The 72089-nt window shown below is 38.7% G+C and overlaps 2 protein-coding genes across 2 annotated transcripts in view; both read right to left on the bottom strand.

The window, feature by feature from the left end:
- Positions 1–13523, bottom strand: part of LOC118843960 (L-threonine 3-dehydrogenase, mitochondrial-like) — a 14953-nt gene extending 1430 nt beyond the window's left edge. Inside the window, exons 1-8 of the mRNA XM_036751761.1 lie at positions 13336–13523; positions 10580–10780; positions 7905–7947; positions 5847–5917; positions 3545–3694; positions 3262–3434; positions 2263–2353; positions 455–724 (exon numbers count right to left, since the gene is read on the bottom strand). Of these exons, the coding sequence (XP_036607656.1) occupies positions 455–724; positions 2263–2353; positions 3262–3434; positions 3545–3694; positions 5847–5917; positions 7905–7947; positions 10580–10760 (979 nt within the window). The 5' untranslated portion in view covers positions 10761–10780; positions 13336–13523. The remainder of the gene's footprint in view (positions 1–454; positions 725–2262; positions 2354–3261; positions 3435–3544; positions 3695–5846; positions 5918–7904; positions 7948–10579; positions 10781–13335) is intronic.
- A 10561-nt stretch (positions 13524–24084) lies between these two features.
- On the bottom strand, positions 24085–68553 carry MTMR9 (myotubularin related protein 9). The gene is made up of 10 exons (XM_036749609.1): positions 68060–68553; positions 61659–61767; positions 54134–54259; positions 52955–53128; positions 51361–51578; positions 48991–49152; positions 38985–39126; positions 36403–36623; positions 29814–29965; positions 24085–28954 (listed from the first exon to the last, which is right to left on the bottom strand). Exons 1-10 carry the CDS (start codon positions 68239–68241, stop codon positions 28791–28793), a joined length of 1650 nt encoding a protein of 549 aa, XP_036605504.1. The 5' UTR covers positions 68242–68553; the 3' UTR covers positions 24085–28790.
- Between the last annotated feature and the right edge of the window lie 3536 nt (positions 68554–72089).

Below are 72089 nucleotides of genomic sequence, written 5' to 3'. Positions count from 1 at the left end.
TCCTCCTAACTCTGCTTAGAATGGCAACGCAAAACATGAAACATATTTTTATTTGTTTTACGTACAATTTAATTTAAAAAATAACCAGCCCTTAAAAAAGCAGTAAAATATAAACCGATTGTTTGAAATAGCACTACAGGGAATATATAATTCTAGCCTCAATTTTTTTTTCATCATTTGGCCTACCTTATGTTATAAAAAAACTTTAGGGGGATATACCACAGCTCTTGTCTCTGACAGGTTCTACTACAAAGCTGATTATCTTCTTCCATCAGCACCTCTGGGGGCTAGCAACAATGATCTTGAGAGGAAGAACACCGATTTCTACGGCTCTCCACTAACTTAACCTTATCTGTACCACCTAAAGCCATCTACATGTGATACATGGGCAGACAAGTGCTAAAAGTAGAAGCTTGGTTTTGATTATTTTAGGTAGTTATAGCAGCGTACTCACCTATGGCCTGGCGAACTGTGTCTATATCGTATGTGATCTCGAATTCAGGTACATGCTTGACAATTTCCTGTGCCAGTTCTTCAGGGGTAAAACTCATGGCACTGATGTTGTAAGTTCTCTTGGGGAGAGAATCTGCAGAAGCTTCCATGATTTCCAGTGTAGCTCTAAGGCAATCATCAATGTACATCATGGGAAGCCGAGTGTCTGGTTTCAGGTAACACTGAAACCTGCCACTTCTTATAGCATCATGGAAAATCCGAACTGCATAATCTAAGAAAGAGTCATATTAGTTGATTTTTGTTTTAGGAGATAATGGGGACTTTACATTCCAAAAAAGTTCATACTATTATTTAAGTATGAAAATTAAAACCTACTTTAAATCATTCACATAACAACTTTATGGAGTATACCACCAGCATTCCTGAAATGGAGTCTGATCATACCCATTATTTAATAGTTAAATTGCGTACATAAAAACAAAACTCTTTTCATAAATGCAAAGTCAACTGTAATGCGGTATGTCTATATTAATAAGCATAATAATGGGATACATTCAAAGAATAATAGAGATCTAACAATGTCTTTCACACCATCACTAGGGTTCCATATGTTTGTAACAAGTGTGGCTAACTTGAGATATTATGGGCAGAATTTGCAATGCACTACAGTTCCTAACAGGCTTATGCTAGATGGGTTCCAGAGCCTCATGTCAAGTACTTTTCCTAGGGGATGACAGATTTAGGGAAAAAAAAAAAGGAAGATGCACTCTGATGAAAATTATTTGGTACTGCTTGAAAAATAATGTAGATCGGTAGACTAGACTAAAAAAAAGAGGACCTAGAATCCAACAAGCCCATACTGAGAGTTCAATAAACCCAAGAACAAGCAAGAACTGCTATTTTTTTTAAAAGGCGGAAAATAGGGGCAGCTAGGTGGCTAGTAGAGCACTGACCCTGAGGTCAGGAGGACCTGAGTTCAAATACGACCTTAGACACTTGACACACTTACTAGCTGCGTGACCTTGGGCAAGTCATTTAACCCCAATTGCCCTGCCTTCCCCACCCCCTCAAAAAAAAGGGGCAGAAAATAGGTTTAGACTAACATTTTATATTATAAACCACAATAAATCCCAAAAGAAATAATGGTCATAACCAGTTCATACCCATCCAGTTGCACCACAGATGATAATGAGAAGTATATTAATATAATAACAAGATTTGTTAATATAATACATTACTGGGGAAACTTGTCAACATTTTTGTATCAGCTAGTAAGTAGCTCAACAAACTTTATGACTATAATGGTATATGACTGCACTATACAGAATACAACAGAAAGAATTCTGAGAAATGAGACTTGAATGAACTTACACAAAGCAAAAAATCCAAGGAATATACAGAATGACAGCTGTAATGTAAGTAAAGTCAACATTAAATGACAATAAAACTCAGGCCAGATACAAAGGCTAATGTTGGCTCACAATTCCTTCCTACTAAGGTACAGTAAACTACAAAAGAGCAAAGTTATATGCACTGTCAAAAATCCTATCATAATCATATTAGACTGTTTTGCTTAACTGTTTTTTAATTGAAAGGAACTCAAAGTGAAGCAGGATATTGTTTACTGGGAAGTACTATTACATGAAAACAAAATATTATCAATATAAAATAAAATGCATACTACCTTATAGAGATGACAGTCTTACTTTCCCAAGAAAGCTCTGATCCCAAGGTGACTTTAATTCTTTAAGTGAAAGCTTTTTTTTTTTAATCTGTTTTGGACACTAAGAAACAGAGGCAAACACCTACCAGTTGTTCCTCCGCCAGGCTGGGAGTCAGCGGAAATGATTCCAGGATACCTCAGGCACCGGAAGTCTAAGCCATACCGATAATGATAATACTAAAAAAGAAGCATAAGAATTTTAGAAACTAAAATCTTTCAGAGAAATATGACAAAGAAATAGCTTACTTTCCCCAAGATGGTATAAGATTCTATACTATCATCTTAAAAATGTTCTAAGTATAACAGTTCAGTTTCATATACAATCTTCCTTTTCTGTTGTTCTTTATACATTGAAATATTGGGTGGAATTCCCAATAAAGAAAAAAATGTATGTGAGAGCAGTTAGAATTCTCTAAAGACTTAAGTTTTTTCTAATGACAAACACTGAGGTTAAAGTAGTCGACCCTTACATTTTCTTGCATCGCAAAGAATTATAATTTCTATGGGAAATAAAATAGCACAAGATAGTCTTTCTGTGAGCACCCCAAAAAAGGAAGAAAAAAGTTTTATGGTAGGAATCTGCAACCTTTTATGAGGAAGGACTAGCACTATTTTCCTGAAGTCTCACAATTTATTACCGTGAGCTGAAGGAATGCTGAAGAGGAAAGACTGCAAACATGAGATGTGTCAAGAGTTATTTCAGAATCTGAGTTTCTAGAGAGACCCAATCGAGGTCATTTTAGCTATCTAGGGCTCAGTTTCTTCATATATAAAATGAGGATACTGGGGACTAAATGACCTCTCAGATCATCTACCTCTAAAATTCTGATACTATATATGATATCAGATGTACTCTAAAGAAAACTATTTGATACTTCTTGAAAAATAATAAAACAGATTTGTGGAACAGAATAGAGAAGGAGACTTAGAATCCAAGAGGTCTAACATTTAAGTCTACACAAAAATTTAGCTAATGTTAATATTTTCTTGTTATCTTCCCTAAATATGAATCATTAGCTATGCAAAACACTTCAATACTTCAAGTGTTCTACCCCTAGAATGTTTTTGTGTCAGGCAATGCTTACTTCTCCTATGAGCTCTGCATGAACCTTGGACACTCCATAGATGGTTCTAGGTCTCTGAACACAGAGATCAGGGGTTGGGTTCCGAGGGGAACAAGGTCCAAAAGCACCAATAGTGCTAGGCACAAAGAGTCGCAGACTGTGTTCTGTTGCAATGTCCAGAATGTTATGCAAACCTGAAAAACAAAACAAAACAATATTTATCAGGATCTAAAGAAATCTCATCCAATCAAACGAACTAGAAAAAATGGTCAAATCATATTGGACAAAACCCAAGCTAGCTTACCAGTAATATTTACATTTCTTGCCAATGGTACATTCGCTTCTCCAACGGCACTTAGCAGGGCACTATAGTGAATGAGCCATGTGATTCGATTGTTAACCACTATTTCCCGAAGGTTCTTATAATCCAAGATATCAGAATAAATAAATGGCCCTACAACGGAGGGAGAAATTAGAATATCACGGACTGAATCACAAATATAAAAAAGACCCAAGCATACACCTTGCCTTTTTCTGCCTTTCATTTTTATTGGGAACCCTCTCACACCCTACAAGTTTCCACGGCTAGTTACTTGTCAGTTATGTATTAACTCGTAACGGTAACCAGAGGTAGTTGATTAAAACAGTTATCAAGCAGCTCACTGTTAACAATGTGGGATGTTTGTAGCAGTGATTTTCTTTCTCAGGTTGGGGGAGGGAGAGGAAGGGAGAGAAGGTAGATTTTTGTTGATTGAAAAAAAGTTTTAATTCAGTTGAGCTTCCTCAGTTGTCTTTCTCTGCTTCTTCCAAACTTCTCAGCAGCAGCATTCATTTTCTTTTCTTTTTTTCCCCCCCACAGGAAGAGGTATCCTTACTCCCTAAATGCTAGCTGTGATTTGATCCCATTCCCTCCAACCTTTTATAGGACCTTGCTCCAACAATCATTGCTTCTTCCTCATTCATATTCAGTCTCTACTCCACTGGCTCCTTCCCATCTGCCTGCTAACATGCTTAGGTCTCCCCAAACCTAAGAAAACCCCAACAAACCTCTTTCACGTTAACTTCTATCCCATTCAGCTACACTCCCATCTTTTACTTCCCTTTCGCTGATAAACTTCTTGAAAAACTGGTCTGCATCAGTTTCCTTCACCATTCATTCACTTAAACCCTTGAAATGTGGCTTTTCTCCTCACCATTTAACTGAAGTTCCAAATGACTTTAAAACAAATAAATGGGCTTTCTTTTAGTGTTTTCCTTGACCTCTTTGTAGAATCTAAAATGGCTGGCTCCCTCCTCCCCCTTTTCTGGATAGTCTTTCTTCTCTGATTTCCTTTTTGCTGGATCTACTTTCTGTTTCCTTCACTTAATGACTGAATAGTCAGTCCCTAAGGTCTCCCCAACCACTAAAGACAGTACTTTTCAAAGTGTTGGTTTTCATCTCTCTTTTCTTATTTATATTCTTTCCCTAGACAATCTCATTCACTCCCAAGTGATTTCAACCACTACTGTTATGCATATGAATCCCAAACTTCTCATCACTAGCCTAGACTGCTCTTTCCAGCTCCAAAATCACACTTTGACTGTCTACATAGTGCCTCATTCAGAGGTCCCAAACTCGCCTCAAAAAGCTGAGCTTTTCTACCCCTGAAATACGGTCTGTGTGCATCCCCTCCTCTCTATGCCACTATTCTACTAAAGGGTGCCATTACTGCCTGGACTTCTGCAACAGACTCCTAATGCATCCTCCCACTTCCACATCATCCCTTCATTTTTATTTCCCTACTATTTCACACAGCACTTTATCTGCAATACTCAATATGTAGTAGTTAATAAAGTGTTTAAATAAATAATTGAATTTAATTAAAAAGAAAAAAATTGGAAATATATTTCAAGTATCTCAGTCCAAAGGCCTACTTCAAATGCTGAAACTCTTAGGAAAAAAAATACATGGTAGGAGAAGACTGTATACTTGAATATAGAAATACATATCTGGAGTGAACAGTCTCTTATAATATACAGGTACTTGGTTCATGAAGTGTTAAATCTTTATTTTCACAGAATAAGTTTTATGTTGCCGTTTAGGAACCATCCGGTCTAGAAACAAGGAGATTAATTCCCCTGAACTTTATATTTGTTCTGCCATTACTTCATAATAGAAACAACTACCTTTTTTGCCTTTATTTTTACTAACTCAGATCCTTCAAAGATAATTTTAATATAATCAATTGGAGGAATCAAAGAGCATAAAATCCACCAGACTTTAATCCTAAAAACTTTACCATGACCAAACATCAGCCAAATTAAAAAAAAAAAACTGTCCTGTTCTTGAAGAAGCAACAGTACTAGTAATAGGATTTCATAGAACATGACAAAAAATTGCGTCAAATTCCCCAGACCCCTTCATTCTTAAAACTAAGTTTAAGGTTACCCAAAGTTATTATAGTATTACTATATATTACGTACAGTACCATATGGTATATACTATATATAATACTATATATTACAAAGTTCTATATGGTGTTTAACCACACTGAAAACATGAGACAGTTTTCAAACAGCTCCTTTTTTCCTCCACCCCTCCAAAACAGTCTTGCCAAGTCTCTTACCACTGTAGAAAACATGATCAGAAGGTTTCCTAATGTCAGACAAGATCACATTGTCCTTTCCAAACCGCTTCCTGGAAGGAAAACCAATTAGTCAGCACTGTGAGCATTGCAATTCATCTGCCGCTCACTAGCAAACTCTAACTCCCTATTATTCTGTCTTCTGCACAACTTAATCACTGGCTACCTAGAAAGAACAAACGAATCCTCTTTCGTTCTCTCCATCTTCATCCTCTTGACCCTGTCCATTCATGTCCCACTCTAATCCTATACACTCTTCCACTGTGCCTCTGGACTTCCCTGAACAAATTTCCCATTATTTTAGACCTCTTCCTCTCAGACTCTACTGTACTCACTGAGACCTGGCTTCCCACAGACAACTCTACCGGCCACAGTCCTGGCCATGCCCTCCAGCATTGCCTATCCCCTCATCCACATGCCCTGACCTGGAGAAGGAGTTGAAATACTCTTCTTTCCCCCAATGCTATTTCCACCCTTCCCTTTTGTCATGATCATTCAACAACCTCCCTTTTGATGTTCCTTCTGTACAAATGATGATCACAGGGGCTGTTACATACCAGCACAGTGGTCATTCTCTCTCCTTTTTCAAGAAGTTCAGCACTTGACTCATTGTCTCTCTCTTCTCCACAACTCTTTATATTGGAGGATTTCAATTTTCATGAAAATGCTCTTTTAAATTCCCCAACCTCCCAATTCCTCAATTTACTAAGCTACCTGGGGCAGCTAGGTAGGACAGTGGATAGAATACTAGGTCTGGAGTCAGAAAGATCTCAGTTAAAGACCTGGCCTCAGATACTTCCTAGCTGCGTGACCCTGGGCAAGTCATTTAACCCTGCTTTTCTCAGTTTCCTCATCTGTAAAATAAGCTGGAGAAGGAATTGCCAAAGCACTCCAGTATCTTTGCCAAAAAAAACCCCAGATGGGGTTACAAAGAGTCAGACATGATTGAAATGACTGAACAAAAACTATAACCTGGCCCACCATCTATCTTTCCAGCTTCACTGGACAGTACTCCTCTCTCTGTGCTCCCTTTGCCAACATTCCAACTACACTCACTATCCATTTGGCCTATCCATCACAGAATTCTCGCCTTCCTTCAAGACACAAGTCAAACATCACCCCTATTACACCAAGTCTTTCCTGATCCCGATTACTAAAACACCCTCTCTCACTATCTACCTTTTAGCCACCTTGTAATGGTTGTTATTTATTCTATATATTGTACATATTATATTCCCAACAGAACGCAAGATTCTTGAGAATGGGGATTTTTTTTATTCACTTAAGGAATGCTTGTTGTTTGATTACCTAATATGCTTTCCTTTAAGACTTGCAAAAGCACTTTACATATATCTCATTTAATCCAGATAAAAATTCTGAGGAAGATTCAATTATTATCCATTTTATCCCTGTTTTTGGATTTCATCCAAAATGTTCCATTCCCACTGTGATGAATAAAATCCCCAAGAGACAGCATTTCTAGATAATTAGTAACCAAGCTGTTAATTAGGCGAACCTGTAATCAGTAAATTGATGATCAATTTCTTTCAGTAACCAGACACGGGGTGCTGAATCACCTTATCAGGTGTGTGCCTTCTGACAGAGAACTCCCTAGGGGAGGAAGGGATCCAAGGATAGGGAATTCCTCCCCTAGGCAGAGGCTCACCCAGACTGGATTCTGCTCATAGGCTAAACAGAAATTAAGTTTCTCCTTGGGTGAGGTCCCTGGGGCTAGGGGTAATCTTATCACTCAGTCTTTCAGAAACTGGGTGATCATAGAGGTGCTGGGTATTCATTGAAACAGGAAGAAAAGGGTGGATCCCAAACAATCTATTTCCTCATCTTTTTCATTGTTCCTCCTCTTCTTCCTTTACTCCATTTCTACATTTTCTTCAATCAAGTGTCTACACTTTCCTTGTCTTTATTCCAGTTTAGATAGAAGCAATCCAAAGTAACAATATCCAGCAGTTTATCTAGGACAATAGACAAGAGAAAAAAAAATGTTTACCTAGCCTGAATTAATTTCTTAGATTTCTTTACCTCAAAAGTTTAGCAAGTCCGACTCCAAGTTGTCCAAGACCTCCTGAAATGAAGGAGGAAGAGTTGAAAATTAAATTCAAATTCAATCAAGTTTTAATTGCCTTTGTGTGAAATATCTACATTGAGAATGTTTTGCTCATGTTAATATATTAAAAGTAATAACCACAGACTATGTCAAACCAGGATAAATGTGAACCACATAGGTAAGCTTAGGGAACTAGTCTAAATTCTGAAACAATCTCCCTTCATGGAGTGGGAAAGCAGGGAGATATGGAGAAAACTCAACAATCTCCTAGAATCTCATGCACACACAAAGTGACTTCATTGTTTTAAACCGCTATGAATTTCCAGAACATTATCCAATGTACATTCAAATGTAAGTTTAAGAAAACTCCCTACCACCATGGGAAAGACGCTGGGATAGTGAAATGCAGGGAGTAAAGAGAACTAGGTTGGAGTCCTGTGTCCAATAGTTATTATTAGATCACAGGCCAGGAGGTCAGTTCTCTCCTCTATAAAATAAAAACGCTACTACTTTTACTATCTCGATACTAGGCTTGTTGGGAGGAAAGCACTTTCGTAGGGTGGAAGAAATGGAAAGAGAGAAAGAATAAAACTGAATGTTTGAAGGAAGAATTAACAGGTGATTAAATGGACTGAGAGTTTAAAAGATCAAGTCCAAGATACCCTCCGCCACAGTCAAATGGAAGAACAGAACAATAGGAATATCAATGCCAGATAAAAGGAAGTTGGCCAGAGGGAAAGTATTTTGGCAGGGGAAGATGGTAAGTTTGATTTTTGAGACACTGACTTTGAATCGACAATGGGACATCCAAGTTGAGATTTCTTATGAACGTTTGGAAATATGACATTGCAACATAGGCTGTATCTTAGAAACACATTTATATTTTTCTGTTTTAAAAGAGCATTTAGCTGAGTTAGAAGATATAGGTTCTAATGCCAGCTCAGTCACTGTTAACTGCCGCATAAACCTAGGCAAGTCACTTCATCTTACTTGGCCCCATATGCCTCAGTTGCAAAATGAGGGAGTTATGTTAGATGACTAAGGTTCTTCCCAGTTATAAATTGGTAGCCAAAGTTACCAACTTTATCTATAAAGTAGATACAGTATATGGAAATGCAAAAGAACAAGGACCAAATCTTCAGGTGATGCATTCAGTTAAGGAGCAGGGGAGAAAAAGTAAAAGAAATAGGAAAAGTCAGAAAGTAGAAAATCAATCAACAAGCACTTATGAAATGCTTAGTGTCATAAATATAGAGCAGCTAGGTGGTGCAGTGCACACAGTGCCGGGTTGGGGGGGTCAGGACGACTCATCTTTCTGAGTTCAAATCCAGCTTCAGACACTCACTAGCTGTGTGACCCTGAGCAAGTCACCTAACCCTGTTTGCCTCAGTTTCCTCATCTGTAAAATGAGCTGGAGAAGGAAATGGCAAACCATTCCAGTATCTTTGCCAAGAAAACCCCAAATGTGGTCACGAAGAGTCAGACATGACTGAAATGACTCAACAACAACCATAAATGCCAAAGAAGGAAAAAATTTCGAGGAGGAGCTCAGGAAGAATATCACGTCCATCTTCATGGAGGCAAGATGGATCTTATATAAAGACTGTGGGAGGTGGTGAAGTAGTCTGGGGTGATGGGAGGAGGGGTCCAGGGATGATCTCGAGGAGGAAATCTGAGAGGATCTAGATGGGACTGGGATGACTAGACTCTAGGAACCAAGACAATGGGATTAAGGGTAGGGGAAGTAGCTGAAGGCTACCTGGAGACAACAGACTCCTTAGGGCTAGGCTAGGTTAAGGGTAAAGAGATTTGGGTTTAGCTATAATGGGAAGACTTATGGCCTCAGGCAAACGCCAGATCAAGTGGGAAGATTCAAGGAGGGTTCAAGGGGGTTCTCAGGGCCTATACTCCAACCCTCTGAGAGAAATGCAATTCCCCTTGGCTTCTGGATCCTGTCTATCTCCACCAATCTCATCATTCAACAAACTGCTCTCTCCAAAGCTACAAATGTCATTTCTAATGGCTGTTTCTGAGTCTTCATCCTTCTTGACCTCTATGCATGCAGCCTTTGATTCTGTTCACCCTCTTCTCTTGGATACTCTCTCTTCCCCGGGAGACACTGCTGCTCTCTCAAGGCTCTCTCCTACCTATCTGACCATTCCTTCTCAGTCTTTTATTGGATCATTAATTATCCCTATCACTCCCCCAAGAGTCTGCCCAGGGGCCCTTTTATCTTTACTCTACTTTTCTCACCAGCTTACTTATCACCTCTGTGAAAAGGATTACCACACCTATTTATCCAGCCCCAGGGTCCCTTCCATAACAGCAACATCGATTGCCAATTAGAAATTTCAAGCTGAATGTCCTGCAGGCATTTCATACTCAAAATATCCAAAACAAAAGGAGTTTGTCATTTTCTTTCACCAGCCCATTTTAAAGATGAAGAACTGAGGCAAACAGTGTTAAGTGACTTTCCCAGGGTTACACAGGAAGATGAGTCTTCCTGACTTCAGGCTGAGTCTCTATCCACTGCACCACCTAGCAGTCCACATGGAAAATGTGAGGGAAGTTTAAACAAACAAACAAACAAATAAATAGTAATGCATAAATGTCTGAAAATAAGAGTGAAACAAAAGGTCTGAAAACCAACCTGTAATTAGTACTCGTGGATGCTCAGTGTCAGAAACTGATGCAGAATGAAAGTTGGCATCAGATGGAACTTGGCGAGCTGAAATACTGAAAAACTTAACAGGAACAATCGGAATCGGACACCTGCAAGCAGATCTTGGTAGTACCTGGCTGAAAACTCGATTCAGCACCTGAAATGGCATTTTTTTTCTTTGAAGTATCCCTGTGATGAGAAGCAGAGTTGATCAGTATCACAGACAGTTTCAATGAATACTTATTTAGCTATTGGCCCAGGCTAATCTGCTCAATCACTGCCCAGAATTTTAAAACTAAGCTATTTAGTGTGTTTAAGAGATTGTAGATTTATGAAATGCCAAATGCTGACCAAAAAAAAAAAGATCGAAGTGCAATAGGGTCACTATAGAAGGAGTGAGGAGCAGACATTAGTTACACATAGGGGATTAAGTAGATCTTTTGGCTTGAAACGTATTTTTCCAAACAGTTCATCCAAACACTTATCTAACTTAACAAATGTTGGATGGTCACAAAAAATCTGTTCACCTACAAGGAATGCTACAGGACCATGCTTTCTCCAACATATTACCTCTAAAATTAACCAAACAGAAGAAGCTTGCTTAAAGCATAAATACGATTTAATGGAAAGATAAGCAGATGGTCTTATGAAAAGATTCATATGTTTATGGAGCATGTGAATATTTTTACTGCTACATCCTAGAAATGGTGCTCTGCACACTACATAGACATTTTCTCATCACTTCCAATAGCTATACTTGAGTACAAAAGTTCAAAATTCCTATTCACTGTATTTGTATGTATAAAACAACTAAACCACTTCATGACTGATCCAATAAGATAAGCTATTTTACTTATCAGTGCTAGCAAAAAATGATCAGCATAGGCATGCTACTGACTAGCTTCAATATCTACCATACTAAGATTTTGGCAGTAGCAAATTACATACAGGAAAGCTTGTTTCATAGATTTCTACATCATTCTTTCCTACTCATAAATGTAATTAACAATAAATATTTTCAACCAAAAACTTATACAGCAATCATAATCCCCATCCTCTATTAGCTTTTTACCAAATAAAGACTGAACTATATAGGGCATTCGGTCTGAATCAATATACAACAATGTGCTAAAAGGGAATTCATACTCCATGGCTTTCATCATAATAGTGATATGACAAAAACAAATGAGGTAAAATCAGATTAGAAAAATCACACTTTCCTGGTGGTAACTTGCTGTATAGAGACAGGGAAACACGCTACTAACTCTGATGTACAAACCAACTTTTTCTCAAAGCTAATTCTAGTTACATACAGCCCATTCTTCCTGTAGCCTTTCCTAAAAAGGGTACATGTAAAAAGTCACATAATTTAATCTGCTTTCTGCTTGCTCTCATCCTTTCAAATCAATAATACTTTATGATTGCTCCATGCGCATTTCAAAAACTTGATATAAAAAAAAACTTCACCATGTCCCAGACTGTTTAAAAAGTTTTTTCTTAATACAGTATATGTCATTCTGTTAGCATTTACCAAGGTCTTACAGATACCAAGCTTCCAAAAGAACATTCAAACGCCAATCAAGATTGATACATACCCCCACCACCACCCCAAATACTGAATTTTCTCTCCTGCAAAATACTACAACAGAAGGAAAGGACAGAGAGTTTGAAATAAGGAACACCTGAGCCTTTCCATTCACATTGCTAAAGATTCCCACGGATGAGTTCCAAATCTCACCTGGAAAATTAGAGAGTAATTCTTCTGATACCAATTGTATCCAGACATAATAGAAATGGTGCTCAAATTCGTAAGTCCTATAAACATCTTTTCTGCCATTAATGCTGTTTTTTATTGTTGCTCAGTCATTTCATTTCAGTCTTGTGGATTCTTCATGACCCCATTGGGAGTTTTCTTGGCAAAGATACTGGAGAGGTTTGCTCTTTCCTTCTCTTGCCAATTTTTAGAGATGAGGAAACTGAGGCAAAAAGGGTTAATTGCCCGGGTCTTCTTGACCGTAGGCCTAGTGTTCTATCCACTGTGCAACCTACGCAGGCTGCCCCAATGCTAATTTACTAGGTGCTTAATAAATTACTTGAATTAATAAACTATGAATAATCTGTTTAAAGAACACCTAGTTTTAATTCTAGCTTGCAAATTTTGAAGCTGGTTTAAATCCAATTAATTTTCATAATTTTCCTGTGTGATAAATGTATTTATTCAAAGCTTGCTGAATACCCAGGAGCTGTCCAGTATGCAAAGGGACCCTAGAAATATTACCTGTCAATCATCAGATGTGACTCCCCACAAAAAAAAAGTTAATTAACAAAGGTGAGACACAGAGGGTCACCTACCTATAACGTCTAGGCCCTTGAGAGTTTTATTTAAAGGTTGGGGGTGGGGTGGGCTTTTTTTCCTTCAAGTGTAAGAACACTCGGGGAACCTAGAGGGGACGTTCTTGGGGAGCCGGAGGGTGCCCAGGTGAGGAGGGTAGAGCCAGAGACACCTCCGCATCGCCAGCTGTCCGTTTCGGAAGCAGCGCGTTCGTGATCCCCTCCACTCTCCCACACCCCAACACCCTGGACCTGCGGACGTAACAGCCCAGAACAGCCCAAAGTGTCCCTCGGGGATGCGCTCTAGAAAATGAAGGCGTTGAAACTTCCCTGGACCACCTTGCCCAAAGGCGCTCAGATTCTCTACCTTTCTCAGACCATCGGCTCAGGTCTCATGAAAACTCAAAACCTACCTTCTCAAAGTCAGTCCCTTTCGACGCCGCAGCCGCTTCCCCCGCCAGATGCTCTAGAATTCGGATTCGCTCGGTCCTCCGAGTTCTCTACGTCGCCTCCTCCCCAGCCAGGAGATCTAGCCAGAGGATTCGGACGTGAGGACCGCTAGCTCCGCGACTGCACAAGAGAAGACAGCGCAGCACAGGACGTGAAGCCAAGGCTGAGAAAAAGAATGGGTCTCCAGCCTGGCTCCTCCTACAGCGCTTTCCTTCGCCTATCCCCTCTCCGAGGTCATTCTCCCTACCACCAATAGTATCTCTCTCCATACCTACCACGGGCGTGACCAGGGTATTTACACCTGCTTGTTGGATCTTAGCATTGTCCTAGCAAAGCCCTTGCTCAGTGTGAGCGGCTGAGGAAAAACTGGTTTTCCAAAGTCGCCTGCTCTGCCCCACCTCATTTCTTAGGACTGAGAGGAACCTTCCGATGTTCTCTAGCCCAGCCTCCCACCTACACAGAAAAGCCTTGAAAGAGGTTCATCCATTCTCTGCTTGGACACTTCCAGTGACAGAGCTCACTGCTTCAAGAGGCAGTCCATTTCCACGGTTGAATTGTCTCGAATTTATCCTGTATTTCTCTTGTTTGTACATAGTTGTTTTCATGTCTCCCCCACTAGACTGTGAGCTCTTTGAAGACAGGAACTGTCTTTTGCCTTTCTTTGCATCTCCAGCCCTTGGCACAGCACCGTGCCTGGCACTTAGTAGGTACTTAATAAATGCTTTCTCACCTGACTAATTCTAATTATTAGAAAGTTCTTTATTTTTCCCGATCTGTTCGTTTGTGAATTCCACTGATTAAATTTGCCTTGGGGGACCAAGCAGAAGAAAAAGTCAAATCCCTCCTCTACATAACAGGTCTTCAGACGGATCACGATCCTGACTTTACTATGTCTTTCCTACTTTAAGCAATTACTGTGTCCTTGGCAGTGTGCTATGTGTTGGAAATACAAAGAAAAGCAAAAACAGTCTCTTCCCTCAGGGAGCTCATGTTCTAATAGGGAAGACTACAAGTAAATAACTATGCACATATAAGATATAGATATATAGCTAGATGTAGATATGGAGTATAGGAAGGAATCTTAGAAGAAAGGTACTAGAATTGAGGAGGACCATAAAAAGACTTAAAGGAAACCAGGAAGCAGAAATAAGAAGGAAGAACATTCCAGGCACGGAGAGCAGCCAGTGAAAATGCCCAGGAGCCACGAGTTTTTTGCTTTGTGCAAGAAATAGCAGAAGCCAGTGTCCCTGGATGGCAAAGTACCTAGAGGAGAGAGTGAGGTGTAAGAAGACTGGAAACGTAGGAAGGGACCAGGTTATGAAGGGCTTTAAAAGCCAAAAAAAATTATATTTGGTTTTGGAGGTAATAGGGAACTTGACTGAAGTTTATTGAAGGGATGTGACATGATCAGACTTGGGCTTTTAGGAGACCATTTTGGTAGCCAAGTGGATTGTGGACTGGAGTGGTGAGATACTTGAGGCAGGGATAACAAACAGAAGTCTAGTACAGTAATCCAGATATTAGTTGCTGAGGACATGAACCAAGATGATGGCTGGTCCAGTATGAGACAGTAGCTAGTGGGATACATGAGTCAAGTGAGGGTTTTTTAATGGTGGGGACATGCGGACATGTTTACAAGCAGTAGAAAAGCAGCCAGTAGACAGAGAGAGAATGGACCTAAGTGAGAGAGACTCGGGCTGAGAGGGGCCAATCTGCTGGAGTAGATGGGATGGAGCCATTGTGCATGTGGAGAGGTTTGCCTCATCAAGGAGAAGGGACAAGTATTCATGTAAGACAGGTGAAGGAATAGATCAGGAGAAAGCATCTGAGTGACAGAGATGGTGGAGGGATGAGAAGAAAAGGAATCTTTGGACAACTGGCTTCAATTTTTTCCGTCAAATACAAGGCAAGTTTCTCAGCTGAGAGGAGGGAGAAGGGAAGCCATCAAAAGTTTGAAGGTGGACTTTGATGTTCTTTCCAGCTTTAGAACTATGATCCTAGGATCACCAGTTCCTTTAATTCATACCTTTATGGCATGATTTCTGGTTGTCCTCATCCTTCAGACATGCCTTGGTTCATCATTGTCCCTTTTATAATGTGAATATGACACTCTAAATGTGGTCTGAACAATGAAAATGTCATCTCTCCCTTCCCTGTCCCAAATTGATCCCTAGACCAAAAAGGCAATTTCTATCTTAATTGTCTATCACATTCATATTTTAATTGATACGAATTCACATTCAAATAATCAGTTACTATAGCATTTTATTCTGTCTTTTGGATCTGCACCTTCTTTACATTTCTACAATCACTACCCAATTCAGGGCCCTTTGTCACCAGTGTTTAGATTACTTGGATTTAGATTACGTTAATATTGAGTGGTTTACCCACCTCCATTTTCCCTATCCCCAATCCCACCTGTATACTTCTGCTAGAATAATCTGTTTTCATTTGTCAAATCTACATTGTCTCCTTTTAGAAGCCATTATACCTAATCATTCAATCAATTGGTAAACATTTATTAAGTACCTACTATGTTCCAGGGTCTGGAACTACAAACACAAAGAATGAAACCATCCCTTCTCCCAAGGAGCACATATTAAAACTGGAAGACAACAAATATGCCCATGTATTTGAATGTTCCTGTGTATGTACATATGTGCATACGTGCATACATGTGTGTATACAGAATAAATACAGAGAAAATAAAAATAATTACGAGATAGTTAAATTCAAGGTAGTTTGGATGAGAAGGCATTGGTTGAGAGTCTCAGGAAAGGTTTCTTATAAAAGGTAGCTCTTGAGTTGCATCTTGAAGGAAAAACTCTCTTAGGAGGAATTGAGGAAGGAGTGCATTGTAGGCATGGAGTATGAGCTAAAAAGGCACAGTGACTAGCATTCAAGTGACATGTATGAGGAATACAGTGAAGTCCAGTTTGGCTGGATTTCTGGGTGTCATTTGATCGTAAGCTCCTTGAGGTTAGGGACTGTGTGTGTGTGCATATGTGTGTGTGTGTGTGTGTGTGTGTGTATTTGTATCCTCAGTGCTACTGTTGTTCAGTCCTTTTCAGTCATGTCCAACTCCTTATAACCCCATTTGGGGTTTTGTTGGCAAAGATACTGGTGTGATTTGCCATTTCCTTCTCCAGATTATTTTGCAGATGAGTGTCAAGCTATTACAAGACACCCTGTTTTCCAGAGCTAAGGCCCAGAAAGCAAGCTGTGCCCTGAGCTTGGCATAACAGCAATCATTTGCACTTAACCTCTGGATGATTTCAACTTATGGATCACTGTGTTGCTTTGACCATCACCAGGTATCCTCTGAGCTTGAACAAGCACCAGAGAAGCTCAAAGTACCCATGTTCCCCTTGCTATGAATCAAACTTGTCTCATTGTTGCTGTTACCCCTCGTTGTACAGCTCACTGTGCCGCCATTGGTATAACTATTGAGATCTTCCCACACTAAAGAGGATCCCTTGACTAGGGGTAGGGCCTCAGCACATGTATCTAATCTGCCTCTTTGCTTGCAACCCATTTTCCTCACTTTGAAATTAGGCTTCTGCTTGATTCTGACTCTCCTGTCTCTAGCCTGCTCTGTTTGGCTCCAGCCATCCACAGGTTAGAAGCTGGTTCTGTCCAGTTGACATGAAGAAACTGAGGCAAACAGGTTTAAGCAACTTGCCCTGAGTTCCTTTCTGATGGCAGAAAGTGAAGAGAAATTAAGCTCACTGGCTTTTAATTTGCAGACTCTATTTCCTTCTCTCTTGAAAATCGGGACATCTGCCCTCTCCTCTTTTCCTCATTCATTCAAATATTACTGACAGTGGCTGAGCAATTATGTATTATGTCTGTCAGTTCTTTCTGTAAGTGAGGAGACAGTTCTTCTGAGCCAGTGTTCATCCTTGGTGACTAGCACAGTAGGTCCTTAATAAGTAGCCTGGTTGGCTATGGATATTATGGATGTAGAATGCTAGACTTGGAGTCAGGAAGACCGAGAGTTCAAATCCTGAGTCACATACTTCCTGACTTATATGACCCTGGGCAAGTCACTTAACCCCTGCAAAACTAAAGGCCAGTGAGCTTGCCTCTAATTCCTGAAAAATTTCCAGAAAAGATCATTAGAGAGATTGTTGGAGAAAATTTAGAATGAGAAACAGTGATTAAACAGAGCCAGCACGATTTTACCAAGAAAATAGCTCATGCCAGACTGAATACTATAAATAGAATTTGCCTGGATTTTAGCACACCTTTTCATCAAGTATTTTACTGTATACTATGCCTTTGAAGAAGGTGGAAAGACATGAACTAAATTGTAACACAATTAGAGGAATTTAGAACTGGTTGGAAATGTGACAAAGTCCCAGAGAGACAGAGTTTCCAGGTAATTAGTAATTTATTTATTAATTGGACCAGCCAATAACCAATAAACTGATGGTCACTGGTTTCTCTAGGTAACCAAAGAAACCAAGGGAGACTCAAAAACACCTTAAGTCAGATGTATACCTTCTAACAGGTAACTCCCCTGACAAGCGAAACTCAACCCTGATTGGTGAGCATTTCATGAGGAGGTGGGCTAAGTCTTCAGCTCCTACTGCTGAGAACATGGCTTGATCATGAGGTTCAGTAGTCTCAAGGCATCAGGGCAGGGGAAGCCATTTCCATCCAGACCTCTGCTGCCTAGTTTTCTTCTTCATGAGCTGGGTTGCCCTAAACTCTAATGGAGGGGATCAAGACCAGGAGATATGGCCTGGGGATAATATTTAGTTAAGACTATTTTATGAAGAACTCACACCAGGTCTAAAGAAGCAATATAAGGACACAATCAAGGTCTCTCAAGAACTTTGGAATTGATTGTGTGACGTGGGAGACACTAGCACAGGACCCCCTCAACAGGTGTGCCCACATCAGAGAAGGTACTGTGCTCTATGAACAAAGCAGAATTGAAACAGTTCAAAGGAAACGCAGGATGCACAGATTTAGAGAATCCACTCCAAATTTTCACACCAACTATTTAGTATTGGTCTGATCAGCCACAACCAGACATATTGAAACTTGACTCTAGTATAGTTGATGAGGTTAAAGAAAATGATGAGGGTAGGGAACCATATGTTTCTAGGGGTGCTTGAGACCCCAAAATACTGACACACCAGGTCCTGCCGAATGAATTTGACTCAAGCCTTCTCAGCCAAGGAAAGACAAAGTTTATTACAGATTCACTATAATGGGTAGTCTGTTAAGGAGCTTGAGCATTTGTGACGCTAAATGCCAGGGGGCCGGATTAAACTGAGCTGAGCTAGATTGAATGTGAGAGACTTCATGGAGGCAAGATAGATCTTATATACAGAAAGATTGTGGGAGGGATTGAGGGATGATCAAGTGATCTGGGGTGACTAGAGGAGGGGTTTAGGAAGGGTCTTGAGGAAGAGTCTAAGGAGGATCTTGATGGGACTGGGATGCTTAGAGATCAAGACTCCAGGAGTGAGATTAAGGGTGAGAAACAGTGCAAGGCCACCTGGAGATAACAGACAATTGTGAGCTAGGCTAGTTTAAGGGTAACAGAGATGTAGGCCTAGGGAAGGCTTATGGCCTCAGGTGAAGGCCAGATCAAGTGGGAAGATTCAAGGAGAGTTCAAGAGGGTTCCCAGAGACTTACCCCATCAGGTTCAAGGGAATTCCCAGAGACTGTACCCCCATCACAATGAGGTCATTTTGGTCCTCTTTGAGAAGGAAGGACAACAACCAACTAACTGAGTGGAAAGGTCCCTGCCCAGGTAGATGCCTTGGGGCTGGGAGAAGATTACCTTCCTTACCTTCCTGTTATACCCTTCCAGGAATTGCCTGACCTTTTTAGGAGCTGGGTCTCAACAGAAATAGGAGGAAAAGGATGGATCACAAATTAATAAAGTTATTAATATAACAGTATAATATTAATTTCTCTCAGAAGACTAGACTCAGAGTAGTTGCTAATGGTTCAATGTGATGTGACGGGAGGTATCTAGTGAAGTATTCCAGAAATTTGTGCTAAGCCCTGTGCTGTTTATATTTTTATCGACATGCATAAAAGCTTGCTTAATATGCATTAGGGATAGCAAACACATACCTACATAAACCTGCAATTTATAGTCTTAGAGAATTGCTTTCGGGCCACTGACAAGTCAGGAGATAACTTCTCTGTCAAGCTGCCTTTCTCTGCTCCATTACCAGACACTTTTGTTAATATAGGTGGTTCAGTGTATAGAAAGCCAGACCTAGAGAGAGTCAGGAAGATCTGAATTCAAACCTGATCTCAGACACTTACTGTGTGACCCTGGGCAAGCCTGTTTCCTCATCTGTAAAATGGGCTGGAGAAAGAAGTGTCAAACCACTCCAATATCTTTGCCAAGAAAATCCCAAAAGGGGTCACAGAGAGTCAGAAGCGACTGAAAATGACTAAACAAGACAGCAAATTGTTAATGTTATATGACCTTTAGTTTCTAAAAAGGTTGATTCTTTGAGACACCAACATTGTATTGTAAAGCAACCACTTTCCCCTTCTGTTTCATTCTTTGCTCAGCAAAACAATGATAATTAATATAATTGCCCAGACACAGGAGCACACCAGTAACAGGAACTAATTTTTCACTAGCTATCAGGCTGACTTGATTCTCCAAACAATTACACCTCCCATTATAAATTAACCAGTTGGTATTCTCTTCTTACAAAGCACTCTCAGTGAGTTTAGTTACCGTGTCTGAGAGTTTATGGATCTGTAAGGCTGAAAACTGACCTTAAATAGTTACCTAGAGTCTAAGTAGCAAGTTAAGCATCATTCCTGTTATTTGGTCCTTTCAGTCATGTCTGACTCTTCATGAGCCCATCTGGGGTTTTCCTAGCAAGGATACTGGAGTGATTTGCCATCTCCTTCTCCAGATCATTTTACAGATGAGAGAACTGAAACAGCAAAGGAGATCAAGAAGGAATAGTCCAACAAGGTTCTTGGGGAGAATCAAGACAGCATTTTATAACTTGATCAAGTGAGCTGGAACGAATCCCCCTCACCAGCCCACGCCCTCACACTTTTTAGCTTTTCTCTGGAGACAAAGAAAAGCCTGGATCAGGTCATGGTAAGTATTTAAGCTGTGTGTGGGATGGATTTTACGAATCCAAAAATTAACAACAGAGGCATCTCAAGGTGAAAGTAGAAAGGAAAATTTATTACAATCCTGCAGGAAAGGGCAACCCGGACATCGAGAGGACTGGGGGTCCTCTCAGTGTCAGAGCGCACTGGACACAGAAAATTGGGGTGTTTATATAGGTCCCTAACCGCAATTCCCCCTCCCAACCTCCTTCCTCTCAGCTTGCAGACGTAAGCTTTGAGGGTACAATCTGGACGCGATAAATCTATCCCAGGGACAATGGCAAGGAACAAACAGTATGGTTATTTTTGACAAGCAGGTGACGAACATGAACTTCCCACCATTCTTATTTCATTCTACCATCAACCTCAAGGTAGTAAATCTGTCTTAATAACAATGACAATGACGATTGAACAAACAGTTCAGTTATCGGTAACAGGCAGGAATTGGTTGTTGGTTACCTCATCTTCACATCTGTGGCAAACTAGCCTTTCCCATCACCCTTACATCTGTGACGGATATCCCCAGCACCCTTACACCTTGTCTCCCATCATTCATACCTGACTGGTCTTGCACGTCTACATTGCACCTGGTTTTCCGGCTTTTCATTCATTTTTCTGCTGAGCTGAGGGTCCCTTATCCTGGGGTCAGTACACAGGGGGTGAGCATCCTGTGTCCTATCCTTGCTTTCAGAGGATTTTATGGTTGCTGACTTATTCACCTCAACCCTTCTTTCTTTCAGGCCTCTCGCCATTAGGTAAATACACAGGATGTGAGCATCCTGTGTCCTGTTCTTAACCTCGGGGGCCTTACGGTCACTAGCTAAGCTTGTGGAGGGGAAAACATCTAAGTAGAGAAATGGCTTTAGAGAAAGGAAAATATCTAAGCAGAGAAATGGGACTCACTATCCTACTTATTTCTATTTATCTAATTTGTTCCCTTTTATGAGAGGTCTTCACTCGTCCCACACAAAGGGACGCAAAGACAGCTGGGATAATTAGATTTGTAAATTCAAAAGGGAAGAGAATCTGATGAGATTGACATGACCTAGGTAAGGGTGATGTGAAGATTACAAGTCACCATTTATTAAGCACCTACTATGTACTAAATGCTGTGCTAAGCTCTGGGGATACAAAGAAATGCAAAAAAAAAAAAAAGGGTCCCTGCCCTCAAGAAGCTCAGTCTAATAGCGGAGACTACATGCAACACGGTATGTGAACAGGATATATACAGGATAAAATGGAGATAATCATCAGAAGGATGACACTAGCATTAAGGCTTATCAGGAAAACTTGTAGAAAAGAGCATTTTAGCTTGGATTTGAAGGAAACCAGGGAGAGCAGGAGATGGAGATGAGGGAATACCAAGCGGGAGAGGAAAGCTGGAGAAAACCCCTAGAGTCCAGAGATGAAATGTCTTGTTCAAGGAACTGCAAGGAGGCAAGGATTGTGGTATACTTGGGAAGGGAATAAGATGTGGGAAGACGTCAGTCAGACCTAAGCTTTAGGAAGATCAATTTGACAGCTAAGGATGAACTGGAACAGAGCTGTCCAAAATGTGGCCCACCTACAAGCACAGAAATTCACATAAATGCTTTACTAAACGAAGCCCAGCTACCACAGAGCTCTCACTAAAATGGCAAATCAAAACATATTGTCTATTGTTTCAATAAAAACGTAATGTTGGACAGCCCTGAACTGGAACATAGAAAGATATGGAGTGAAGGAGACTACCCAGAAGACTATAGCAATAGGCCAAGTATGAGAAGTAATGAGGGCCTGTGCCAGGGTGGTGGCAAGTGTGTTAGAAATACCAAGAATTTTACCTGGCCATGAGTGAATTTAGAAAAAAAGATTATTCCATGGCACTATTTGATGGGGTGACTTGGCCTCTTAGCTGGCACAAGCCCCCTTAAACTAGTTACAAAAGCTCTTTGATAATTTAGATGGGAAGTTTGGCCCTGACCCTCATTGGTCAGCTTCCACCAAACCTCGATTACATCTTCTCATTTCTACTTTTCAATTCCCCTCTCCCTTCTTCATTTTTTCCTTATACTTAAATAAAGGAAAGGCTGAAAATGCTTCTAGTCTCTGCCCCTTTTGTCTGCCTCAGATAGCATGAGAAAGGATCCCTCTCAATTGCTAAAGAGAATTGCTAAAAGCGTGAGTTGGTAAAGGAGCCCAGGATATCAATAAGGTCTCATTATTTAATGCCCCATCAGGTTTAATGGGTCTCATCCCTTCGTGAATGACACCTGGCCAGGCAGCACTTTTGAGATACAGGAAAAGGCCTTCTTAGAACAAAGAAAGGAGTCTGCCTTTTAGATACACCGATTTTCAAGGAAGCCAAACTCCTCAGCTGCCTCTCAAAGCAGTTTTATTTCCTACAATTAGCCACCAATATGGCTTCAAATCATATTTTCATATAATCTCTGGGGAAACAAAACTCAATCGTATGTAAGTTTTAGAGAGAAAGGGATATAAAATGATATGATGGTAAAATGGAGAGTGAATTTAGGCTAACTCAGGAGGTAGTGGCTTCTTCTTCAATGGAAGTCTTCATCCAATACTTCCATCCAGCTCCAAGGCTACTTAACTACTTGTTGGGTGTTTTGTGAAAAGTCCTTCAGATATGGCTTTGAATAGATAGATTCTGAAGTCCCTCCCAATTTGGAAATTTTGTAATTAGATCACATCTAAAGGTCCCATTCCAGTTCTAAACTTTTTTTTTTTTTACCCAATTAAGACACATTTCTTGCCTTCAAAGGGCTTCAGGACTTTCTCTTGCTTTTGTCTAGGCTGACTCGCCTATTCTCCCACCGAAATCCTTCCTTTCATTATTTTAATTGCCCTTGCCCTTCCTTTTTGACATTCAATTATTTCTTAAGAATTTCAAATAGTACTGTAGACAATGACTCATGATTTCATTATTAGGAATTAGAAAGGAAAAATGGAAGGTGCAGGTATGCAAATTTCTCCAGAAAATATTGCAATTCATAGATTGCTAAGTGCTTAGGGGTGTAGTACCTCTGAAGTGTGAATCTTAGCGCGAATAACAATTTATACTGTTATCCAATGATTTGGCTTCCGGGACTTACCAAAGGTAGGGCTCGAGGACAAATCTGATGGCAGCAGGAGAGGAAGGTGAGATATACTGCCTTCACATGTCTTAACTACTGACCTTTCCTTCAACTGTCTATAGCCCTACATCTAGTTCAATTTTCAAATTCATGAGTGGGGTTGGGTCACAATGGCCTCCTGCTTTTACTACAATCCTCCCATGGGAACTTCTGAATTATAGGTAGCTGTTCCGCCCTATTCTGAAGACTCACTGCAGTAAGCTTTCTTTAGACATTTCTTTTTTGGGTGGGGAGGCACTCAGGGTTAAGCGACTTGCCCAGAACCACACAGCTAGTAAGCTAGTAAGTCTGGATTTGAACTCAACTCCTCCTGACTTCAGGGTCAGTGTTCTGTCCACTGCACTATCTACCTGACCTCAGATGTTTAATTTTAATTTCGAAACTTAAGAAACAAGAATGGAACAGGTTGAAAGAAGATGAAAAGGAAAACAACTGCAGGAATTAAAACAATACATATATTTAAACATAGGCAGATTTTAATTCAAATATTTTCTACCAGCTTCTTTATAGATTTTTGAAAAAAACTAAAGTCAGATGGCAGTTTAATTTTTCAGCATCTGATCAGATTTGAATTTTATTAATAGTTATCTAGAGAAACTTAACACTAGACTTGGTGTAGCTCTCCTTTGCAGCAGAAGAAAAACACCATACACAAAACAAGGCACCAACACAAACACTTGAGATGACACAATTTTTTTTCAAGTCAATAAAACCACACTTGACAAAACAGTTGACTCAAGATGATTTAGGATGGAAATACATCTACCATGTAGTTTTGCATTATTTAATGCCTATGACTTGAACATTACAAAGAATATTAAAATGTTACAGATTTACAAAAGTATTTTTCCCCAACAGTAAAAGACAGATGTTCTGTAGAGGAACCTGTGCATTAATAGCACTCTAAGGATTAGCAAAGATACATTAGACACCAGTGTGTTATATGGTGCGACTTTATTTTATGGGACATGGATAGTAATAGTGCACTTGAACCCAAGAGTCATATTCAAATATATCAAGAGTACAATCCAAATACCTGGCTAATGAGGAAATACATTTAAACTAAATTGTGCAAGTACATTTTTATTATAAATGGCATTAGATGTACAAGGATTCTAAGCAATGAGGTCTAGCACGTACTTGTGTTGAGCAATAACTCTCCCAGGATGCATACAGCTTGAACCAGAAGCAAGTGTCGTTATGGCTAGACAGACTCAGGCCCCACAGCACCTAGGAATTGGGTTGTTTCAGCACTTTTTGGATTTGCAAAGAGTCAAACACAAAAGACTTTTGTTCACTCTAAAAGCCCATCAGAAATCACTTCTCAGGATAGTAAAGAATTTGTAGTGAATACCTTTTTCCTTCACATAGAGAAAAAGAAACTGGACATTTCATAAATGTTAAGTTTTCTGAGGGAGGGATGGTTCTGTTTCCTAAATAGAACTTATAGTAATGAGTATAGAGCTCAAGAATCTGAAATGTTTCAAAAATCTACTTTTGGGTTACCCATTTAAAGTGGGTTGGTGTATATTTTATGAAGACTGCAAGGCCTTACTGATGAGAACAGTAGTGGAAAGAGTTTTTTATGAAGCAAGAAAAAAATGATAGACCAAGAATACCAGTTTTTTATTAGTTCAGTTATATTGAGGGTAAAACCAGTCTTCCCACTATTTGATATTTGATAAGATGGAGAATTACATAAAAACATGACCAAGAAAATATCTTGAAAAGCCAGCTATTTGTCACACGGGTCATGTTGCCAGAGCAAGGGACAAGCTATTTCAACAACAAACAAGTTCGCTTTTGGTCCAGAAAAGAGAGTGAGAATGAATCCAGTTTGCTAGATAAGGAATAAGCATTTTGCTTTCTTGTAGCATCCATTCAGTAAAACTGAAAAGTTTTCATTTCGGGTGATTAAATGGACTATTCAACTCTTCCTTAACTGGTTTCCTGGGCATTTATGTGACAAAATAGAGACATTTACTCTTTACTTATACAAAAGAAGTCAACAGACTTTCAAATTCCACCACATTTCATCACATAAAGTCACTTGAGACCCATATAGTCTCATTAATCCAAATCTCAGAGTACAAAGATGTTATAAACGAAATCTCTCCAATGTGAGTTTATGAACAAACACTTCATCTCAATTACTTTTAAAACTTAAGAATGAACTGAATTTAGAAGTTACTTGATTTTTATTTAGGTGACAAAGCTTACAGTTTCTGCATGACTGCCTCGAATGTATGTATTCTGTGAAGGCAAAAAGCTCATTATGACACGCAAATATTATATAAGATGGCTTTTGCCTTGAAAAAAATTTTAGTTCTATTTTAGTCAACACAACATTTTCCAAATCTATATAATTATCTGCTAATTACAAATGACAATAATGGACTCAGTAATGTAATAGAGAAGTTCTCTCAGAAAATCACAACAAATTGATAAAAAAAAAATTCAGGATTTGGAGAGCTGACTAACTGGGGAATAGTGATTTTAAGTAGAAACTATTCAGGTCAAGGAAAGGGATAAGTAACTACCCTAAGCTTAGGTTAAAGGATTCTTTTTGTGTATTACTGGAAGGTAATGATTACACATTTGCTTTTTATTTCCCTTTCACACGCTTTTAAATACAACTAAAAATATAAACCAGCATCTTCCATACAGACTAATGAAAGTGTCCACTACACATGAAACACCTCATGTGATTATCAGCCTAGATGAGAAATAGGAGACCTCATTAAGTACAATTCCCCCAAGTCTAAGGCTTTTATCTGAAGAGTCTTAAAAAACACTAATATCTCACAAGCACATTCTAACAGGTTCAACCCTTTTGCTTGTTCTTTTTAATCAAGTCAGAGGTAATTTATTATTTTATAGTATTTTTTCACATAGCCAGAGGACACTTCAGTTGGTTCTAACTTGCTCTAAATGGCTCTTAGATTTTGAGATTTCTATCCACAAATGTGTACTACAATGCACAAATCACATTCTAGCTTAACAATCCTCATGTGCTAGCACCTTTTTCAGGAAGAGAAAGAGGGAGCAATTTTATGTCCCTTACTATTATAGAACTCTGGCTCAGACATTCATTATACTTGCTCACCAGGGATGATGATATGCCATGCCCTTATCACTAGGACCTAGTAACGCACAGCCCCTATACCTGCCTATGTGGACCACATGTTGTGTTAACCATTTTTAAGGAGTCACTAAGAAAGCTTCTGATGCTCTCCCTTACTCATCCTAAGTGAATTGGAGGTGAAAAGTCTTCAACTCTGAAAGAAAGAGAAAGCTAGGTTTAGACGTTTTTGGAAAGTAGCAGCTCATTCTCAGGACTCACAAAAAGTTTTCCTCCTGTCTCTGCCTTCTAAATTTTAAATACATACATACATATATACATATATATATACATATATATATGTATATAAGTAACTGTAGTCTATTTATGCACAGATCTCAATTCTCTTTCTTGCCTTAGTCTTTTAATGAGGCCTATTATGCCCCAAGGTTCACAGCTATAGCCAGAGAAGCCAGCAATTCTAAAATATCTACAAGGGACTTCTCACTAAAGACAGATTTTCAAATTACCACTAACCAGCCAGGCGAAGGAATGAAAAGAGTAGAAACTTTTAAAGTGGTAGGATCACATTTCTGGATGGGGTGGAGAGAAGCAGCATGTATTTGCCAGTTTCTAGGGCTACTGTGGTCACACATTTACATTTAAGAACAGAGCAAAAAGTTTGTCATACAGTAGCACTAAATCTGGATTATATTTCAGTACTCTACACTAAAATGATTATAGGTAAAGGTGTTATAATGAGTTCGTATTAAAGCCTAATCTTTCACAGTGTCCTCTGAAAAGTAATAAGTACCAATAGTTTTGCTAAACAAAATTAACATGGAAAAAACTTGGCAACAAATTTTCTAGAGCTGACCAGAAGAAAAAACTGAAACCAGAATAAATAAGTCATGCTTCTGTGTAACATTTGAAAGTCTTTTAATCTACTAAGTTTCTGAAATTTAAAATGTGGTACTGCATCACAATAACAGTTTGTTCTCCCTTAAGTCACATTTGCCTAACATAGAACATGGACAAGTTAGCACAGTCAATACAAAAATGCACTGTGATAAAAAAAAAAAAAATCACATAAAAGTTGTAACTTCAGTATTAGTCAAGTCTTATTCTTTAAAAAAAAAAAAAAGGCAAAAACCAGTGCAATGAGAACATCAGACAAGAGCAGTGCATCTCTGGTTAAAGGTAACCATTTTTTTACAATGTAAATTATGACCTCTTCCAAATGATATTTTTTCTTTCTGGCCCTCATATGTTATGTTCACGTCTATGGCCAAGAAACTTAAAATAAACAAACAAAAAAACCTCAATGTCAATATTGCACATTCTTCCAACTCTGATTTAGTGTTCGTTCTTCAATAAACTTAATTCTTAAGAAAAATTTCATCAGACTATCTGGCTTCTCTTTCAAAGGCAACTGTCCTCTAACAATGAAAAGATATTACTGTATTTATTTTTTTCTTTTCTTGATAAACCAAATGTAGAATAAATTTAGCTTGTCAGTCCGAATTATGCCAAAAAGAAGGTGCAAACCCATTTTATTAAGCAAAAGTCATCATTTGAAAAGATGCATTAAATAAAAAAAAATGCCTTGATTTGCCATTCAGGTTTAAAAGCCCACGTTTTTGCACTGGAAGCATATGGATGTCTGCTACCAACGCCAAAAACCCAAGACAAAAAACCCAAAGCCAGATAATCTTTTAATTAGATGGACTTTTATCTTTGTTCACAGCTGCCGTCCACAGAAGATTTAAATTAAAAAGGATAAGCTTAAGTTTACACTTAAGTGTAAGTTGTCTGTAATATGAATGGCATCAAACATGCCACCACTTTAATGCCAACTAAAATGACTATCACCCTCTTCTTTTCCTCAAAGTGAAACAGTCTAAGAGGCCTTATTTAAGGTAAATAACAGCTGTAGATTTCATCAGTGAAGCGTTGAGAAATCTATTACATCAGATCAGTCCCACCATTTCAGCATATTCCAAGCTTCAGTGTAAAGATGAACCATAGGAAAACAGGAGAAAGAGACTAAAGGGAAGGAAAGATATGGAAATGCCTCCAACTGTAGGGCCATAAGGGAATATCTTAGGGGCTTTCTTGCATCCCATCTTCTGTTTCCAGCTCTGCCAACTGCCTTCTAAGTGTATTTACTTTTGCCTGTAATTCCTTGTTATATTCAATGATATTAATCATTTCTTCATAGGCTTCATCCAGATACTTAGAGGATCTGTTCCATCGTAGGAATACACCTATTGAAACCAGAAGTGGAAAAGAAACAATGAATTAGCATTACATTTCTGGAATAATAGGAATGACAAGTACCCAATCTTCCTCCTCCACACAGGTTTGTATCTCTATAATCCCAAAGTAAGGATTATCTAGTTGTTTATTAAAGAGGTACAGATAAGCTGACACTACAATTTCCCATATTATATGCCAGTGACTGGCAAGTATCCATTATGATTCATCAGAACACTCAGATACATCACTGGTCTATGCAAACTGCATGAAACTACATTAAAAAAATTTTGAAGTACAGGTGGTATTTCACTTTCGATGTTAGCTAGAACAGTAATATTTTTCATTTGTATAGCATTTTCCAGTTTATAAAGTACTCTTTATCATATTTTTCATTTGATCTCCACAGTAACCCCATTAAGTAGGCATTATTAGTTCCATTATATAAACTTAAGTTAGAGAAATTAAATGACTTGCTCACATGGCTAGTGCTAGAACTAAAAACCAATGTCATCTGACTCCTCCTCCACTAAGTTTTCCACTCCACCTTTCCACCTGTGGAGAATATCCAAGCCAAATGGACACTCTTATCAATTAAGCTATTATAGGCTCAAACTCCGCATGGGCCAGTTTGTTTTATTCTGCTACATAGCCACAGATTATTCCTCTAACTAATCTGTGCTACTAGCCACAAGAAGCCTGGGTATTACAGAGTTAGCTAAGGGATATATATAAGTAGAGAACCCACTAAAATTATAGGCCCAGTTGGTGGCTTCACCATTCTCAAATCAAAAGATGGCACATAATAAAAAAGAGAGACAGCATATATGGCAAGGAATACAATAGATTTGAAAAATAAGAACAATTTACCTTCCCATAACTGAAGACTCTGTGGAGCAACTGAAGGCCAGATGACAAGGCTATTGGCTTCAAAAAGAGGATTAATGAACTTGCTCAGTTCACTGGGTCTGTTGACCCAGGACCACAGGGACATGGTTTTCTGCTGTAGTTTCAATTTACACCTGATAAAGAAAGAAAATCATTACTGACCAAGTGAAAGTGTGTAACTAGTTATTATTAAATAATCTTAATTAATGAACCTTTCATGTAATGTTGGGACAACATCCTCTCTGTGCAAGCTAAGACATATAAACTGAGCCACTAAACTTTCAAAGAAATTGCTGTTGAATGTTATTACCTAGTAAATTAAACTAACTCAGTATGAATTAACAGAGATACTGGGTCATAGGCAGTCTCTTTTGGCTCTAAAAGCACATGCAAGATAGGTCATTTTGAGGATTCCACCTAAACCCATTCAAAGAACTTTGCTCCCTTTATCTATTCACTAGGTTTAGGTTACTATAAAAAATTTTAATTGTTAAGTAACAAAAAACTTCCAATATTTACTGTTGCTAAGAATCTTGAAACTTAAGGACAAAGCAGTACATATTACATGAAAATATAGTCAAACCTCACTTTTGTAATTGTAATACTACAAGATCTTTAATTACCCAAGAAAAATTCAATTATGTTCACCATTCTCTATTTATGAAGAAGATAAAGTAGCTTACTATTATTTTGGGAAGGTTTTAAAAACATGAAAGGCCCTTGGTTAATCCTAAAAATAACCATAAAAACAAGCTGCCATAATACTTTTTTATTCCCTGATAATTCTGGTTAGCCTGAGATTTTACTGTAAAGTGGGCCTTTGCTCCTTAAAGTCCTTGTACAGCTAGTTTTTTTCTTAATTTTTTAATTTATTTATTTATTTTTAGTTTACCACACACGGTTCTACATAGTTTTGAGTTCCAGATTTTCTCCCCTCCCTCCCCAAGACTGCATGGAATCTCATATAACTGTCATGTATAACTTCGCATTGAATTAATTTATGCACTAGTCAAGTTGTGGAGAAGAATTTTGACCAATGGAATGAATCATGAGAAAAAAGAAACAGAACCAAAAAAAAACCAACCCAAAAACAAAAACAAAAGAGAAGCAAAAAAAGGTGAGCATGTAGTGCGCCTCGATCTGTATTCAAACTTCACAGTTCTTTCTCTGGATGAAGATAGCATTCTCCATCGTGAGTCCCCTGGAGTTGTCCTTGCCCCTTAGGTTGCTGAGAAGAGCGCAGTATGTCAGGGTTGGTCCTCACGGAATCCATATATCTGTGGCTGTGCACAACGTTCTCCTGGCTCTGCTCCGCTCACTCAGCATTATGTCGTGTAGGTTTTTCCAGGTTGTTACGAAGTCTGCATCATCCCCATTTCTTATGGCACAATAGTATTCCATCACCTTCATATACCACAGCTTGTTCAGCCATTCCCCAATTGATGGGCATCCCTTTGATTTCCAATTCTTGGCTACCACAAAAAGAGCTGCTATAAATATTTTTGTACACATGGGTCCTTTTCCCGCTTGTGTGATTTCTTTGGGATACAACCCCAGAAGTGGTATTGCTGGGTCAAAGGATATGAACATTTCTATAGCCCTTTGGGCATAGTTCCAAACTGCTCTCCAAAATGGCTGGATTAGCTCACAACTCCACCAGCAATACAACGATGTTCCAATTTCCCCACATCCTTTCCAGCATTTATCATTTTCCTGTTTTGTTATTTTAGCCAATCTGACAGGAGAGATGTGGTATCTAAGAGTTGTTTTGATTTGCATTTCTCTAGTCAGTAGTGATCCAGAGCATTTTTTCATATGCCTATAGATAGCTTTAATTTCTTCCTCTGAAAACTGCCTGTTCATATCCTTTGACCCTTTCTCAATTGGGGAATGGCTTGTATTCCTATATATTTGGCTCAGCTCCCTGTATATTTTAGAAATGAGGCCTTTATCAGAGATACTAGTTGCAAAGATTTTCTCCCAATTTTCTGCTTCCCTCCTAATTCTTGTTGCATTGGCTTTTTTTGTACAAAAACATTTCAATTTGACATAATCAAAATTATCCATTTTGCATTTTGTAATGCTCTCTATCTCTTGTTGGGTCATGAATTCTTTACTTTTCCACAAATCTGATAAGTAAACTATTCCTTGCTTTCCCAAATTACTTATAGTATCAGCTTTTACTCCTAAATCATGAACCCATTTTGACTTTATTTTGGTATATGGTGTAAGATATTGGTCTATGCCCAGTTTTTGCCCTACCATTTTCCAATTTTCCCAACAGTTTTTGTGAAATAGTGAATTATTAGCCCAGAAGCTGGCCTCTTTGGGTTTATCAAAGAGTAGATTGCTAAACTTGTTGATTTCTCCTACTTGTGTACCTATCCTATTCCACTGATCCACACCCCTGTTTCTTAACCAGTACCAGGCAGTTTTGATGACTGGTACAGCTAGTTTTTAAACACTGTGGACAACAACTAAACACTGTAATAGAGCTAAATAGGTAGGCAATTATATAATTTTGAGTTATGAGAATGCTATGTGGTCACTGACCATTTAAATTCTTACATTCTTAGGTCTCTCCATTCTATATTTGAATGGCATGACAAAGGTAGCCTACATAATAGTAAAGACCAAAACAATTAGAGAGAGTCCAAGATGTTAAGCATGATTAATTAAGAAATACAGAGAAAGGTCTTCCCATTCTCAGATTTTCAGTTGTTGGTTTTAAATATTTGGCACACTAACTTGTGTACTGACCCCCTGACCTATGAGGATTATGTCAGCAACCTTTCATTTTTATATTCAGTAAGACAAAGGTTATAACCCACCAATATCATTTGTGGCACCTTCCGTCAGAATGCAGTAGACAGCTGTTTGCGTAGTAGAAAATAGGAACAGAGAGCTAAGCAAACAGTAGTTTGCTCTTGGCTTTGCCACTGACTAGCAAATTATATAATCTCTCTGGGCATCAGTTTCTTTCTAGTCTGACTGGATGATCTCTAAGGTCTTCCACATCCAATATTCTATGGTTTCTAATTGAGGTGTGGCAGAAGTGGCAGCAGAGAGGAAGAACTGAGAAGGGGGAAAAGAAATTAACAAGAGTAGGTCAAACACCGGACAGGAAAGAGCCCTGCCCCTAATGGCAAGGGCAAGGCAACCAATTAGCTGTTTCTCCAAAGGGTCTCAGATTGTATTTCTTTGGAATATGTAGAGTCCCCGTCTCAAATCCCAATTCTCTGCCACTCAGAGTCATGGAAATTCCAAGAATAGGTGAGAACCAATCTCCTACTCCTAATGGAGCAGACCAGCATTATTTTATATGGGTCTGAATAAAGGCCTCACTTTCTCCCAAAATTTGGCTTATTTTGGTTCCTCGGATATAGAAGGCAGTTTCCAAATTATGAGAAAAATGAACAAGTGAAAGCAGTAATACTGGGTAGGGTAAATGCTGCCATTCTTGTAAGCTTTCAGGCTTCATATATAATATCCTTATGAACAGGAAACTGGAGTCTAACAGGAATACTAAGTAGCCATGGTCACTATGGGCAAAATGAAGCAGCCTATAAGGCTGTGGAATGAAGCACAATATACAACACACTGCTGTCAACAATTTATCCCCTTCACCTCCTGGAGTTACCAATAAAGCTTATTAAACTGACATGTTTTTCAAAACATGGTATTATTTAATGGTATTTTAAATTTTTTTAAAAAGTATTCTATTTAAAGTAACAATAAGACCAAAGGCAAATAAAAGGGTGTCCAGTTGTAATGGAAGTCCGGAATGAAGAATTACCGGCTGCAAAACAAGAGTTTCAGGTGCTTCCTTGGAGTCCAATGACAGGATTTTGTCATTTTACAATTTCTCTCTCTCTAGTCCATATCCCCACTGGGAGCAGGCCCCTTGTTCTTTTGCTGTTGTTCAGTCATGTCTTACTCTTGGTGTTTTGGGTTTTCTTGGCAAAGATACCGGAGTGGTTTGCCATTTCCTTCTCCAGTTCATTTTATAAATGAGGAAACAGGGTTAAGTGTCTTGCCCACGGTCACACAGCTCGTAAGAGTCTAGGCCAGATTTGACTCAGTTAGATGAGTCTTCCTCACTTCAGATTCCGCTCTATCCACTGTGCCACCTAGCTGACCTGTCTCTTTGTTAAGGAAAGGCTTAATTTAAAAAATTCAGCTTCCTTGTAGGTCTGAGCCTTCATTTCTCCTTGTCCATAGGGGTTTCTCAATTTGCTGGGGTGTCCACTTTTGCCATCCCTTACTCTACCTCTATCACTAACTATTTCTGCTCCCTGCCCATACATTTTATACTTACTGTCCTCTGGTAAGTCTAAGGACAATAACTCCATCCCAGTCACCCACCTGTACTTCTGGGAAAAACAAACGCAAAAGCTGCAGGAAGACTCATCCCCCTGCCCCCCAACATCTATTGTGTATAAATGATAAAACAGAAGGAAAACATTTTCAAACATGGACTTTCATGCAGGTTTCTTGTGAATGTAGATATTATACTAGATTTTTTGATTAGTAGACTTTGCTGCATTCATATCAGCAAAGCCACGTTAACATAATGATGTCATTTAGTCAACAATCATTTATTAAGTGCCCCCTGTGTACCAGGAACTATACTGGTAGTATAAAGCACTGGCAATACAAAGGCAAAACCAAAGTCTCTGCTCTCAATGGGCTGACATTTTATTATCCTGTTCACTTTAAAGGAAGAAATTGGGGCTCCGGAGGAGTGAAAGATTAAAAAAAGAGCATCTCATATGCTGGACTCTCTCACAAGAACATGGAATGTCAGAGATGGAAGGGACCGTAGAGGTAATCCTTCATCTCAGAGTGGAAATGGGCCCAGGGCTCGAGAGGCAGAGGCTGGCCCCACTGTACAGTGCAGTTAACACTAGAATGACTAAAAATCTTTGTCATTCCCTAGATGTGAGATTCAAGCAAATTATTTTACCTCCCCAGTCCTCAGAGTCCTTTGTAAAACAAGCGCACCAGATTAAATGATCTCTAAGGTTGCATCTGTCACTAAAACTCTCTATTTTTAATATAAGCTGCTGGTAGGACATGTAAAAAGTCTTATTATATAGAATTAGGTGTTACTAACAGTTCCAACAGCCATCCCTTGATACTGTGAACGAAGGCAACTATTCCTAAAAAATCAACTTAAAATGGAGAATGGGTAATTGTTCATTATTTCATTAATTTAAAAAATTGTGCTTAACACAGCACCTGGCACATAGTAGGCACTTAATAAATGCTTTTCCCTATGACCTGAGGAAAGTTCTACAAAATACTACTTTTGAGTCATTAATGTAAAAGGACATTGTTAGCTCCACTCCCCCACCCACATAAAAGTTGGAACTAGTTCTTCAACATGCTGAAAAACAAACTAGTCTTGTTCTACTTCCACAACAGCATCAAGAGAAACCTGGGAATAAAACACCTGTAGCAGCCACTTACATAGAACGTGAACATGTTTAAACACTAAGGGGCCATTCTTGCTAAATCAAGCATTAAAGAACTCGTAGATTCAGTAGCAATTCCTTAAACCAAGTACCTATAGAGACCGTAAGACCTTTCTGCAGAACTCATCGAATCACTCTAAGGTTTGCACTCAAACTGGATTAAGAGAGCTAAATCTATGAAAGGAAAATCGTAACTGAAGAATTTGTCAATATGGTTCTTAAAAAATGCATTATCATCTGTTTGTAGCTAAAGATAAACTGTCAAAAAGCTGTTTTTAAAAGACAAAATTGCTTTGTATTGATTCAATTAAATGGAAATGGCTATCAAAAACATACCACATTTTGCCTTTAGACAACTCAGGCAACTTGAAGATCATACTTGACTGAGGAGGTTAATTTGAAGCAGTGGAAACAACAGAGACTTCGTAGTCAGAGGACCTGAGTTCAAAGCCTGGCATGGGCAATGACTACCTTGGAAAAGTGTGCTACACTCTCCTGGCTCAGTTTCTTCATCTACAAAATGGGAACACTACTCCTTGCACTGTCTATAGAATAGTGCTATAGCAGAAAAGCACTTTGTAAACTATAAAATGCTAGTATTATTATGAGCAATTTCTCAATATAATAGTTGTAGAGACCATTCCACTGTGCACCTTCTAAATAAACGTAAGGACTTAGTGGTTGTTAGGCTTGTGAAATGGGATAACTATAGTGGTGTCCAATATATGAACAGACTTGCTGCGCTTGGCCCAAGAGGCCAGAAAAAAAGCACTGGTTTGAAGTTGCGAAGTAGATTTTGCCTTGATGTAAAGAGAAATTTAATAATCAGAGGTATCTAAAAGTGGAAAGGCTCGTTGGATATAAGGGTGTGACTATGTGAGACCAATTTTTAAAAATGGCAATGCTGGAGGACTCAAGAATTCAGACTCACTCATGGGATCCCACTCTCACAGAACATGTCATTTTTGTGTTCTGAGTTGTAGTATGTTTTGTAATCTAAATGATTATATATAGGATAATTACTTGTCTTCAGATCTTAGTCTTTATACCTTGGGGATGGGCTGCTGCCATGAACAAGAGAGATGTGTGCTTACCTTTCACTTTCACTGTTGCCCAAAAACGTCCCAAACTGTGAGGCGTAAGAGTGCTCGAAGAGCAAGATGAGGAATTGTTCGTTAAATTCAAAGGAGCAAGGGAACTGGCGCAGGATTTGCCACACGCAGTCTAAGAAAAGAAAAAATACAGGTGCTTCCCACTTCTGCTTACTGTTGGAGTAGGCCGACTGTGCACAGCGCTGCTGGAAGGGGTGGCCTGCCTAGACGTAAAGAATAATGCAAAGCCCCACAGTGAGAACATTAGAGTACACTTGTTACTATCAAGCCGGTCACAGCTGTGATGAGATGCCTGTTAATGACACACAGGGCAGCCTTGGAGGGGAAACCTTTCCAGAAAGGTTCTTTAAATAAGAAAGCCCACCTCCTTATCAGAGTCTACACTGTTGATAAAAAGCCCCCAACTGTCTGTCGTATAGGTAAAACAACTCTTCTTGACAGAGGGTTAGGGGCATCGGATTTGGTCAATTTCTTGGTTTAAAACTGATGTTTCCTCCCAACCACCCAAAATCAAAAAGGATGCCCTACAATACCTCCTAACCATCCAAAGTCAACAAAGTGTTGGAAGATGCCATCATCTACGATAAATTCAATGGAAAAGGGGCACATCCCATTACAATAAGCTGCTACAAGTAGGTCTGACGTACTTTTTATGGGAGCATGTTTAAAATACTAGCTAGAGGGTTATTACCCAAAGCCAAGTGAATGTAGAAGGCCTTGTTCATAGTCTATCTTTATGCCTCAAATTCCCAGAATAATAAAACTCAAGAGAAAAGAGGAGAAAAAGACTATTACCCTTACAGGTAAAAGGAAAAAGTGACTGCCATCTTTCTCTTCTATTTCCTTCCATGGAAGGCCAGCTATAAGCTCTACTTTTCCTCAGACACTCAAAGTTTCAAGTCATTTCTGATAACCAAATCTGTCACTATGGCTAAGGAATAAATCCAAGTTCATGAAGAGATGTGGCCAGATTATTTTAGTTTGGTTTCAGAGTGGAACCACATATCAAATAGCAAAACTGTCAGATGAATTCCTATTCATCGAAAGCAGCATGTCTGCTTCCAAGGGACCATGATGTTCTGGATAATTAATGTGAGCCAGGAGTCTGTGAAAACAAACAAATATCTCCTCCCCTCTCAAATACTAAATAGGAAATGATGTATGTAACATTGCCAAGTGTTGCATTTTTTAAAACATGAAAGCAGGATTATTTTATTCTGTTTAGTGCCAACATTTTTCTAAACCCTCTTTATCCAGAGGGTATCCAATACTCTAAAGACTAGCACTCACAAGAGCCCATTACAAACTCAAGTATTGTGTGGCCTATTTGGAAAACAGTGGTCTGGAGAAATAATCAGAAGAATCTGCCCCCTAGTGTCCAAAGTGAGTAACTGAAACGATACGTTCGAGCGACAGTCACTGTACAGCATCAATAACGCCCAAGTTCTGCCTTTTACTTCATGATCTTTTAATTAAACTCTTACACCTACCACAAAGCACTGAAGTCTGGAGTTTTAGACCATATTAGTTGACATAAAGCAAATAGAAATAACTTCTATTAATTCTCGGGATTCCATAACTATTAAGATTATACCTGAATCACAGAGTAAACACAAGGCTACGCAATGCTTCTGGAGCATTGAAAAAGAGAGAGGGGACTTGGGGGAGGGGGAAGAGGGAAGATAATGTAATATAATAATATCATAACGTAACAAAGGTCAGTATCAAGAACATGAATACCATTCATGTTAGTATTATGAACATTATAATAAGGTTGAGTTATAATTATAAATGATTAATTTTGCTCCAAAGAAATTCTAATTTTATAGCATTTTTTTCATAGTTTTTTCATAGAATTGACTCTAAAGGTAAGGTCATTCCTGTCATGTTATAGCATGAGATCTTCTTTTTTTAATAGTAACAAATTGAAATAGCACTCTTTTTTGGAACATCTTTTCAGAATAGAATATTCAATTTCTGATTAAAATGATAACATTTGTAAAATATACATAGATTTACAGGCATTAATAGTTAGGGTTTATGACCCAAAGGCAGATTAATGCAGAGGGCCTTGTTCAAATAAAATGGGGAAATTTAGAGGGGTAAGTTTGGACATGTTGCTATGTAGGTAGAGATATTTAACAGGCTTTAGAAAAATGGAGATGAGAGTTCAGGAGAGATTAGGGCAAAATATACAGATCAGGGAATCATCTGTACAGATATTTCTGTAGCATTCTGTGCCATTCATTCACATGTCATTTATTAGACAGCAAGCTGCATTAAAACAGGAATAGTCATATATTTCTTTGTCCCACACAGTGCCTTCTATATAAACATTCTACTATTTGTTAGTTTGAATTTATTTATTCAACAGGCATTAAGATAAAGGAATTATCTGTCAACGAATAAAACAAAAAAATTGTTTTCCATCCAAAATGTTGTAGCAACAGATACTGTGACAGCTACTACAAAAAGAAGAAATTAATACATAAGGGCAATTCCTTTTGAATAGGTGATACAGATACTTCTGGCAATTTCTATTAGAATCAAATAATGTTTCCTACCTGTAGCCACTCTCTCTCTACAAGAGCCTCAAAACCACGGATGGTCCTACATCTTGGTTCTAAGATGATCTGGGCCAGGGAGGTAACCTGAAGTGTAGAATCAGTTCCCTCTGTTCCATGAATCAATACCGATGCTCCTTCCCTGATAGGAAAATCCAGAGCACAAATGGGATACTCCCGACATGTTCAATGAACTCTGTTAATAATAAACATTTATTGAGTACAAATAACTTGCAAGACAATGTATACTTCTCCACAGCCCAGCAGGTTCTCAGTCTTAAAAAAGACTGATAAAATACAACCAAGATTTTTCTTGAAATGGAGCAGGAAAGGGAAGGAAGGAAGGAAGTGGGGGGAAAAAACCGAACAAATTTCCAAAAATTCACAAATCATGGCCTCTTTAGGGGTTAAGATTCCACAGACCCCCTTTCAACTTTCATACCCGAATTTCTCTTCCTTGCTCAACTCAGTAGTATCTGAATTTTATAGTGGGTCCTCATACTCCTTTCCGTTCTTTAAGAGGACATCATCAGGCTTTGGTTTTCTTCCTTTGAAATACACCTTCAAATTCTTTTTCTGTATTTCCCTTCTGTTCTTGACCTTGATCTCCCTTTTTGGCATAGCATATTAGACAATGGATTTGGAGCCAGAGGACCTGTGGTCCTATGATCCTGGACTTTGGGCATATAATATCTGCTCTCTGGATCATAATTTTATCTTCTTTCAAATGTGAAGGAGTTGGATTAATTGACCTCTAAGGTCCCTTCCAGTTCAAAATCTAGGAGCCTTCTAACTCCATACCTGCTATATTTACTATGATGCATCTTTAGATGTTTCCAAAATTTACTTTGGGAAATATTTTATAACTCATTTCTATAGCTTTTTAGGGCTTTCAAAGTGCCTTCCTCACACAATGCTTGTGAGGAAGTTGTACAAGTATTATGATCCCCATTTTACAGATACAATTTAGAGCCAGAGGCTACAAAACTAGTAAGTGACAAACTAGGATCTGAACTCAGTTCTTCTGGAATCAAATCTAGTGCCCTCAGCTCTTAACCTCCATTGCTGTTCGGAGGAAAAGGTTTTACTGTAAATCTAGTAGGGAGAAAGGAAATAGCAACGAAAATACCAAGTATTTAACTGAGAGGTACATTTATAAATATTCACATAGGTATGTGTGTATGTATCAAAATAAGACATTCCATGGATACAGGTCTTAATGCCAATATGCCATTTTTAATTTAATTCAATTATAGTCAAGTGTGTATTTATACCTTAATAATGAATTGTAAGTCTAAATTTAGTTACATATTATAAATGAGATTCACCAAGGGTACCAAAATATGGCATTGATGAATTGCTTTTCAATCCGGATTTTTAGTATAAAGTAACCATCTAAGATGAAACACAAAAGTAATCATTTTTTATTCATTTCTGCATTGGCTAACTCATTATAAGTACAGTTTTTTTTTTAAAAAGGATATACTATATAATAAAAACACATTTTCTTCATGTTATCTCTATTAATTTCTAGGTAGTCACCTCATTTACACATTTATTGTCACATTTTCCACTGCTAATATTTAATTCCATCTAATTATTACCATCAACAAATTAAATAATACCTGCAATTTAAAAGCAGGAATAGCTACCTTAAACTGCACTTATATCTGTTTATCAAGTATGTATATGGAGCCTTTAAGTACTCAAGTAAAAATCCTTAACTACATATATGGCACATCATCTGATCATTTTGTCTCAACTAATACAGAATTTTAGTGCTTAGCTTTATTTTCATATTTTCCTGAGTATATTTTTCCCTGAAAAGGAAATTAACTATTTATATAACAATTTCTTTCTCTCATTGATATATGAATATTTCCTCTTAACTTTGTCGACAATATCACTTTGTGATTTCAAAAGCATTATCTTCGGAGATTTTTCAAAGAAATATGGAGAAAGGTGCCATTCCAACATCATGGTGGTAATGATTACTTTTATTTGAGAAGATGCCTCCATTTTGAGTATTACAGACTTTCACAAAGGTTTCTACTAATCAGCCACTAAGTCTTTTATCTCAGTTTTCAGTAGGTTTGTCATGAATTGGAAGATGGGATTTCACTTCGTGTTAACAGTTGCTGTCTCTACTTCTCCTTCCACTACCCAACTTTTTGTAACCTGTCTTCTGACCTCCTTACTCGAATGAAATGGCTCGCTTCGAAGTTACCAGCGTTCTTTTCACTGCCAAACCTTATGGTGTCTTCTCAGCCCTAGTCATTCTCCATTTATCTGCTGATGACTCTCTCCTCTCTAGATTCTCATGACAGTACTCTCTCCTGGTTTTCTTCCTACTTATTGGACTATTCCTTCCCAGTCTCCTTTATTGGTTCATCATTCATATCATTCCTCTAACTATATTCCCCAAGGTTTTATCCTAGACACTCTTCTTTCTCTGATCTCTCTCATTGACTTCAGCAGCTGCCATGGGTCTAATTAATTTTTTCTAGGCAAGTGACTCCCACATCTATATATCTGGTCCAATTCTCCCCAAGCTTCAGTCCCACATCACCAACTGCCTACTGAACATTTCAAATTACATCCTGGAGACATCTTAAATTCAAAACATCCAAAATGGAACTGATCGTCTCCCAATCAAACCATTCTCCTCTTCAAATTCCCCTGTTTATATCAAAGGAACCACCATCTTACAGGTTTGTAACCATGGTATCATCTGAATCCTTACTGTAACCCACACATCCATCAGTTGCCAAATCTTGCATTTTCTACCTTACAACATTCTCACATCTTACACCTTAGTTCAAGCACTATCAGTGCTCATCTAAATCACTGCTATAGCTTCCTCTTTGGCCTCCCAGCCTCAAGTGTCTCACCCCTCTAGTCCATCCCATACACTGCCACCAAATTAACTTTCTTTAAATTCAGATCTGACTAAACTGCTCCCTTAATTCAATTCCAGTGGCTTCTATTGCCTCTAGGATAAAATCCAAACCACTCTGTTTAGCTTTTACAATCTTTCACGAATTGGCCCTAACTTATCTTGCAAGGTTCATGAGACATGATTCTCCTCTTCCCTCAGTAATTCCACCAGAATGGTCAGTCTGTTTCTCAAACCTGACACTGAACCTCCCCTCTCCTTGCCTTGGCACTGGCCATCCCCCACACCTGGAATCTATAATACCCTTTTACTTCTAGATTCAATTCAAGCGTCACCTTCTGGCCTTTCTAGACAGCTTCATTTCCCCCTACTGCTAGTGCCCTCCATCCCAACCCACCTTGTATTTGCTCTCTTTATTTCTGTTTTGTATATACTTATGGAAGAACATGTTTTCCTAATAAGGTTCCCTGAGAGCAGGGACCGGTTTTTTCTTTTGCTGTTGTTGCTAAAAAGTTTAGGGTTTATTTCACTTGGCCGTTTTGAAGACAATATTTTTAGCACAGTTCACCAATATTCTTGCTCATTTTCACTGATCCCATATCATTTTATCATTTAATTTTGTAGTTTTTGATGCTAGTGGTGAAGATCTGATGCTTCCTCACTGCCATAACTGACACAATGAAGGTGATGTGGAAATCCCAGGTAAAACTTTCATATGTGAGTAGTTTTAATTTGCATAGTAAAATCCTATAAACATTTTAAGTCAGTTGGCTGTATCCGGATGAAGTGAAGATACAAAACATTTGCTATAGCAGATAGTTACTTTGAATAAAGTTGTCCATGAGAGTTTGTCAGACACAGCACCTGTCTTTCCATGAATAGCTAATTTCCCTTTTTCTTCCAAGTGTTACCAGATATTTAATAGCTATTGGCTTCTTAAGTACAATAAATAACTTTAGTTGTGCCAACTTAATTTCTTTTCTCAATAAGGTTTTTATGTGGATACAAACAAACCCTCCACTAGAACATCCTCTAACCTTAATTCTTTGTTGTATTTCCTTTCATACTTATGAAAAATGTCTTACATACACATGCAATAAGTAAGCAGCCACTTCAAATGCTCTGATGCTTCTATGCAAAAGGGGTTAATTATATCAACTTCAGTGCTACTGGCAAGCTCCTGAAGTCAGAAGTAGACCATGATCACACAGTCTGGCAAGTGCAAGAAGGTCAAGGTAAGGCTTTTTTTTTTCTTTTTCCCCCCACTGCAAGGAACTCTGCGTGGGGAAATGGTACAACTCCTATTTTCTGAATGAGAACTAAACTTTCTTAAGGTCACATAAAAATAAGGGCAAAGGCAGAAGTAAAGAATATAACAATTGTCTTCTTGTCTGACATAATCAATACAAGCATAATCTCTAAACTACCCTAGGCTCCCCAGAGGATGTCCTATAAATTACAAAGTATTCTCAGGATGGCTATTCTTGGTAGAATAGCACTTACTCCTCATAGATGCTATACCGTTCAGCCTAGTCTCTAAGAGTAGAAAGCCATGATTCTAAAGATTAGCAGAGGAACTACTTTTATTGCTTCTCTTGATTCTTTGTTTGCATTTCAAAGTTTCTCCTCAGCTCTGGTCCTTCCATCAGGAAAGCTTGGGCATCTTCTCTTTAACTAAAGGCCCATTTCCCCCACAAGACACTTGGTTTTTTGGGGGAAATTTCTATTGGTTGTAAACCTATCTTTTGCCTTTTGGAATAATGTATTTCAAACTCTCTGTTCTTTATAATGGTGGCTGCTAAATCATGTGTGATCCTGGGTGTGGCTCCATGGTGCTTGGACTCTTCTTGCTCTACTTTGCACCTGCTGTTCCGCATCCACTAAACATGATGCCCCTGTACCTGGTATCCCTGGTGTCCACCCCTTCACCCTGTTCTCCTGCCTTTTGTGTGTTATCTCCCCCATCAGATTGTAAGCTCCTTGAAGGGCAAGAATTGTCTTTATTAATTGTATCCCCAGCACTTATACAGTGTCTGGCACGTAGGAGGGATTTAATAAATGTTTATTGAATTTCTTTCTGGCAAATACTTGCAGTATGTGTTCTATGACCTGGAAGTTCTGGAATATGACTATGATGTTCCTGGAAGTTTTAATATGCGAGTTTCTATTTTTACTGGGTTCTAATAGATCTCAAGAGTTTTCTTTCATGATTTCTTGAAATATAATACCTAGGCTCTTTTTTAAATTATTATGAATTCCAGGTAGTCCAGTGGTTCTTAAATTCTCTCTTCTTGATCTATTTTTCATGTCAACAATTTTTACGGGAAATATCTTATATCTTTTTTTTTAAAGTCTTTTGACTATAATATTTCTTGTCTCATGAAGTTATTAACCTATTTTTGGTTCACTCTACTTTTCAAGGAAACGGGCACTTAGGTAAGGTTTTATAACTCTTGTATTAAGCTCTTAATTCTCCTTCCAAGTCTTTCCTCAATAGCTCCCATTTTTTTTCTTTAGTGCTTCTTTTGTTTGTAATATCCTTAATTTTTTTTTTTAATTCTTGCACTTTAATTCTTCAAAAAATTCTTGCTATCAAGATGAGTTTTTCTTTGAGGCTTTGCTTGTAAATACTTTGGAGTTATTTTATTCTAGATTTGTGTCTTGAGCATTCTTGGTACCATAATAGCTTTATGGTGTTATTTTTTTTTTTAAACTCATTCTTCTAGTCCTACTTCCAAATTGGAACTTTGTGTTAAGGTACACTCCTGGAGGGAATGCTGGTGCCTCATTTGGTCCTGATTTAGATTCTCTGGGCTCCTGCTGCTACTTTTTCTGGATATTGGGTGCTATGTCAGTCAGTCAGTCAGTCAACAAGCATTTGTTAAGTATTTACTATGTGCCAGGTACTGTATAAATGGTAGGGACAGGACTGAAAAGGGTTAAGAAAAAAAGGCAAAAAATAGCCCCTGTTCTCAAGGAACTCACAATCTAAGGTGGAAGATGACAAGCAAACAACTATATATTAACAAACTATATACAGAATAAATTGGAAATAATCTCAGAGGGAAGGTATTAGTATTGAGAGGGATCAGGATAGGCATCTTTTAGAAGGTGGGATTTTATCTGGGACCTGAAGGAAGCTAAGGAAGCCAGAATGTACAAATGAGGAGCAAGAGCATTCTAGTCATGGGTGAGTCAATAAAAATGCCTGGAGAAGCTGGAGTGTTTTATGTGAAGAAAAGTAAGGAGGACAATGCTACTGGATCACAAAGGGATAAAGTAAAGTATATAAGAATACTGGAAAGATTGATCCTGGAGGTGATAGGGCTTTACTAGAGTTTATGTGAGAGATGTTATTTATTAAGGTAAAAATAACAGGATTTGGCAACTGATTGGATATAGGGGGGAAGGGGTGAGAGCCGTTGAATGTGATGTCTATTGAGCTTGAGCGACTAGAAGAATGACGGTGCCTTCAATATTAATAGAGAAGTTCATCAGTGGGGAACATTTTGGGAAAAGATTAATTCAGTTTTGGATATGTTAATTTAAAGATATCTATGGGATTCCAGTGAGAGATGTCCAACAGGCAGTAGAAGATGGGAAACTCGGCATTATGAGAGAGATTAAGGATAGAAAAACAGATCTGAAGATAATCAGCATAGAAATAACTACATCCATGGAGCTAATGAGATCACCAAGTGAAACAGTCGACAGAAAGAAAAGAAGAAGGTCCAGGAGAGAGCCCAGGAAGTCACTCAAAGCTAGTGGGTGTGACCTGGATAAAAACCCAGCAAAGAAGAAGAAAGATCAGTTAGATAAACAGGAGGAGAACCAGGAGAGAGCAGTGTAATGAAAACCTAGAGAAAAAAGTTTATCAAGGAAAAGAGGAGATGATTGACAATGACAAAAGCTCAAAGGTCAAAAAGAACAACAACTGAGAACGGGCCATTAGATTTGTCGATTACAAGATCATTAGTAATTTTGAAGAAAGCAGTTTCAGTTGAATGATGATGTTAAAAACCAGACTACGGAACATTAGGAAGAGTAAGAGGAACCTAAGTGGAGGCATCAATGGCTTTCTCAAGGAGTTCAGCCACAAAAGGCAAGAAAAATACTGGAGGAGAAAAGGTGATAGTCAACAGAAGAGGCTAAAGATAAACCTGAGAGTCAGGATTTTAAATGGGGGTAATCTTTTGGAGTAGATGGGATGGAATGAGATCACCTATACTGGTAGAAGGGTAAAGACAAAAGGCCATCTCTTCATGTGAGACAGGATTTGTAAAAGGAAAGGAGGCATGTGGTTTATGTGAGGGGACAAAAGGGAGCTCTTAGAAAATGGCCTCAATTTTTTTCAGCAAAATACAAGCTGAGGTTCTCAGCTGAGAGAATAGGGGAGGGGATCCACAGGTTTGAGGAAGGATGAAAAGATTTTGAAGAACCCTGTGGTGAGTATGACAATGATTTAATCAGAGAAGTATGAAAGGACTATCTTACTGAAGCAAGGGCCCAGATGAGATTAAGTAATAAATTGTAGAGGCTCCATTCAGCCTGGTTCTTAATTTTCTCCAATTTTATTCATTAGTACTGGATAGTCAACGGATGGTGGGTGAAATCAAAGACTGAGGCTTAACAGGCAAAATCAGCAACAGGATAAGGGGAAAAGGGACTGGAGAGAAAGGTCAGTGCCAAGTTGAACTGATTTACTGAGGGGTCAAGATTTGGAAAAGGAGGAGAGTACAGTCAGTGCAGGGGTGATGGTTCGAAACAGAACATGGAGTAGAGGAACTGGATGGTTTGGATGAAGAGCAAGGTCTGGGGTTAAGCAGAGGTAAAGGTGGAATGACAAAAGAGTGCCCGGATAAGGGGATTTCAGAGTTAATAAACATGGAAGTGGTACATTTATTGTTCATGATCAAGGATCTGTCCATCTCTGTGTGTACCTGAGGTGGGGTGGGGAGTATACAGGTCTTGTGAAATGAGTAAGTGGAGAACCTAAGAGGTTAGTATTTGAGGGAGTATCAAATATGTATGTTCAAGTCATCCAGTAGGAGGGCAGGAGTTCTTCAAGGACCTCAGGTGTGGCTCAAGCCAGAGACCTGCAAACTTTCAGTGTACCCAAAGTGGTCTGATCTATGGTAAAGTCTGATTACTGTACTTCTGCTCTGAACTTTCAAATTCCTGATTGCAGAATGGCTCTGAGACACAACTGCAGACTTGCCCCGGTTGGAACTCCTGTAGAATGCTGCTGGTCCTAGCCCTTGTTAGCTAGCTGGAAGGCTCTGTGGGTTCAGTGGAACAGAGTTGCAGGCTCCCTTTTGATCTCAGGTCCCTGCTACGGTCATTCAGCTGTGCCTCAGATTGGGCTTGGGGCTGAATCTGAGATTTGACTTCAGTATCAGAGCCGCACGGCTGCTGGCTGACTCCTGTGCATCCCCGCTAAAAATCAGGCCCTGTCTGAAGTATCCATGACAGCTCCTTGCCGTAGTACACAGCTGCAGGCTCCAGCATAGTTCCTGTGCTGGAAGGCTTTATGTAGCACCTTCCTGAATAGAGGGAGCCCTTTTCCTAATGCCCACAGGCATTCCCTTATCCTGATCTAGGCTAAAAAAATTAGTGGTTTGGTTTCTTTTTGGTGTGTTTTCCAATCCCTGCTCATTTTGGTATTCAATCTAGATTTTTGTTGGAGTAGGTAAGAAGGAGAGCTGGGAAGAGAAGAGAGAGGGAACAAGACTTTACTAAGTACCTGCTATGTTTCAGGTACAAGGCTAAGTAGCTTACAAAGACCATCTCATGCTAAACTCGAAATTGAAGGGAGGAGCGGTTATTATGCGCACTTTACAGATGAGGAACTCAGACAGACAGTGGTTAAGTGACTTGCCTAGGATCACACAGCTAGCCCAGTTTCTGAGGCAGATTCTTCCTACTACACCATCTTTGCTGGTCTTCCTTGTTTCATTTTTGTACTTGTATTCCTGGTGTCTAGCACGGTGTCTGGTACATTAATAGGTTCTTTAAGTCACTTAACCTCTGTCTGCCTCAGTTTCCTCACCTGTAAAATGGGAATTATAATAGCATCTCTCTCACAGGGTTGTTGTGAAGATCACATAATATTTATAAAAAGAGTTTAGCACAGTGTTTGGCACATAACAGGCACTATAGAGATGCTTATTCCTTCTCCTTTCTTCCCCCATTTAAGAAACTGGTTTTGCAAGTAATAAGTGTGTACAGGGTGTTCCAAATAGTCTTAATGCCATTTTAAGTTTCAGTAAGTTATTAAATAATGACTTATTAAAGATTAAAACACCATTAAGATTTTTCTGGAACACCTTATACATGCAGGTCTTTATACATGAATATCTCATCTGTTTCTAAAGGAAACAAACTACTTGCAGCTGGGTGGTGCCATGGATAGGGCAAACACTTATCAGCTCTGTGACCCTTGGCGATTCACTTAACTTCAGTCTTCCTCAGTTTCCTCAAAGCACCTACCTCAAAAGGTTGTTAAAAGATAAGGTGAGATATTATTTGTAAATTGCTTTACAAATCTTTTTTGTATTTTTTTGGGGGAGGGGAAGGCAGGGCAGTTGGGGTTCAGTGACCTGCCCAAGGTCACACAGCTAGTAAGTATGTCAAGTGTCTGAGGCCAGATTTGAACTCGGGTCTCCCTGACTCCAGGGCCGGCGCTCCACTCACTGTGCCACCCAGCTGCCCCCACAAATCTTAAAAGTGTTATTGTTTGCTGTTACTATTATTGTTGCTGCACGTGATGTGAAGAGGGAAACCATGATTTGAACCAAAGACAGAGGACTGAAAGCAAACAGAAACGTGTTATCTGCTTCTATTCTTACATAAATCAAGGCCTATCCAGGGCTTCTCAAACGTTTTCCACTCGTAACCCCTCTTCCAGTCTCTGCAGCATTCCTCAGTGTTGTGTGGCCTGAGGGCAAGCACTGCCAGATTCATTACCCGACTGATTTCTAATTAATTTTTGGTTTTTGTGCTTTCAGAAACCTTCTAATGCTGCCAGATTTTTCATGACCCCACAGTTTAAGAAGCGCTGGTCTAGTCAACAAGAAGAGTCACATGGAAGATTCCAGAGATGTACTTTACCTGTCAATACACTGGGCGGCCAGGCAGGCAGTGGTTAGAATCTCTTTGATGTGAGTCAACCAATTAGAAGCCTCTAATTTGCTAAGCCACCGGTCCATGTTATGTGATTGGTCATTACAGGCTTCTACAAGTTTTATCAAGCTCTCCTGAAGAATATGATACCTTTTGGGGAAAACAAAAATAAGCAACTCAGACTGTTATTAAAAAATATAGCTGACTTTTACAAAGCACTTCAAAGTTTATAAGGTATTTTACATAGATTATCTCATTTGATAATGTATAAGCGCATTAAAAACTTTTTTTAGTTCAACTGAAAATATTAAGAAATAAACATTTCTCTAGCAATAGGAGTTAACTTGATAACTGTTTTTCAACAATATATTTGGTATTCTCTGTGATCTTATATATTTTGCTTTATGAATTTAAAAACATTTTCTTGAGAAGGGGTCCATAGGCTAGGAAAGGGCTCCATGATACCAAAAATGTTAAGACCACTCACTTTGGTTTAAAGTCCTCTTTTCCCTTTAGGAAAATGTGCAAATCATCAAAAAACTAAGGCTCTGAAAAAATGGCAAACAGACTTAGAACAAAAAATACACCTTCTTTAATTAAGATCACCGCCTTCTTTATTCCTTAAAGGGATGAAATTTATGACCCATCTAAGGGCAGCCCCCTCTTTTCTTTCCTGAAGGGATTAAGGTACCAAACTCAGGGAGGTCCCTTTGATTACTGCAGAACACTAGCTGGGGTGGGCAAAGAAAGAAATGAATAATTCTAGAAGAACATTAAGTGACTGTTACTCTATTAGATAAAGTAGAATGTTAACCCCAAATGCTATTTTAACAGAATGTGACCTTTTCCTTGTTCAATAATCCTATAAATGTTACCTTAGATTGCCTTGTGGTAGAGAGATGTCTGAGGGCATGGGGTGGGGGGGGCTATGTCAGTTTGGATATTTCTTGCTCTGAGCTAGAAATGCTTGGATTTAGAATAATGTTAAGTTAATAAAATCACTTCTGGCAAAATCGTGCCTAAAATGCATAGTACAATATGAATATTTTTCCTTGACAATTCACAATTACCCTTTGGACAGTGGGATGACACAGTAGATAGAGCAGGAGACATGGAGTTAAGAGACCTGAGCTCAAATCCAGCCTCAGACACTAGCTGTGTGAACATTTAACCTGCCTGCCTCAGTTTCTTCATCTGTAAAATGGGGGATGATAATAAAACCTACCTCCAAGGGTTGTTTTAAGGATCAACTGAGACAATTTTTGTAAAGAGTTTAGTACAGGGGTGAGGAACCTGTGGCCTGGAGGCCACATGTGGCCTTCTAGGTCCCTGAGTGCAGTCTTTTGACTGAGTCCAAGTTTTATGGAACAGATCCTTTTATTAAGGGGATTTGTTCTTTGAAGTTTAGATTCAGTCAAAGGGCCGCACTTGAGAGCCTAGAGGGCCACATACGGCCTTGAGGCGGAAGGTTCCCCACCCCTGGTTTAGCACGATGCCTGGAACATAGTAGGTACTTAGTAAATGCTTGTTTGTTCTCTACTTCTCTCCCCCCAAGCGCTATTATTATTCATATATTATAGATAAGGAAACTGGGGCTCAGAGAGATTTAGTCAACTGCTCATAGTCACACAAGCTATTAACTCCCGGAAGGAGGCTAACATACTAGCTTTATCAGTTGTCATTACTTACCACCACTAAGAATAAGGATCCAACTATGAATACCAAAATAAATCTGCACAAGCGCTCAAATGCATTAGATAAAACCTGCCATTCTGAACTGTCTGTGAAGAATTTTCTGCACCTGAGATTAAAGCAAAGGCCCAGTGCTCCCTCAGTGGCTTAGGACCATCAGCCCAACCATTAGGCAACCATAGCTGTTTCAGACTTCCCTGATGTTCTCCTGGCTCCACTGCCCCATCAGTACCAGATGTCTGGGCCAGTGGCTTTCACCACAGTTTATTCAGAAGTTTTAGCAAAGACAGACAAAGGGGTAAGAAGCTAGTTAATTACAAAAATAGGTGGGTGGGACATAACAATAACACACATATGTAAAATCTATGTCTTAGAGCTTTGAAATTTATTAAGTCATTTCTGAAGATCAACAAGATGAATTTTGTGGTAATGAGCACAAAGACTGTATTAGAAAAAGAAGGATAAAAATAACCCTAGATACCTTTAGCAGCTGAGACGTGCTCTTATCACCTCCCATTTCATCAAATACTGAGAGTCATCAGTACCACCCTGGGCCTTTAAAACAAGTATGTCTGAACAAGCAATTTCTAACTAGTTAAGAACCCACCTGTCATGATTATCTTTTATTTTAAAAAACTCTATGTTACCTTCTCCAGTAGGTTTTACCTCTCAATGGACTTGTGAATTCGTCTCCACTGAGGATAATGAGCCTCCTGCTCAAAACCACCCCCTTTAGCTCTAGCTTGTTGAGCCACATTTAGAGATCGAGTGTCAATAACGTAGCCTCGTTTTCCTGCACGAAGGGTAGCATTTATAAGTTTTTCATCTTCTTTGCACCGTCTCCCATTGGTGCCTGTGAGTGGCTGACTACTCCGGATCATTACCTAGAAAGGACAGTAGAGTCTAAAATTCAAGAAAAGCCCGCAAAATTGACAAAAAATGAAGAGGTGAGTTAGCTGAACTGAAAAATAACATGTCCAAAGGAATTAGTTCTTATGAGAGGAGGAGAGCCAGAGTACATAGAGTATGGTTTAGAAAAAGCTGAGAAAGCATTAGACCTAATTATTTATAAACCTTTGGATAGAGAAAGGACTGGACCTGTGATTTCCTTGGTGCAGGGAACTCCCTGGAGAGGAAACTCTCTCTACCAATACAGGTTGGCACCTTCTCTGAAACTTACAGTCTTAGAGACTTGCCTAGAGTACTAAGATATTAAATGACTTGTCCAGGGTCACACTTCTACCACAGCCCCTACGTATCAGAGGAGGAACTCAAACCCAGGTCCCCCTGGCTTCAAAGCTAGCTCTCTATTATACCTATAGTGCTTCTCAAGCTTTAGAATGGAAGTCAAAAGACACATCTTCTGGTACTGATTTTGATAGTGACTTATTTTTACTACAAATGGGCTTAAAACTGAAAATATATATATATGCCCAGTTTATATTTTATACTATATAGCCATCTGTGAGATAATAGGAGTATCTTTGTGCTCTTTACAAATAAGCAACATTCAGTTAGAAAACACCCTTTACACTAGACTAGAAAATAAATCCATATACACACAAACATTTCTTACCAGCTCACTGTCTTCAGTGAAGATCGTGAAGTAGTAAAAGACAACATCAACCATCACAAACACTCATTTGACATGGATTTGTATCCATGGGATAATGTCTACTTTAGGAAAAGGAAAATTATCCATTTGTTGTATTTAAGACAACTGTTTCCTAGAGCGCTACAGAATTCTAATAATTAAAATACTTGAAAATATCTTTAAATCATTACATCAGTTTCTCAAAACCAGTAACAGATTAAATGCAGTTTACTCACTTGACCAGGCCTCTTAAAGGGTCCTTCTTTGTGCTGTGCTCTGAAGTGAACAAAACCTGGGTTTTCTGAGCTTGAGAAGTGGAGAATGGTTTGAGAAGTAGACCCTGAGCGCAGAAAATCATCTGCAATTGGGTCCCTAAAGTCCAAATTTGGAAGCTAAGAGTAGGAATGATCTGGAGCAAGAGTGAGAAAACTATGGCCAGCGAGTCAAATTTGCTCATAAGGTAAGAACCTTGTTTTTTACCTTTTTAAATAATAAAACATCAAAAAAAAAAAAGCAAAAATTAGTCTCTGCTTATCGACCCTTAGGTTGGCTTGCTCACTCCTGGCCTATGTAATCATAGAAATCTGAAAGGGTTAAGAGGGGAAAATACCAATTGTCATGAAAAATGAGGTTCTTCAGGGAACAAAAAAGCCAAACTGTACTTACCATTCCATTTTTTCTATGGTAATAGCTAAGTACTGGGAAGCGCCCACCATGACGAAATGTAGCCACTTTCCTAAGGGCCTCATCATCAATGCAGTTGGGCACAGTAACGATTGGAGGGTAAGAGGGGCAGACAGAAAAATCCTTATTGACATAGCTCAGCCTCCATTCATTGGTCTGTAAAATACAAATAAGAACCTTTCATGCCTAAGCCAAAATCTAAATGTCACAGAAAAATATCTTAAGAGCTAGAAGTGACACTACGGATTCTCAATCCAAAACTCCATTTGGGAGGATTCCTTTCTATGCCCTCCCATCTCTGCCTCAATACACCCTGGGGAGGGGGCAACTCTCTCCTCCCTCTTGAAACCTGTTCTCCAGTTAGTTCTCTCTACTGACTGGAACGCTGAGCCAAAAATCTGTCCTGGTCACTCCAACTTACTTGTTCTGACTGAGCTTTCTATGCAAGCACCAAACAAATCTGCTTCCCCTTCAAATGGCCCATCTTCAACTATCTTATTCCATTAGCCTTCATAAAATTTTAATTTTATGAACTCAATTTAGATTTGAAGGAAAGAATACAAATGAATTATGTGAGTTAAAAATGTATTTCACTTTGTAGGTATAGGCTCATAAAGGATTATGACATATGCTCACAAATCAGACAGTTCTGGTCGACCCAAATCAAGAGCTCATTTCTTGCAAAATATTTTCCTGTGTTACAAAGACAGTCACTATAAGTCGAACACTACAATACTAAAATTCTCTACGGAAATTGAGAGCTCTTAGCTATAGGAAATATCATCATCAAAGAAAAGGATGACCAGGAAGAAAATTTGTGTGTAAGAGCAATAGTTTAATTACTGGACAGCCCACATTCTCCATTGGTACTCTGAAAAATTATGTAAAATGACACATAAGGTATTCAGGGTAAAGTTAACCCCCACCAGAAGAAAATAAGTTAAGCTTCTCTATTTAGAACTAACAGAACTAACTACTAACAGTTAGAAGAACTAACATTATTTCTAAATGACAAAGGGCTAATTCATACTTTTATCACAAAAGTCTTTTTGAGGGTTCAAGGAAATCAGTTGACCCTATATTTTTTAGATGGATAAGGGTGCATTTCAAAGGGGAGCACTTCAAGCCTCAATTAGGCACGATTCTTGAAAAACAACTTACAACTGAGGAGAAGAGCTCAAATTCTCTCTCAGGAAGAAACGTATGCCAGCCATCTTCTACTACTTCAAACATGGGTCGGTAAAAGAAAGGATACATCAGAGTGATAGAGTCCAAGGTTGACAAAGCCTAGATGAAAACAAAGCAACATCTGAGAAACTGAGGGAGCCAGTTGTAGTTTTCATTAAAAAGATGTAATCGCTTATACTCGGCCTGATTTAACAATGGATTTGAAAAACCAAAATAACAACAATTATGATAATGACTAATTATTTATATAGTATCTTAAAGGTTTGCAAAGCTATTTTTACATACTGCCTCATTTGGTCATCACAAGTCAGGTAAATACGATTTATTAAGTGCCTACTACGTGTAAGGCACTGTGGATACAAGTAAAAGCAAAACAGTCCTTTCCCTAAAGCAGCTTACACTCTAACAGAAGAGACATCATGTAAATAGTCTTGTTCCTGCCACACAACACACCATCTCTTACCTTAGGGCATATTTGCCTGCTATCTACTACATGCGGAACTCTCTTTTTCTTCATCTTACTCCTGGCTTCCTTCAAGTCTCATCTAAAGTTGCACAATCTACAAGGAGACTCTCCCAACCCTCCTTAACCTTAGTGCCCTCCCTCTGAAATTACCTCTAATTTATCTGGCATACATCTTGTTTGCCAGGTCTTCCTAACTCTAGGTCCAGTACTCCATCTACCAGACTTGTAGTTTATGAGATCAATAAAAACAAGTTTCATTCAAAATAACTACAAAATGCCTCTCAGATCCCCCTTAATTCTAGTGCCCCACCTCTGTCGATTATTTCTAATTTTCCTTTCTATAGCTTGTTTGTACATAGTTGTTTGTACATAGTCTCTCTAATTAGACTGAGCTTCTTTAGAGCAGATTGTCTTTCTGTGCTTTGCATAGTGACTGGCATACAGTAGGTGCTACTGCCTGATAATTCAATTTACCAAAGCACATACAAAAATAAAGGGAGAAAAATGACCGGATACTCACTGTATAGGTATGTCATGCCAATATAATAAAAATGACAATACTATACAATTTAGAGATTTATTGTTAATACCATATTACAAAGGGGCTATTTTTAAAAAACTAGACAAAATGCAACAAAATTCATTTGGAAAAACAAAAGGTATAGAATCTTAATAGAGATAATGAAATAAATTAAGAATGAATAGGGCTTAGTATTACCAGATCTTAAACTGTACTATAAAGCTAGAGTCATCAAAACTACCTGATATTGATTAAGCAACAAAGGAGAGCAGTGGAACAGATTAAGTAAGCAAGAAGCAGCAGCAAATCAAAAACAGCAGCCTAGAATTGGATAAACTTAAGAACATTAGTTACTGGGGAAGTCCTCTTTTTGACAAGAATTGTTGAGAAAACATTAATCTAAATTTGTCAGAATAGACCAACCTCTTGTACCTTATTATCATAGATTTAGAGCTGGAAGAACTCTAGAGGTCATGTATTCCTATCCCTTAATTTTCATATGAGAAAACTACAGCCATACATATACCACATTAATCTAAATCAGATATAAGACTAAATTAAAAAAAAGTCATACTACATAAAAAACTATAAGAACATGAGATTTGTTACTTTTAGTGACCATGGATAGAAAAATTCCTAACTACACAAAGGATGAAGGAGATCATAAAAACAAAACAGGCAATTTTGATTAAATAAAAATCAAAAGCTCTTGGCACAAATAAAATTTAGATAGAATTTAAAAAGAAAAAATGGAATGGGGAAAACGTTTGCACTGCATATCAACTGACCAACAAATACTTATTAAGCACCTACAACAATCTATCCAAGGTGCATACAAATGCAAAGAAAGGCACAATCTTCATTTGCAAGCAGTTTATATTCCAATAAGTATAGATGACACATAAAGAAAATAATTACAAATAAATATGAAGCAGAGGACAAATGCAAATAAATACAAAGGAGGAAAGGCACTAGTAGTTGGGAATCGGAAAAGGCTTCATGTAGGAGAAAGTGGTACTTCAAAAGAGTCTTGAAGGAAGAGAGGAATTCTATGAGACAGAGGTAAGGAGGGAGTACAACACAGGTATAGGGGACAGGCAGGGCAGAGGTAGGTGAAGGGAGATGGGTACTGCTGTGTTTGAGGGTGATGTAGTATTATGTTTGAGGAGCAGAGAGAATTGCCTAGACTGTGGAGATTACTAAGAGAAGTCATCTAAAATAAAATGTCTTTAGAGATACAAACTGGCTAAGTGACGAAGGGCTTTGAAAGCTAAAGAGAAGACTTTATATTTTCTCTTAGTGGCAACAAGGAGCCCCTGGAGTTTTAATGAGCAAACGACTGAGATAGTTATTGATAATACACTTAGGTAAATCCCTTTGGCAGCAGTGTGTAAGACAAATTGGACTGGAGATTTGTGGCAAGCAGAACAATTAGGAAGTCACTACAATAATCAAGGAGAGGTAAAGAAGGCTTGACCTAAGACGATAATATATGAGCCAAAACAAGGCACCAGATTTTAGAGATGCCATGGAAGATTAAATGGCAAGAGATTAGGAGCAATTAGGGAGTCCATGATATTGCCTAGGGTAAGAAAATAGGCGAATGAAAAAAGTAGTGCCTTCGAAGAGGCGTGAGGGAAATTTGGAAAAGGGATCAGTTTAGGGGAAAAGATTCTGAGTTCTGTTTTGGATGTGTTGAGTTTGTGCTAAGCACCAGGGATACAAAGAAAAGCCAAAGACAGTCAGTCCCTGCTCAAGGAACTCAGTCTAATGGGGGAGATGATAGGCAATTATATACAAACAAGCTATCTACGGGATAAAATGGAGATAAATCATCAAGAAAAGGGCACCAACATTACCAGGGATAGGGAAAAGTTTCCTGTAGAAGTTGGTATTTTAGCTGGGACTTAAAGGGAGCTGGGAAACCTGGGGGCAGAGATGAGAGAGAGCATTCCAGGCATGGGGGAAAGATAGTGAAAATGCCCAGTCATTATCAGGTGGAGTTTCTTGTTCCAGGAACAGCAAGGATGTCAATGAGCCTGGATCACAGAGTAGGTGGCAGAGGGTGGAGGAAGTATAAGGTATAAGAAGACTGAAAAGGCAGGGGTGGCCAGATTATGAAGAGCTTTGAACACCAAATGGAGAATTTTATTTTTGATTCTGGAGGTAATAAGAGAGCCACTGGAATTTACTGAATAGAGAAGAGAACGGCTCAGACCTGTGCTTTAGAAAGATTCACTCTGAAAGCTTGAGTGGAGGATGGACTGAAATGGGAAAAGACTTGTGGTAGGTAGACCAAACAGCAGGCTATTTCAATAATCCAGGCATGAGGTGATAAGGGTCTTTCACTAAGGTGGGAGCAGCTTCAGAGAAGAGAAAGTGGCATATGCAAATGTAATGTTACTAAGACAAAAACTGACAGGCCTCGGCAACAGGCTGGATGTGGGGGGAAGGAGAGTGAGGCATCAAGGACAGCACTTACATAGTAAGCCTGGGTGACAAGGAGGATGGTGGCACCTCAACGGTATTATGGAAGTTACGAAGAGCTTATGAGAGGGTTTTGTGTGTGTGTGTGTGTGTGTGCGGTTAGAGAATGAGTTCAGTTTTAGAAATGCTGAATCTATCTATGGGCATCTAGTTAATGATGTTCAATAGGCTGCTGGGAGATTTGAGACAAGGCTGCATAAATAACCTGAGAATCATTAGCACAGAGATGATAATTGAATCCATGGGAGCTGATGAGATCAACTAGTGAAATAGCATAGAAGCATAGAAAGGGCCCGGGACCGGACAATCACAGCGAGCAGGTGTGACCTAGGTGAACAAACAGCAAAAGAGACTGAGAAGGAACATTCAGATAAGTAGGAGGAGAACTAGGAAAGACCAGTGTCATAAAAAGAGAGAGAAGATAATGTCAAGGGGAAGAACATGATAATAGACAGTGTCAGAGGCTGCAGAGAAGTCAAGAAGGATGAGGATTGAGAAAGAACCACTAGATTGAGCAATTAAAGGATTATTAGTAACTTTGGAGAGAGAAGTTTTACTGAATGGTGGGATCAGAAGACAGACTATCAAAAGTTAGGAAGAGAGTGAGAAGGAAGGAAGTGGAGGCACCTATTGTAGAAAGCCTTCTCAAGGAGTTTAGTCACTAAAGGGAGGAGAGTTATGGAAAGATAAGTAGTGTGGACAGATGGAGCAAGTGAGGCTTTGTTCATCATTTCTTACAGTATAGAAATAACTTATTACATTCATATTCCACAACGTCTTTAGTTATTCCCCAATTGATGGGTATCTACTTTGTTTCCAGATACCAATATAAAACATGTTGCTATAAATATTTTGGTGTATATAGGACCTTTTTTATTAAATCACTGTCTTGGGGTATATGTCTCACAATGGAACTTTTATAGCAAAAGGTCCCTAAATAGAAAGTCATTTCATTAAACAAAACAACAACAACAACAACAAAAAAAAAAAAGGAGGAGGAAAAAATGGATGGAGATACTATTCACAACATGGCTGGGAAAGAATCCTTAACTAATAAAGGGAGAAAGGAGATCAAGAGTAAAATAAATGGCACTTATTACATGAATCTGAAAAGCTTTTGCATAAATAAAACATAGCCAGGGAAAGAGGGCAAGTAACAGGAGGAAAAAAAAATCTATATACTATCTATCTCTGATAAAGGTCCAAGATACAAGAAAGAAACTAGTTTAAGAGGCCAAAAGTCTTTCCCCAAAAGATAAGAAGTCAAAGTAAATGAGCAGTTCTTAAAAGAATTGTGAACTATTAATCATGTGGAAGACTACTTCAAATCTGAGAATTATTTTGATTTGTGTTTCTTATGGCCCATACTCAAAAGAAAAATAAATGGAACTCAGCAGCTGTTATGTAATAGAATATTAAAGAAGACTTCAATGATCACCTAAGTTCCAAAGCCTCTACTTACTCTACTGTTCTCTTAAAAATTTAGCTGTGACCAGCAATACAACTCAACTTTTAGTAACTATTTGCATTTAAATTAATTTAAGCATAAGAAGTATCACGATAGTATTTTAGTAAGTTTTAAAACCCCATCAGAAGTTTTGGTCCATTCATTCTCTTTCACTTTTCCTCAAGGGGTCATGATTGTTTTTCCCACTTCACATTATTTCATATAAGTTTCCCCAGATGTCTTGATATTCTTGATACTCTGCCTTAATTGCATCACATAGTATTCCGTTATATTAATGGACAACTTTTAAAAATTTTACTATCTTATATTTAAATTACCTTTATTTCCAAATCTCTTCCTCCCCTTTCCCTACCCAAAGAGCCACCTCTTGTAATAGAGGGGAAAAAAGCACTTACACAAAACAAATCAATGCATAAACCAAGTCTCAAATTACAGGCAATGTTCCACATCAAGTTGCCTACCTCTTCAAAGAAGGGACTCAAGTACACTTTCTCCTCTTTTCTTCAGTCAGCCTTGTTCATTGTAATTACACTGCATTTAGTTTCCACTTTTTAAAAAAATTTAGATTATAATCATTGTATAAGTTTTCCTGGTTTTCCTTACTTCAATTTGCACCATTATTTAACTAACTGCTTTTTTTGACTTCCTTATAGTCATTGTTTCTTTTGGTGAAGTAATATCCTATAACATTTGTGTACCATAATTTGTTTAGCCATTCCCCAATCGATGGACATCTACTTTGTTGCCACAAAAAAGCTGCTATAAATATTTTAGTGTATATGGGACCTTTCTTTCTAACTCTAAACTCCTTGTAATATATGGCTAGCAATGGAATCGCTCTCTGAATATGGGCATTTTAGTCATTTTCTTTGCATAATTCTGAACTGCTTTCTAGAATGGTTGAACCAATTCAAAGTTCCACCAACTATTAGCAGGCATGTCTTTCTACAAGCTTATCAATATGTCTATTTTTATCTTTTGTCAACTTTAATTTCCTGGCTGTGAGGTAAAACCTCAAAATTATTTTGATTTACATTTTTCCTATTATTAGTGACTTGGAGAAATCTTTCATATGGTAATTAAGAGTTTGTAGTTCTATTTGAGAACTGTGTTTTCACATCCTTGATATAAACCATTGGAGAATGACCCTGGTCTTATGCATTTGTGTTAATTTCCTATATAACTTGGATTATTAATTCACTATTTCACATAGAGGATCCTCCAAATCTTTTCACCCCTCCATACTTCCCTACCTCTACCCTCTCAGATAAGAACCATGTCTCAGATTTAACTGGAAAAAAAAAATAGGCCATTTATCAAGAGCTCCCTCTTTTCTCTTCCTCATCTTGTATGCCACTATCTCCTCTCCTTCACTCTTGTTTTACATTAGGAGGTGGTTTGCAAACTCCTCTACATGTAAAAGTGACCCCATTCCATCCCACTTCTCTAGCAGACTGTACCCCCTAGCATTCCCATTCTCTCACTTGTCTCCAGTCTCTCCCTGTCTACTGGCTGCTTTTCCTTTCCTACAAACATGCCCATATCTCCCCTAGTCCCAAAAAAACTCACTTGATCCATCTGTCCCCACAACTTATCTTTCCATAATTCTCTTCCCTTTTGTGGATAAACTCCTTGAGAATCTCCCAAATCGACAGGTTCCTTTTTTACCTGAATTCATTGATTTTGTTCGTGCAAAAGCTTTTCAATTTCGTGTTACTGAAATTACTGATTTTATTTTTTGTGATCCAGTTTTCTCCTTTGTTTAGTTAAGAATTTCCCCTCTAACTGAAGCTATAAAAGGTATTTGATCTGTCTTTTGATTTTTTTTTTTTTGGTCTGACCTTAAACATTCAGGTTAGACATACATTTTGAGCTTATTATTTAAGTATTTCCAGGTCAGAAATTTAGGTTGTTGCCTTTTTTTTTTTTTTCCAATTCTATATAACTGTGCCATGAAAATCTTTGAACAGATATTGCATTTTGATCTGTTTTTGATAACACTTTCAGGGTATAGTCTCATCAGTAGAATTACTAAGTCAGAATGATTATTTTTGTAACGTTTCCTGTGTATTGCTAGATTATTCTCCAAAAAGATTCTAAATGTTCACAATTCTACTAGCCAGAAAGGAGGACACTTGCTTCTTTTACAACCCTATCAGCACTGTATTTTCTTGCTTTTCATTATTCCTGTCAACTTGGAAGTCAACTGCTCTGTTTTAAAGAGGAAACTGAGACTCAAAGAGAGCAAGCAACTTCCCAAAAATGAAAGAGTCAGTGCCAGAGCTAAGACTCCAAAAAGAATTTATGGAGAATTTTCACTGGAGATGAATCCAATTAAAACCTCCTAGAAGCCAATAATTTCTTGGAATATGATTATAACACTAAAGCAGGGTTAGAAACTTAAGATAAGTGTTGAATCTTGCAAAGAAGGGCACATTACACTAAGAGATGCTTTAGTTATCTAAGTCAGATAGTAGGACCCCAATTATTTACAGTTGTCCTAGATTTATGTAAGATTCTATTTTCTTAAACAAAGTTTCTTTAACAAAGCTCTTACCTCAATGGAACTTGCAATATTCAAACATTCTTCCATTCCAGGAATGTCCAACTGAATAATCCGCAGATCTTTGCATTTTATGATTATGGTACCCAATGATCCCACGAACCTGAAATACAGTATGCCATGCTCAAGGACAAACAGAAAAATCATTTTAAGTAGAAAACTCCAATGTGTGAAAAAGTACTCATCTAACTATTCAACACTGCTAATAACTATATAGTCTTCTTTCTGAAAAGATGTTCCATACAATAAAATCTAAACTCAGACTAATTGGGGGAAGGGAATCCATAAAAAGTGTGAACTAAAAGGTATTTTCAAACAAATGTGATGTTACTTTAAAATATACACACAGTAATTCAAATTAGGCTAACTCACTTAGCAGACTTTATTAGGAAACTTGATTTAAAAATCAATAAGAATGACTTATCATAATAGTTTATTCCTGAAAGATACTTCCAAAATTCGGTACAATTCCTCCACAATCTTATTTATACTACTTTGCACTCTGGAAAAAATTATTTAATAAAACAAGGAAAAATTTCAGAAAGGCCCCATGTTAGTTATAAAAATCTAAATTAGTAAAGTCCAAATTAATTAAGTTTTATTGTATTAGAGTTTTTCTTGCTGATATCTCAGGGCTTTTCCTTTGCCAATATGCAATCCCAACTCTTTCCCATTAACAATTTTTGATGCTATCTTTGTCATGAAAGTGACAGAATTTGAGCTAAGCTCTGAAAGATGGCTATGACTGGGAAGACAAGAATATATTTTAATCTAGGGCACTAATTAATATAAGCAAAGGTTTTGAGTGAGGAATGGGTATGGTAACGAAAGAGGGGAATAGAGCAGAAAGTTCGTGAAAAAATGTGGATATTGGGTTCAGTAGTTAGTAAAATTAATCGAATACTAATATATGTCAGACTGAAGGTAGAAGTCGCTGAAGGAAAAGAGACCATTTAAGGAGCTGTTAGTGTAGTTTAAGTATAAAGTTATGAGGTCATGAACTAGGGTGACAGCAGTAAGGCTAGAAAATGGGTGGATATAAAAGACATTTCAAAACAGTAATTAACAGTATTTAGTAACGCTGAATATAGAGGAGAAAGAAGAGAGAACCCCAGTGATTAGTCAGGTAGTTTTAGTATTAAAATGACTACATGAACAGGGCCCAGGAAAAAGTTGTTAGATTACTTTATATAAATAATATGCTTTAATTAGGTCTATAATATACTATTTCTGTGAGCTACCCATCAAGGAACAGAATTAACATTAATTATACAGAGGCTTTGGACATAAAAGCAGTTGGATATTTTCATACATTTATTAAATATCTACTAGGCACTGGGAGAGATACCAGGATAAATCAGACTCCTTCTAAGGGGTTTAAAAATCTAATGGAGAGAGAGAGAGAGAGAGAGAGAGAGAATATAAACTGTTAGTAGATAGGAAATAGTCTTTGCAGTTGTCATGATTCAATGTTAGGTATTTAATGCTCTTTTATGACCAGAAAAATTCAAAGAATATTAAATTCAAAAATTATCTTATTCTTTTCTTTGGTTACTTAAGTAATCCTCTCATTTCTCTACAAAATATAATCTGCAAAGATAAAGAAGCTTTTTATCTTAAGTGAGGATCAAATGAGATAACATTTATTTTTTTTTAAAAAAAGTGCTTAGCACAGCACCCAGCACAGATTAGATGCTATTTAAATGCTTACTCCTTTCTCCCCTTCCCTCTAGCAATTAACCAGCTTCCTTAATTTATACCCTCCAGGTAAGGCCCAAGTTCTTCCAGCTACTAAGCTTATTCTCTTATGTAAAAAGTGAATTCAAAACTGGTCAGCCTTCCTGAAATCTGAAGTGCCTCAGACTGTTGAGGGTTGAGGGAACTGAGGTTCAGAAACTCCAACACTGGAGTTCCCAGATAGGGTCATTGAGGGGAAGTACCCTTCAAGTACTGGAGAGGGCTGGGCCATCTGGAATAAATTCACGATCTCAAGCATTCTTTAAGTCAAAGAAGCAAAGATTTACGAAGCTTTACAGTGGGCAAGAGTTCTTAGGAAACCTGCAACCTTACAGGAGTACAGGAAAAGTTTTTATAGGAAATTTTGGGGTGAAACATGTCAATTATGTGTTTTGGGGTGGGATTAGGGAGTGGTTAAGGGGTGGTCAGTTCTTAAAGGAACATGCACTTTTTGTATCTACTGTGCAGGTATCTTACCCAGATTTCACTGGGAAATAGTCCAAGGAGGGGCTACAAGGAGGTGTGGTTTTGACCATGAAATGTCACTAAGTCAACTAACCATCAGGGCTGACTGGAAATATCCAGCTTGTTTCCATCAAATGTCTTGTTAGACAAGATGAGTGTAAGGGAGTATACATTTGACTATGTTTAAGATACATATCAGTAAGGTCAGTAAGCAGTAAATATTGTTATGGCCCAGTGCACAGCCAATTAGCACATACACACGGAGTCCAAACTAATAAATTCTCTAAGTGCAGCTGGCCACAGTATCAGGAGGAGAGATAAGTGTTTGCTAAGGCATGCTGCCCTTGAACTGGAGAAGGACTGCCTGAGACAGTATTTTGACTCTAGGAAGAGATATGATTTTAAGACTGGACGTGGTTTTGGAATTGAGGTCCAGGCACAGGCACCCAAGCACAGGCTAAGGAGAAATGTGATGCTAGAATTAGGGTCCAAGCACAAACACCCAAGCACCCCATCAAGACTACAAATAATAGCTTGATTTTTTAAAAATTCCATTGCTGGTATTGTATAATATTAAGCTAAATTAATACAAAATACCTTTACAGGTATTACAATCAATTTCTATAGAGGCATACAAAGTTGAGAAAGAGAATGTGAAAGTTCCAAACTTCGAATAGTTTAAAAAAACAGCCACATAATAAGGATGTTTGTTAACCTGAAACTATTACTGTACAATTTTTACTACACTGATCTCAAGGAACAGGAGAGAATTTCCATTCCCCAGGTCATCAACTCCTAACACAATCTACGCCATTATTCAGTTTCCATCAGTACAGAGGCCTCCAGAAGAGAGAGCAACAGGCTTCTAGGTAAAATGTCTTTATGTATACCACCATAAAGACCAGGTTTTACCCCTACAAAATTCCCACTGCAAATGCATTACCATCAGTTAGGCAGCTGGTGGCGTTATAGTACACAGAGTGCAGGGCCTGGAATAAGGAAGACTTGAGTTCAAATCTGTCCTCACATTTACTAGTTGTATGACCCTGTCAAGTCACTTAACTGCCATCTGTCTCAGTCTCCTCAACTGAAAAACAGGGAGAATAATAGCATCTACTCCCCAGAGTTGTTGTGATTCTCAAAGGAACATTTGTAAAGCTCTTAGCACAGTGCCTAGCACATAGTAAGTGCTATATAAACACCAGCTATTATGCTATTATTATTATCAGTTCTTTTTGACTATTAGCAACTAAGAAATCTTGTGGGTACTGTCATGAATTGAGTCCAGAAAAAATGGTTTTAAAAGAGATGAAGATCCTTGACTATTTTTTAGAACCTCTTTCCTAGATCTTTGAATATAGTTCAAAGAAGTCTGCTTTTGTAAGGTCTTCATCAGGGGAAGGCGTTCCCACACAGATGAAATCACAGATCCAGACCCCACCCCCTCGCAAAAAGGGAAATGACAATGTCACTTGGACACCAAATTAATGGAATTCAGATACAACCATGACAAAAGACTCTGACATAGAGATGAAGTTAGACCTCCGCTGTGATGGGTTTGGTGCTTATGATTCTATCTTGAATGTAAGACTGGCAGAAGAAAAACCAAAGGCACTGAGAGAGGCAAGGTGATAAGAATAGCCAGGATAGGAAAGAGAAAGGGAAGATCGAAATAAGGCTGTGTGAGTTGTGTATCTTGTCTCCTCTACTGGAATGTAAGCTGAAGAGCTTGTGTGGGTGCAGAGAAAGGAGAAAGTCTTTATGCCTCTACTTTGCCAACTCCACAGTGCCTAGACCTAACACAAAGACACACAGGCACTCAATTTTGGGGCAAACTATAAATACTTGGGAGCAAAGAAGCAAAAAAGGCCAGGGACAAAAGTTACAACTACTTATACTGGGAAACAAGGTCTGAGTAGCCATGTTACTATGTTGTATGGTTTGGAGGAAAAGAGGCCTTCCTAAGTTCACCAATAGAGAAGTTCACCCATGAGAAATTTCACCATTAGATATTTACCTAAGGCACTGCCTTTCTAAGCATCCTTGTTTAAAATCTAAGTGTTCTCTGTATGCAAAACACATCAGGTTGTTGTCAAACATTTAAATGTTTGGTTTATAACTTTAAATTTCCTCCTGGATAGCTTGTTAGTATTAGCTGTACAAGTCACTTCCTTTTCCTGAGCCTCAATTTCCATTTCATCTGCAAAATGAAGGGGTTGAACTAGATGATGTCTAAAATCCCTTTCACCCTCAACATTCTACAAGTCTAATTTGAGTCCAAAAGGGTACAGAGGAAATAGGAATTTTAATTTTAAAGATAGCTAGGCTGAAGACTGTAGAAGTGAGAGGTGGCTAGGAACTAAATAGTCTCTATTTCACAATTCTGCCTAGGGCAGGACCTGTTAGGAAAGATCTATTTCTTTCAGTGAAAGCAGAAGTAATTGACTATAAAGATTGTACTATCTCACCTAATAATGCAATGACACAAACAACCTGAGCAAAGGATAGAGGAGGGAAGACGGAATGCCCTGTGTGAAGAATAAGAAAACCAATTTGGAATAACTGTAGATGGTGTGTGCTGAGTAGTTAGGTACAACCGGTCTAGAAAGGCAGTCAGGTTACAAAGGGTTTTAATGGCCAAAGGAGTTTATAATTGATCCTTGAGATAAAAAAGAGCCACTGGAGTTTATGAAAGGGAAGCGACAAAGGGCGTTAGGAATATTATCTCAGCAGCCGTATAGAGCAGAGGTGTCAAATGAGTGAACCAGATTAAAATGTAGTTGGGAAATGTTTAAATAAAAATATGATACAACATAAACAATGTTCATTTATGGTTTTCTAAATCAATCAATTTCTATTGAGCTTGACACCAGTGGTGTAGAGGATGGACTGAAGAGGGGAAAGATTGAAAAAAGGAGAAACCAGATCAGGAGGCTAAGGGGAATCCAGAGGATATAGGGCCCCAACTAGTAATGGAGAGAAGGGAAGAGCTGTGAGAGATTGTGGAGGTAGAAATAAGGGATGGCACCTAATTGGATACATGCAGTAAGGCAGAGTAAGGGGTCAAGGGTGACTCAGATCTTGAACTGGGCTGACTGGAAGAATGGTGGTGTCATTGATAGAAATAAGAAAGTTCATTAAAGAAATGGAGGAAGAGAAGAAGGAAAGATATTGATAATGTCTGGCATGAGTTTGAGATGTCTATGGGTTATCCAGTCCCAAATGTCCGTTAGGGAGTTGCTGATGTGAGACTGAAGCCCAATAAAGGGGCAAGAGCTAGATGGAGATCTAAGAGTGGTCAGGCTAGAAATGATAATTGAACCTAATGGGGTTGATCAGCTGACCAAGACAAAAGAAAAGAGGACCCAGGACAAAAAAGGAAAGTGACTTGCATAGCTAGTATCAACTAGCTATCCAGGAGGAAATTTAAAGCTATAAACTAAAAATATAAACATTATGCCTTGGGGGCATAACAGGCTAGGCAAGTCACAGGATGAGCCTGATAATCCAACAAAAGAGACTGAGGTTCAGAGGGTCTTGGAACTTAAAGTTATTAAAAGCATTGTATAGATCCTACATTACAGTAGAGACAACATGCAAATAAGCATTATCATCTCAATTTTACAACAGGTAAAGAAACTTGTGTATAATCAAAAACGATGAAAGTTAATAAAGAATCCATTTGAGGCTATGCCTCCAAATGAAGTTAAAATAGAATGGTTAAGAATAATTGATGTGCAGCGAGTCTGTGATAAGCAGATGGTCTAGAACTAGGTTCCTCTCCTTAAGCTGTTTTTCCTACTTTGCATGGATCCTAAGGAGGGTCCAGAAAAGGCACATTCTTCAGGAATTCAGAAGGTGCTTTGGAGACAGGAGAAAAACTACTCCCTCATTTCTTAAGCATTTACTCTGTTCCAGGATCCGAGATAAACGCTGGAGAGAAAAACAAATTAATAAACATTTATTAAAGACTTAACTAAGTGCTAAGCACGGGGTTAAACGCCCCGGAATACAAAGAAAGGCAAAAGCTTACGATGGGAGAGAATATGCAAACAAATGTGGACAAATAAAATATAGGCTGAATAAACTGGGGGTAGAGCTGGAAAAGGCCTTTTGAGATCCAGCTCCCCTAACGCTTTGAACGGACGAGGAAACTGAGGCCCGGAGAGATTATCATTTCGAGCTGGACTCACCGCTTCTCGATGGAGTCGATGTTGGAATGGAGCAGCCACAGCTCCTCGGTGTTATCCTGCCGGGAGGACAGGATCAGGTGATGGCCGGTGAGGCACAGAGTGCCTTCCACAGCCGCGTAGAAGGGCCGGTGCAGCACCACATTGTCCACTCGCGGAGTCTTGATCAGCTCCGCGAACTCCATCGCGGCCCGGAGCCCGCGGAAGGCGCGCCGGGGCCGGGGTCAGCGGTGGGGCCTGCTCCTTCTCTTCCCTCCTTCCTCAAGCTCCCGGCGGCCGGCTCCACGGGCCTGGTCCGAGAGTCCCGCCTCCCACACCAACCTCAAGCCGGGGTCTTAAACGCCCACAAGCTTGCTTCCCCTGCAACCCCGTCTAAGTGGACCCGGGCGGAGGGAGGGGGGGGGGTCCTCTTCCGGGGAGCAGGGAAGGAATGGGGTTCTCAAGCCCCCTCACATCTCCAGGTCGCTGTCCACTCCGGGCGGAAGTAGCTGACGCCCAGCAACCTTGGCCGAGTCCGGGCGGAAGTGGCTGACGCCCAGAGCCCTCCGTCGAATCCGGGCGGAAATAGTGGAGGCCGAGAGTGAGCCTAGGTCTATGGGTCTCGTGACCGGAAACGGTGCCGTCATATTTAAGTTCCTATCCTCTCATTCCCGATTCCTCGTACTATGGGAGGTATTAAGTGGCAAGTCTTGTCCCTGCCACGCTTGCTCCCCTGAGCCTCTGCAGCACCGGAATAAAGGGGCCGCAAACCTGAGGCCGCCAACTGTGCGACGCTAGGGCTGTGACGCCGACGGTCACATCCCACGTGATTGAAACATGTGAGAAGTTGTGGCTGGGGACCCCGGGTTTAGAGCTGGGAGGGCTTAAATGTCATCTAGTTTAACCTGCTCTAGAAACTGAGGCCTGTAGAGGACTGATGTGGTAGAGTGAAAAAGAGAGCTACTTGCTGTGGGGGGCGTCAGGAGCTGGGTTCAAATGCAGACGGATGCTGCAACTTAGCATCAGCTAGGTGGTGCAGTGGCTAGAGCGCCAGACCTGGGCAGACCCTAGCACTTGACCATGGGCAAAGAACTTAACCCCTCAATTTCCTCAACTGTAAAATGAGGATAATAGCGACCACCTCATAAGGTTGTTGTGAGGCTCAAATGATAAAATATTTTTTTTAAAGCAGTAGGCATTTTAATACATGCTTCTTCCCTCCCTCCCCCACCTCTCTCCTTTTATTTAAAGAGGTTCCATGTGAGACTAAATCTCATACTGCTTGCTTTTTATTTTTATTCTTCTTCTATTCTTTATATCCTTTTAAAAGGTACATAATAAATTCCACATGCCGATTTCGAAATTGTCCTGCTTGTTTGTGCTTCCTCCTTGTCTCTGCTGCACGTTTAAAAAATATTTCAATATTTTGGGCATCGCTGCTGCTATTTCCTCTCCATCCTCATCCCTCCCAATTTAAAAGCTAGAGGGGCAAAAATCCTTGTAACACCTAAGCATCATCAAGCAGAAGGAATCACAGGTCTTCTGGAGATGTGGTTGGTCGTTGAATTGATCAAAGTTCTCAAATTCTTTCAAAGTTATTTTTCTTTAAAGTGTTGTCATCTTTGTACAAACTGTTCTCCTGGTTCTGCTCACTTCACTCTATGTTAGTTCATAATACCTAGGATTGTCTGAATTCATCCCTTCCATACTTTTTTATGGTGCAATAATATTCTATTACATTCATATACCTGCTCTCACAATAAGTTTTTTTTTTCCCTTTAAATTCGTAATTGAAGAACGTAGTAAATTGCAGTTAAAAGTTAGTGAAAATAAAAATGAATTTTTTTCCCTTCTGCATTCACAATTCTTTGAAATCTCTTCACTGACTCCAAGAGGTTTGTGCACCAAAAATTAAGAGCTCCTGCCTTAATAGATTAATAAGCATCCTCTTACATTCTAGTTATTTTCTTTTTCCCTTTTCAATCCCTCTTCAGGATTAGGAAGTTTGTTTTGCTTGTTACTAATCCCTCCTCACTATTATCCTTACTCTTAAGTCTTCTTCTCTTAATCCTTGTTTAATTTTCTGTTGAGTTTAAAGTGCTTTTACATCCCACTGTGTCCGTGTATATGTGTGTTTATCCCACTTTTTTGTTTCAGTTAAGAGGAAGATTTACCTGTCCACTCCCCATACCCCTTCCTTCATATTTATATACTCTTCTTGCACACCAAATTATGAGAACTAGAAGTTCAAGCTCCCCCCATTCTACCCCCGCCCCAACTTTCTAAACCAGTTTATTCCCTTTATCCTTCCCTTTCCCCCTTCAGATTCTTAGAACAGAACCAGTCTACCCCAGGAACTTTTTTTCTTATTTAATTTCTTTAATGTCCACCGAAGATATTAAGGTCCAGAATAGACACTCGTTTCTTTTCCTCCTATTACAATGTTAACATCATCATATACCCTCTTTCAATTGCTCAAATTAAATTGCCTTTTTAGGTCACTCTGGGTTCTTGTGTTTGTATTTCACAGTTCCTATTTAGTTCTGGTTTTTTCATCAAAAATGATTGAAAATCTATTCTGGTAAAGCTCCACCACCCCACCCCAGGATTATATTCAGCTTTGCTGAAATATTGTATTCCAATATTTGTAATTCTGCCTACATTTCATTGGTACATGAATTTCTGGATGCTTGTAGCATTTTTTTTAAACTTTGGATTCTGGAAACACCATTGCCAAAATCCTAAAACTTTTCCTTTGGGGGATAACTTTCAGGATTCTTTCTAACTTCATTTTGCTTTCTGGTTCCAAGAGCTCTGGGTGTTTTCATTTATGATTTCTTTAAATATAGGGTCTAGCTTTTAAAAATAAATAATTTTCAAAGAATCTAATAATTCTTAAATTCTTTCTCTTTACCTATTTCCCAAGTCAGTTGTTTTTCAAATCACTTAAAAAATATCAGTTATCTTACATTTTCTTCTACTTTTCCAACCTTTTTTATTTTGCTTTAATATTTTTTGCTGTTTTGTAGAGTCATTGATTTCTATTTGGTCTATTGGTCTATTCCAGTTTTCAGGGAGTCCATTTCTTGGGGAAGGTTTATCATTTTCTTTTCTAAGATATTTATTTTCCTTTCAATTCTTTCCTCTAGAGCTTTTTATTTTACTTTTATATCTTTATTTCTTTTAGATATTTGCATTGTCATTTTGGAAAATTCATTTTTCTCTTTGATTTATTTGCATACTTTATGTAGTGACTTTCTCTTTACAAGTTAGATTTCAGCGCATCTCTAGATCTGCAATGATTTTTGATATCCTGTCTGTGTCTTCTTTGATGAGTGTCTTTTTTTGGCTTATTCATCTTTCCAACTTTAATATTTGAGTCAGACTCTCTTCCCTTCTGTGCTTTTGGGCAGGGTGGTAGGCCCTTGTTTCTTGTTCCCTTAGGTCCCCTGGATCCTGTGCTATCCTATACCTATATCCTATACCACCTGGGCTTAGACCCCCCTGGATCTCCTGGATGCTGGATCTTCAGAGACCAATTTGGAATAGCAGGACAGAGTGCTAGGGACCCATTTGGATCTGAGTGCCTGTGTGTCATACCCATCACTGCCAAGCCTGATGACGTTCAAAGTTCCTGCTGTTTTCTGACCAGCCGAAGCTTCCTCGGGGAGGGACTTCCTCTTTTTTTGCTGACTCTGCACGCAGTCCTGAAGGCTAAATGTATCACTGGCAACTCTGGAAGGCCAGTGGGCTTGTTTGCCTGTGCTGGTATTGATTTTGCTGGTGTCCCCCTTTCCTTTTACCTATGAGTTCCTGAATGGCTATTTGTATAGTTTTGAGAGAATAAGTCACTTATTGTAGTTTCTCATTAGATTTCTTAAATCATTTTTCAGTCTGATGCAAATTTCAGGTTTTTGCTAGAAAAGATATATGGGAGCTAGGCAGTCTTCCTCAGTTCAGGCAGCCATCTGCTAGTTCCTGGCAGCCTGAAATCTGGTTGATAATCCCTATCACAAACACATATACATTTTTTTTTTTGCCTCTTTGCTGCTTT

Source organism: Trichosurus vulpecula, chromosome 3, assembly GCF_011100635.1.
Source record: "Trichosurus vulpecula isolate mTriVul1 chromosome 3, mTriVul1.pri, whole genome shotgun sequence".
Classification (NCBI taxonomy): Eukaryota; Metazoa; Chordata; class Mammalia; order Diprotodontia; family Phalangeridae; genus Trichosurus; species Trichosurus vulpecula.
Note: the sequence above shows the minus strand (reverse complement) of the source record. Positions and strands in the feature narration are given on the sequence as shown.

Coding starts and splice junctions, on each gene's coding strand:
- MTMR9 (XM_036749609.1), bottom strand. CDS start 68,241: ATGGAGTTCGCGGAGCTGATCAAGACTCCGCGAGTGGACAATGTGGTG. Junction 53,129..54,133: donor TTGAGCTCTTCTCCTCAGTT/GTAAGTTGTTTT, acceptor TGTATTTTACAG/ACCAATGAATGGAGGCTGAG. Junction 39,127..48,990: donor GCCGCCCAGTGTATTGACAG/GTAAAGTACATC, acceptor TTTTCCTATCAG/GGAAGGAGCATCGGTATTGA.